At 43.1% G+C, this 72,089-nt stretch overlaps 3 protein-coding genes across 4 annotated transcripts; 1 reads left to right on the top strand and 2 right to left on the bottom strand.

Annotated features, from left to right (window-relative positions):
• Positions 1–11,633: 11,633 nt before the first annotated feature.
• Positions 11,634–14,480, bottom strand: LOC120026017 (prostaglandin E synthase 2-like). The gene is made up of 7 exons (XM_038970794.1): positions 14,173–14,480; positions 13,659–13,904; positions 13,496–13,551; positions 13,242–13,394; positions 12,790–12,984; positions 12,538–12,655; positions 11,634–12,335 (listed from the first exon to the last, which is right to left on the bottom strand). Exons 1-7 carry the CDS (start codon positions 14,464–14,466, stop codon positions 12,162–12,164), a joined length of 1,236 nt encoding a protein of 411 aa, XP_038826722.1. The 5' UTR covers positions 14,467–14,480; the 3' UTR covers positions 11,634–12,161.
• A 962-nt stretch (positions 14,481–15,442) lies between these two features.
• On the bottom strand, positions 15,443–40,882 carry LOC120025748 (protein zer-1 homolog). Of its 2 annotated transcripts, none has more exons than XM_038970358.1 (16): positions 40,770–40,882; positions 39,665–40,003; positions 39,181–39,331; positions 34,170–34,627; positions 33,642–33,809; positions 33,302–33,416; positions 32,942–33,088; positions 32,518–32,691; positions 25,013–25,228; positions 23,678–23,719; positions 23,240–23,359; positions 22,969–23,084; positions 22,465–22,653; positions 22,097–22,194; positions 21,688–21,790; positions 15,443–18,922 (listed from the first exon to the last, which is right to left on the bottom strand). In XM_038970358.1, the coding sequence occupies exons 2-16, from the start codon at positions 39,829–39,831 to the stop codon at positions 18,865–18,867; spliced, it is 2,322 nt and encodes a 773-aa protein (XP_038826286.1). In that variant the 5' UTR covers positions 39,832–40,003; positions 40,770–40,882; the 3' UTR covers positions 15,443–18,864. The 2 variants fall into 2 exon arrangements, with proteins under 2 accessions (XP_038826286.1, XP_038826285.1); XM_038970357.1 differs by having other exon boundaries at positions 39,665–40,006; positions 40,770–40,875.
• Positions 40,883–41,475: 593 nt separating this feature from the next.
• LOC120026089 (TBC1 domain family member 13-like) lies at positions 41,476–57,296 on the top strand. Its single transcript, XM_038970891.1, has 12 exons — positions 41,476–41,527; positions 45,444–45,517; positions 45,678–45,718; positions 45,850–45,911; positions 50,800–50,899; positions 51,063–51,145; positions 51,425–51,584; positions 53,859–54,069; positions 54,498–54,661; positions 54,959–55,119; positions 55,392–55,449; positions 55,565–57,296. Exons 1-12 carry the CDS (start codon positions 41,505–41,507, stop codon positions 55,628–55,630), a joined length of 1,203 nt encoding a protein of 400 aa, XP_038826819.1. The 5' UTR covers positions 41,476–41,504; the 3' UTR covers positions 55,631–57,296.
• Positions 57,297–72,089: the final 14,793 nt, after the last annotated feature.

The raw sequence follows: 72,089 nt of genomic DNA, 5'->3' as shown, positions 1-72,089 counted from the left end.
AACATTGACGAATACGCTGATTTGGTGAGCGAGTTCATTAGAAAGTGCATCGGCGACGTAATACCCACAGCAACGATTAAAACATTCCCAAACCAGAAACCGTGGATTGATGGCAGCATTCGCGTGAAACTGAAAGCGCGAACCACTGCTTTTAACCAGGGCAAGGTGACCGGAAACATGACCGAATACAAACAGTGTAGCTATTCCCTCTGCAAGGCAATCAAACAAGCGAAGTGCCAGTATAGAGACAAAGTAGAGTCGCAATTCAACAGCTCAGACACAAGAGGTATGTGGTAGGGTCTACAGTCAATCACGGATTACAAAAAGAAAACCAGCCCCATCGCGGACCAGGATGTCTTGCTCCCAGACAGACTAAATAACTTTTTTGCTCGCTTTGAGGACAATACAGTGCCACTGACACGGCCCGCTACCAAAATCAATCAATCAATCAATCAATTTTATTTTATATAGCCCTTCGTACATCAGCTAATATCTCGAAGTGCTGTACAGAAACCCAGCCTAAAACCCCAAACAGCTAGTAATGCAGGTGTAGAAGCACGGTGGCTAGGAAAAACTCCCTAGAAAGGCCAAAACCTAGGAAGAAACCTAGAGAGGAACCAGGCTATGAGGGGTGGCCAGTCCTCTTCTGGCTGTGCCGGGTGGAGATTATAACAGAACTATGCCAAGATGTTCAAAAATGTTCATAAGTGACAAGCATGGTCAAATAATAATCATGAATAATTTTCAGTTGGCTTTTCATAGCCGATCATTAAGAGTTGAAAAACAACAGGTCTGGGACAGGTGGCGGTTCCATAACCGCAGGCAGAACAGCTGAAACTGGAATAGCAGCAAGGCCAGGCGGACTGGGGACAGCAAGGAGTCACCACGGCCGGCAGTCCCGACGCATGGTCCTAGGGCCCAGGTCCTCCGAGAGAAAGAAAGAGAGAAGGAGAAAATTAGAGAGAGCCAAGATTTTCAAAATGTTCATAAATGACAAGCATGGTCAAATAATAATCAGGAATAAATCTCAGTTGGCTTTTCATAGCCGATCATTAAGAGTTGAAAACAGCAGGTCTGGGACAGGTAGGGGTTCCATAACCGCAGGCAGAACAGTTGAAACTGGAATAGCAACAAGGCCAGGCGGACTGGGGACAGCAAGGAGTCACCACGGCCGGTAGTCCCGACGTATGGTCCTAGGGCTCAGGTCCTCCGAGAGAAAGAAAGAGAGAGGGAGAAAATTAGAGAGAGCCAAGATTTTCAAAATGTTCATAAATGACAAGCATGGTCAAATAATAATCAGGAATAAATCTCAGTTGGCTTTTCATAGCCGATCATTAAGAGTTGAAAACAGCAGGTCTGGGACAGGTAGGGGTTCCGTAACCGCAGGCAGAACAGTTGAAACTGGAATAGCAGCAAGGCCAGGCGGACTGGGGACAGCAAGGAGTCATCATGCCCGGTAGTCCTGACGTATGGTCCTAGGGCTCAGGTTCTCAGAGAGAAAGAGAGAACGAGAGAATTAGAGAGAGCATACTTAAATTCACACAGGACACTGGATAAGACAGGAGAAGTACTCCAGGTATAACCAACTGACCCTAGCCCCCCGACACATAAACTACTGCAGCATAAATACTGGAGGCTGAGACAGGAGCGGTCAGGAGACACTGTGGCCCCATCCGAAGAAACCCCCGGACAGGGCCAAACAGGAAGGATATAACCCCACCCACTTTGCCAAAGCACAGCCCCCGCACCACTAGAGGGATATCTTCAACCACCAACTTACAATCCTGAGACAAGGCCGAGTATAGCCCACAAAGGTCTCCACCACAGCACAAACCAAGGGGGGGGCGCCAACCCAGACAGGAAGATCACGTCAGTAACTCAACCCACTCAAGTGACGCACCCCTCCTAGGGACGGCATGAAAGAGCACCAGTAAGCCAGTGACTCAGCCCCTGTAATAGGGTTAGAGGCAGAGAATCCCAGTGGAGAGAGGGGAACCGGCCTGGCAGAGACAGCAAGGGCGGTTCGTTGCTCCAGAGCCTTTCCGTTCACCTTCACACTCCTGGGCCAGACTACACTCAATCATATGACCTACTGAAGAGATAAGTCTTCAGTAAAGACTTAAAGGTTGAGACCGAGTCTGCGTCTCTCACATGGGTAGGCAGACTGTTCCATAAAAATGGAGATCTATAGGAGAAAGCCCTGCCTCCCGCTGTTTGCTTAGAAATTCTAGGGACAATTTGGAGGCCTGCGTCTTGTGACCGTAGCGTACGTATTGGTATGTACGGCAGGACCAACTCGGAAAGATAGGTAGGAGCAAGCCCATGTAACGCTTTATAGGTTAACAGTAAAACCTTGAAATCAGCCCTTGCCTTAACAGGAAGCCAGTGTAGGGAAGCTAGCACTGGAGTAATATGATCAAATTTCTTGGTTCTAGTCAGGATTCTAGCAGCCGTATTTAGCACTAACTGAAGTTTATTTAGTGCTTTATCCGGGTAGCCGGAAAGTAGAGCATTGCAGTAGTCTAACCTAGAAGTAACAAATGCATGGATTAATTTTTCTGCATCGTTTTTGGACAGAAAATTTCTGATTTTTGCAATGTTACGTAGATGGAAAAAAGCTGTCCTTGAAACAGTCTTGATATGTTCGTCAAAAGAGAGATCAGGGTCAAGAGTAACGCCGAGGTCCTTCACAGTTTTATTTGAGACGATTTTACAACCATCAAGATGAATTGTCAGATTTAACAGAAGATCTCTTTGTTTCTTGGGACCTAGAACAAGCATCTCTGTTTTGTCCGAGTTTAAAAGTAGAAAGTTTTCAGCCATCCACTTCCTTATGTCTGAAACACAGGCTTCTAGCGAGGGCAATTTTGGGGCTTCACCATGTTTCATTGAAATGTACAGCTGTGTGTCATCCGCATAGCAGTGAAAGTTAACATTATGTTTTCGAATAACATCCCCAAGAGGCAAAATATATAGTGAAAACAATAGTGGTCCTAAAACGGAACCTTGAGGAACACCGAAATGTACAGTTGATTTGTCAGAGGACAGACCATTCACAGAGACAAACTGATATCTTTCCGACAGGTAAGATCTAAACCAGGCCAGAACTTGTCCGTGTAGACCAATTTGGGTTTCCAGTCTCTCCAAAAGAATGTGGTGATCGATGGTGTCAAAGGCAGCACTAAGGTCTAGTAGCACGAGGACAGATGCAGAGCCTCGGTCTGACGCCATTAAAAGGTCATTTACCACCTTCACAAGTGCAGTCTCAGTGCTATGATGGGGTCTAAAACCAGACTGAAGCATTTCGTATACATTGTTTGTCTTCAGAAAGGCAGTGAGTTGCTGCGCAACAGCTTTTTCTAAAATTTTTGAGAGGAATGGAAGATTCGATATAGGCCGATAGTTTTTTATATTTTCCGGGTCAAGGTTTGGCTTTTTCAAGAGAGGCTTTATCACTGCCACTTTTAGTGAGTTTGGTACACATCCGGTGGATAGAGAGCTGTTTATTATGTTCAACATAGGAGGGCCAAGCACAGGAAGCAGCTCCTTCAGCAGTTTAGTAGGAATAGGATCCAGTATGCAGCTTGAAGGTTTAGAGGCCATGATCATTTTCATCATTGTGTCAAGAGATATAGTACTAAAACACTTAAGTGTCTCTCCCGATCCCAGGCCCTGGCAGAGCTGTGCAGATCCAGGACAGCTAAGCCCTGGAGGAATACGCAGATTCAAAGAGGAGTCCGTAATTTGCTTTCTAATGGTCATGATCTTTTCCTCAAAGAAGTTCATGAATTTATTACTGCTGAAGTGAAAGCCATCCTCTCTTGGGGAATGCTGCTTTTTAGTTAGCTTTGCAACAGTATCAAAAAGAAATTTTGTATTGTTCTTATTTTCCTCGATTAAGTTGGAAAAGTAGGATGATCGAGCAGCAGTGAGGGCTCTTCGGTACTGCACGGTACTGTCTTTCCAAGCTAGTCGGAAGACTTCCAGTTTGGTGTGGCGCCATTTCCGTTCCAATTTCCTGGAAGCTTGCTTCAAAGCTCGGGTATTTTCTGTATACCAGGGAGCTAGTTTCTTATGACAAATGTTTTTCGTTTTTAGGGGTGCAACTGCATCTAGGGTATTGCGCAAGGTTAAATTGAGTTCCTCAGTTAAGTGGTTAACTGATTTTTGTCCTCTGACGTCCTTGGGTAGGCAGAAGGAGTCTGGAAGGGCATCAAGGAATTTTTGTGTTGTCTGAGAATTTATAGCACGACTTTTGATGCTCCTTGGTTGGGGTCTGAGCAGATTATTTGTTGCGATTGCAAACGTAATAAAATGGTGGTCCGATAGTCCAGGATTATGTGGAAAAACATTAAGATCTACAACATTTATTCCATGGGACAAAACTAGGTCCAGAGTATGACTGTGGCAGTGAGTAGGTCCAGAGACATGTTGGACAAAACCCACTGAGTCGATGATGGCTCCGAAAGACTTTTGGAGTGGGTCTGTGGACTTCTCCATATGAATATTAAAATCACCAAAAATTAGAATATGATCTGCTATGACTACAAGGTCTGATAGGAATTCAGGGAACTCAGAGAGGAACGCTGTATATGGCCCAGGAGGCCGGTAAACAGTAGCTATAAAAAGTGATTGAGTAGGCTGCATAGATTTCATGACTAGAAGCTCAAAAGACGAAAACGTCATTTTTTTTTTTGTAAATTGAAATTTGCTATCGTAAATGTTAGCAACACCTCCGCCTTTGCGGGATGCACGGGGGATATGGTCACTAGTGTAACCAGGAGGTGAGGCCTCATTTAACACAGTAAATTCATCAGGCTTAAGCCATGTTTCAGTCAGGCCAATCACATCAAGATTATGATCAGTGATTAGTTCATTGACTATGACTGCCTTTGAAGTGAGGGATCTAACATTAAGTAACCCTATTTTGAGATGTGAGGTATCACGATCTCTTTCAATAATGGCAGGAATGGAGGAGGTCTTTATCCTAATAAGATTGCTAAGGCGAACACCGCCATGTTTAGTTTTGCCCAACCTAGGTCGAGGCACAGACACAGTCTCAATGGGTATGGCTGAGCTGACTACACTGACTGTGCTATTGGCAGACTCCACTAAGCTGGCAGGTTGGCTAACAGCCTGCTGCCTGGCCTGCACCCTATTTCATTGTGGGGCTAGAGGAGTTAGAGCCCTATCTATGTTGGTAGATAAGATGAGAGCACCCCTCCAGCTAGGATGGAGTCCGTCACTCCTCAGCAGGTCAGGCTTGGTCCTGTTTGTGGGTGAGTCCCAGAAAGAGGGCCAATTATCTACAAATTCTATCTTTTGGGAGGGGCAGAAAACAGTTTTCAACCAGCGATTGAGTGCTGAGACTCTGCTGTAGAGCTCGTCACTCCCCCTAACTGGGAGGGGGCCAGAGACAATTACTCGATGCCGACATCTTTCTAGCTGATTTACACGCTGAAGCTATGTTGCACTTGGTGACCTCTGACTGTTTCATCCTAACATCGTTGGTGCCGACGTGGATAACAATATCTCTATACTCTCTACACTCGCCAGATTTAGCTTTAGCCAGCACCATCTTTAGATTAGCCTTAACGTCGGTAGCCCTGCCCCCTGGTAAACAGTGTATGATCGCTGGGTGATTCGTTTTAAGTCTAATACTGCGGGTAATGGAGTCGCCAATGACTAGGGTTTTCAATTTGTCAGAGCTAATGGTGGGAGCCTTCGGCGTCTCAGACCCCGTAACGGGAGGAGTAGAGACAAGAGAAGACTCAGACTCAGACTCCGACTCGCTACATAACGGGGAGAACCGGTTGAAAGTTTCTGTCGGCTGAATGAGCGACACCAGTTGAGCATTCCTACAGCATTTCCCTCCAGAAGCCATGAGAAAGTTGTCCGGCTGCGGGGACTGTGCGGGAGGGTTTATACTAACGTTACTATCTGTACTTACTGGTGGCACAGACGCTGTTTCTTCCTTTCCTACACTGAAAATACCCTTGCCTAACGATTGCGTCTGAAGCTGGGCTTGTAGCACAGCTATTCTCGCCGTAAGGCGATCGTTCTCCTGTATATTATGAGTACAGCGACTGCAATTAGAAGACATCATGTTAATGTTACTACTTAGCTTCGGCTGTTGAAGGTGTTGACGAACCATGTCCAGATAAAGCGTCCGGAGCGAAAAAGTTGAATGAGGGAAAAAAGTTGCGATGGAAAAACTAAAAATATAAACGGTAATTAAAAACAAAAACAAAACAAAACGTAAAGTTGTCAGCTAGCAAAGTAAAGTTGGCAGCAAAACGCACAGCAACAAAACGCACAGCAACACGTCTGCAAATTCAACAGGAAGTGACGTAATGGCAGCAGCCTAAACACATCAACAAAACCTGCGAGCTCTCCTTCACTGCAGCCGAGGTGAGTAAAACATTTAAACGTGTTAACCCTCGCAAGGCTGCAGGCCCAGACGGCATTCCCAGTCGTGTCCTCAGAGCATGCGCAGACCAGCTGGCTGGTGTGTTTACTGACATATTCAATCAATCCTTATCCCAGTCTGCTGTTCCCACATGCTTCAAGAGGGCCACCATTGTTCCTGTTCCCAAGAAAGCTAAGGTAACTGAGCTAAACGACTACCGCCCCGTAGCACTCACTTCCGTCATCATGAAGTGCTTTGAGAGACTAGTCAAGGACCATATCACCTCCACCCTACCTGACACCCTAGACCCACTCCAATTTGCTTACCGACCCAATAGGTCCACAAACGACGGAATCGCAACAACACTGCACACTGCCCTAACCCATCTGGACAAGAGGAATACCTATGTGAGAATGCTGTTCATCGACTACAGCTCAGCATTTAACACCATAGTACCCTCCAAACTCGTCATCAAGCTCGAGACCCTGGGTCTCGACCCCGCCCTGTGCAACTGGGTACTGGAATTCCTGACGGGCCGCCCCGAGGTGGTGAGGGTAGGTAACACCATCTCCACCCCGCTGATCCTCAACACTGGGGCCCCACAAGGGTGCGTTCTGAGCCCTCTCCTGTACTCCCTGTTCACCCATGACTGCGTGGCCATGCACGCCTCCAACTCAATCATCAAGTTTGCGGACGACACTACAATGGTAGGCTTGATTACCAACAACGACGAGACGGCCTACAGGGAGGAGGTGAGGGCCCTCGGAGTGTGGTGTCAGGAAAATAACCTCACGCTCAACGTCATCAAAACAAAGGAGATGATTGTGGACTTCAGGAAACAGCAGAGGGAGCACCCCCCTATCCACATCGACGGGACAGTAGTGGAGAGGGTAGTAAGTTTTAAGTTCCTCGGTGTACACATCACGGACAAACTGAATTGGTCCACCCACACAGACAGCGTTGTGAAGAAGGCGCAGCAGCGCCTCTTCAACCTCAGGAGGCTGAAGAAATTTGGTTTGTCACCAAAAGCACTCACAAACTTCTACAGATGCACAATCGAGAGCATCCTGTCGGGCTGTATCACCGCCTGGTACGGCAACTGCTCCGCCCACAATCGTAAGGCTCTCCAGAGGGTAGTGAGGTCTGCACAACGCATTACCGGGGGCAAACTACCTGCCCTCCAGGACACCTACACCACCCGATGTCACAGGAAGGCCATAAAGATCATCAAGGACAACCACCCGAGCCACTGCCTGTTCACCCCGCTATCATCCAGAAGGCGAGGTCAGTACAGGTGCATCAAAGCAGGGACCGAGAGACTGAAAAACAGCTTCTATCTCAAGGCCATCAGACTGTTAAACAGCCACCACTAACATTTAGTGGCCGCTGCCAACATACTGACTCAACTCCAGCCACTTTAATAATGGGAATTGATGGAAATGTATGTAAAAATGTATCACTAGCCACTTTAAACAATGCCACTTAATATAATGTTTACATACCCTACATTACTCATCTCATATGTATATGTATATACTGTACTCTATATCATCTACTGCATCTTGCCTTATGTAATACATGTATCACTAGCCACTTTAAACTATGCCACTTTATGTTTATATACCCTACATGACTCATCTCATATGTATATACTGTACTCTATACCATCTACTGCATCTTGCCTATGCCGTTCTGTACCATCACTCATTCATATATCTTTATGTACATATTCTTTATCCCTTTACACTTGTGTGTATAAGGTAGTAGTTGTGGAATTGTTAGGTTAGATTACTCGTTGGTTATTACTGCATTGTCGGAACTAGAAGCACAAGCATTTCGCTACACACGCATTAACATCTGCTAACCATGTGTGTGACAAATAAAATTTGATTCGATTTGATGTGTGATCAGGGGTGTATTCATTCCGACGATTCTGTTAAAAAACGTTTCTTAAAACGGAAGCAAACAGAACAAAACGGGGATAAACATACCTGAATTTGTCCAATAGAAACCCTATATCTATTGGACTTATGATTACACCCTATATCAATCAGCTAGATGCAGGGAAGAGTGTGCAAGGCAGTATTGAATGTGTCCCTGTCTGTCCATGTGTCACCTCAAAATTCTCTCTCGAACTGTGTGCACCTACCTTGTAAACTTTTATTCATAGGCTAGGTTGTAGCAACCTCATGATGGGTATAGGGAAGATTCGAGTATCATGTAGTAGCTTAAACCTATTGATGTTACATTGAACAGGAAGAATGGAATATGAATGACAGTCATCCAACATGCTGTAATTGAAATAAGGCCATGCTCATTAGGGGGAAAAAATGGTCCTCCATCTTAAACAGCACTGTCCGCTACTGGTCTGCTTGCATAACAGTGTCAAAGATAGCACCTTTAAAAAAATCGGAATTGGGCTGCCCATAGTTATGACCATCAAGAAGAGGTATATCATTGGTAAGGATATTTTTGTAGCTGTTAAGTTGTATGTTTTTTTCTCTCCAGTGGAAACTAACTTCTAAGGCTGTGTTTAGACAAGCAGCCCAATTCTGATATTGTTTTCATTAATTGTTCTTTTAACCAATCAGGTCAGCTCTGAAAAAGATAAAAAAAATCATTTCACATCAGGTCAAAAGACCAATTAGTGGGCAAAAATATCAGAATTGGGCTGCCGGTGTAAATACAGCCTAACATCCCCTCCCACCATGCCAGTGATAAAGCAAGGGGAAGGGGACTCTTGTGTGGTCTACTAAATAAAAAAACTTGTCAGTTGGGGAAATATTTTGTGGTCCTCAAAATAAAAGTTGTGGTCTATTACATATGGAAAAACAAAGCAAACTGTTAAAAACAAAAAGATTAAGGTAATCAGCATAAAATACCTTGGGTTTACAATTACCGTAATGTATTTCTTTTTTATTATTTTACATTCTGCTTATTCTCCAATCTTCATGTCATTAATTACAATTTAAATGCTTTATTAGCACCCTTTTAAGAGTATTTATTTGACATGGGATGGTCCCAATTCTAAGGCCACGTTGGTTGCTTCAGATAAATACCTTGTTATAAAGGGCCTTGATCTAGCCAATTCTTCAATCATAATCTCAGTAGTTAACCAGATAATTACGCTACAGTTTGTGTACATCTGAGATGCAACATTTTGTATCAAATGTGAATTAAATCCAGTATTGGAAGAAGACATGATCAACATGGAGGTAGATGTTAGCCATTGCAGCACAGGTGACTGTGTGGTTTTATATCCTCACCCTGTAGGCACAGGTTATATTACTACAATTTAGTCATCTAATTCCCTCCGCACTTAAGCTACAGTAGCCTACCTTCAATAGCTTTTTTCTTAATTTGTCCAGTTTTACCCATAAGAGAATAGGTCCACCAACTATTACCCCCCACTGTTGGCCATAATAAAAAAATTGCAGGAATAATAGCGCTTGGTTAAAGATCACAGAAGGTAGGTGGCACTATAATTGGGGAGGACGTGCTTGTGGTAATGGCTGGAGCGGAATTAGTGGAATGGTATCAAATACATCAAACACATGGTTTCCATGTGTTTGACGCCATTACATTTGCTCCGTTCCAGACATTATTATGAGCCGTCCTCCCCTCAGCAGCCTCCTGTGCAACAGATCGAGGTTCAGATTGCTCTATCCACAATTCTAGAGGGAGTCGGCCCCTTTAACAGTGGTGAGGCGCAACTTCTACCAAGCCTTGTCACACACTATGTGCTGTAATCAACTCTTCTATCGTTGTAATGGCACACTTTAATCAGAGAATTGACTTATACATGAGCAACTACAGTCGTGGCCAAAAGTTTTGAGAATGACACAAATATACATTTTCACAATTTGCATATACTCCAGAATGTTATGAAGAGTGATCAGTTGAATTGCAATTAATTGCAAAGTCCCTCTTTGCCATGCAAACGAACTGAATCCCCAGAAAACATTTCCACTGCATTTCAGCCCTGCCACAAAAGGACCAGCTGACATGTCAGTGATTCTCTCGTTGACACAGGTGTGAGTGTTGACGAGGACAAGGCTGGATATCACTCTTTCATGCTGATTGAGTTTGAATAACAGACTGGAAGCTTCAAAAGGAGGGTGGTGCTTGGAATCATTGATCTTCCTCTGTCAACCATGGTTACCTGCAAGGAAACATGTGCCGTCATCATTGCTTTGCACAAAACGGGCTTCACAGGCAAGGATATTGCTGCCAGTAAGATTGCACCTAAATCAACCATTTATCGGATCATCAAGAACTTCAAGGAGAGCGGTTCAATTGTTGTGAAGAAGGCTTCAGGGCGCCCAAGAAAGTCCAGCAAGAACCAGGACCATCTCCTAAAGTTAATTCAGCTGCGGGATCAGGGCACCACCATCTGCATGCACAGTGAGGCGAAGACTTTTGGAGGATGGCCTGTAGTCAAGAAGGGCAGCAATGAAGCCACTTCTCTCCAGGAAAAACATCAGGGACAGACTGATATTCTGCAAAAGGTACAGGGATTGGACTGCTGAGGACTGGGGTAAAGTCATTTTCTCTGATGAATCCCCTTTCCGATTGTTTAGGGTACCCGGAAAAAAGCTTATCCCGAGAAGACAAGGTGAGCGCTACCATCAGTCCTGTGTCATGCCAACAGTAAAGCATCCTGAGACCATTCATGTGTGGGGTTGCTTCTCAGCCAAGGGAGTGGGCTCACTCACAATTTTGCCTAAGAACACAGCCATGAATAAAGAATGGTACCAACACATCCTCCGAGAGCAACTTCTCCCAACCATCCAGGAACAGTTTGGTGACGAACAATGCCTTTTCCAGCATGATGGAGCACCTTGCCATAAGGCAAAAGTGATAACTAAGTGGCTCGGGGAACAAAACAACAATATTTTAGGTCCATGGCCAGGAAACACCCCAGACCTTAATCCCATTGAGAACTTGTGGTCAATCCTCAAGAGGCGGGTAGACAAACAAAAACCCACAAATTCTGACAAACTCCAAGCATTGCTTATGCAAGAATGGGCTGCCATCAGTCAGGATGTGGCCCAGAAGTTAATTGACAGCATGCCAGGGCAGATTTCAGAGGTCTTGAAAAAGAAGGGTCAACACTGCAAATATTGACTCTTTGCATCAACTTCATGTAATTGTCAATAAAAGCCTTTGACTTATGAAATGCTTGTAACTATACTTCAGTATTCCATAGTAACATCTGACAGAAATATCTAAAGACACTGAGGCAGCAAACTTTGTGGAAATTAATATTTGTGTCATTCTCAAAAGTTTTGGCCACATGTATGTGTCTAAAATATCTGGCCTATGACACAGCTTGACCAACAAAGTGCCAGGGTAATACAACACCAGCAAATAAAACGAGTGTAATTTCAGGTATGCATACGGATAAAATAATTAAACAAATGCTTAGTGGTTTACTTAGCACATTCACAAAGAGTGAATAACAGTCTATTACTGCAATACATGAACTGTTAAATTGTCATATATACACACATTTATTTTAATACATACATAAAATGACTATTGAGCTACATTCCCTCTAGGAAACTAAGACTGTATCCATAAAGATATTTGAAAGAGGCTTTGATTGTACAGAGAACATGAAACACATGGTAGACTGTCTGTCCGTTCACATATAAAACTGTCACTTGTAACATGTTATGAAAGTGTGCTGACTGGTAGAGAACCTTTGCATCCAGATTTTCTGTGTGCAGTGGTAGCCTGAATCAGCAACCTAGAACTCAGTTATGCCATGATAGTTCTGCAGTGGTTTTCTACATAGGTTCCGACCACCGTGCTCCCTCACTTGTTTCTCTGTGGCCAGATACCACTTCTTCACCTTGGTGTTCTCCATCACGTCGTAAAAGGACTCCAGGTCCTCCATGGATCGGAGGACTCCATACACCGCCTTCAGGAAGAAAGAGGTTATCAGCAGTGTAAATAATGAAGTCAAGAGTTGGGTGTCTTGAAAAAAGCTTAAAATAAAATGTATTATTATTCAATTGAGGTCCCTTGTTAAATTGAATACACATGTTGACACGTCAATATAAATTGTACCCAACTGAAATGGAATTTCCTTTCAAACTGTCACAACAACCCACAAATCTTACCAGATCAGCGAGGTTGGGTTTGTCACCACCCATGAATTTCCTCTTCCTCCCAATAGCTGTTATCCACTCATTCACAGCCATGTACAAATCTTCCCTGACATCGTCATGTAACTTGTACCTATGTGGGGGCAGGAACAGTGGGGAAGACCAGGCACAAACTCACATTGACAAGCATATAGAAGAGAATGAAATTGAAAACATTCCATTTAAAATCTAGTAATTTGCAATGATTGACAGCGATCTGAAACTCACCAGATTTTCAGGACCTTGGAGGCCCAGAACATATAGAAGGCCCCTCCATACTTGGCAAAAGGAACAGAACCAAAGTTGCCCTCACGCACTATGTGGTCATAGGTGGCTAAGGCCTCAGCGGGAGTCCTGTACACATTAGGCTTTATTCGATTCACGAGCCAGTCATCGGCCCACTGACGCCATCGTACCTCCTCCCTGGAAAAAAGAACAGACAGATTTTCCCAGTCCAAAAACGACCTCTAGCTAGCCCATACCCCCTATGAAGTTATGTAGATCTGAAAGAACTGGAATCAATTTGGAGGGTAGCTCCACCCTACCCTGTGAAAGGTGACATTTTTCAGCTGTATTGCTTATACCTGTCACTTTACAGATGTACTCTAGTGCATGTAGAAAATATTGAACAAATCACAACAATCAAATTCTTAGATCAATACAACATAGAGCTAACTTACTTTCTGGCATTTTTAGATGTGTATACCTCAGTGATCTTAATCTCATTCAACATCACCCAGTATTTGTTAGTGTACTCCAGAACTTCATTCCCCCAGGCATTGGTAGACGGGAGTCTCGGAAAGTACTTTACAACCTCTGACATCGTTCTTTCTCTGCAAAGTCAAAGAGAACAGAGGTATCGAAATAAGTGATATTGTAGGGTTAAAATGCAATAGGTCATTCTGCTTTTTATGAAATTACATTATTTACTTACTTGTCAATCATGCACGTCTTCATTGCACTGATAATGACAGATGAGTTGTTCAGTTGCTGTTTGACAAGCAATTAGAGAGATGGTTTTATTAAACTAAATGTAAAAAAAATAGAGTACTTGCTTGAAACACTTTTTCTTCAAGTTTGAGATCTACTCGGCTTACCACAATTTCTTTCCCCTCCACCATAAGAATGGGCACCTTTTGGTACTCCGACGACCATTTGATCTCCGTGTGCATGACAGGGTTGACTTCCACAACCTTATATGGAAGACCATAGTAGTCGAGGAATGCCCGCACTTTGCTGCAGTATGGACAGGTCTTGTACTGGTATAAGGTAAACGTTAAGTCGGTGGCAAACGTCAGGTCGGAGCCCTGGTTTGTGGGGATGCGATATTGGCGATTGGGGAGCTGTAGGGAAAATATATGATTGCATACAGTGTTTGTCCCCATATCATTATTTCTGATCCGTTGCAGCAAAACATGAGACATACTTTCAAAAGCACAGTGCAACTACATCTAGTTTTGTGGACATCCATGGAAAACCTGAAGACCGTTAGAGAGAGCGACAGATACATCGTTATAAAGAATGCATGAGCCACAATGAATGAGGTTAAACAATGAATGACGTGACATTGAAGAGATAAAAGTATAAAGCATAAATGGTTGAAATCCTTACATTGGGCAATTCATCCTCTGCAAAATGCTGTTGAAATGAGAATTTTATGGTTTGATACAAGCCGACTCCCCCTCCGAACAAAAAAGCGAACCCAAAGACGCGCCTGTTGGTTGCGCGCAGGGGGAGAGTGGAGATGAGTTTGGATCCAAACGTGGTGCCGCCTGTGCCATATGTCCTGGCACTGCACCTCGACGGGAAATGAGATAGTGCAACTGCTAGGCTGATTTTGGCTACCGGAACCCGCAAAACATACCAGCCGGTCCGACAAAAAATGTTGCAACGCGAGGCTGACATTTTTGGTTTACACAACCTTCTCCCACAATGCATCTGGTCTGGCCAAAAACAGCTAAAACGTTCGTGATCGTACACACGTGGTTATGATGTTATATCACCGGCCACGTTCCATACCGCCTGCAATGTAGTCGTGCTGGGCAACTTATTATGTGTTTCCTGTCATGTTAAACTCTACTTGCCTTTGAAGAAATCTGATACTGATCTGATCTGATTGGTCCCAGACCTCCACAAATGTGAGTCTAGTGTTTGACAGGGACGGCTAAATAAGATTTTACGTTCTGCGCAAGGGGAGTAGCCTACAATATAGGCTGTTTGGAACGCAACCACCCTTTTTGCGCTACAAATGTCAGAAGAACATTGTTTCAGATAATGCAAAAACGTATATTTGTCATCTACAAGTAATTAAAATGTTCTGGTCTGGAGTATGACACCTATTTTTAACATCAGATGAATAACCTTATCAAAAGACATTGGGGTGGCAGGTAGCCTAGTGGTTAGAGCGTTGTACCAGTAACTGAAAGGTTGCGAGATCGAATCCCTGAGCTGACAAGGTACACATATGTCGTTCTGCCCCTGAACAAGGCAGTTAACCCACTGTAAATAAGATTTTTTTTCTTAACTGACTTGCCTAGTTAAACAAAGGTAAAATAAAACATTTAAACAAGGTTAATACATCCACACACAGGGCCAGCACAAAAATGTGCATCTACCAAGGGGTACTTTTATATCATTGACATCTCAAACAGCCTGGTTTACCTCAATTGAATTGCACCCTAGGGCCGGGATTCAATCCGATCAGCAGTAAACCTGCGTTAAAGCACGCTTGTCATGTAAAGGTAATTTCAGATTGAGCAAACATATGCAACGTTTACCTTGAATGCAGTCTCCCTGAATGCGGTAACATTACCTTTAAAAGTTTCATAGCCAACAATGCCCGATCTGATCTACTATAGACAAAGACAAAGGAGAAACACAATATAACCACTCCAACTTTATTTTTTATTCATCTGAGATGAAAGGAATAAAATCTAGAACTGATGGTGCTATTGAAAGAAAATCAAACTGTGTGAGCCATATGCACATTTTGACCATAGGTTTCACTTGACACCTCTGTAATATGATATATTGTTAAGGGCATGATATAACAGATATGAAGTCATAAAATCTGACTGTAGCTTATGAAAAATAAGTTGACAGTCATGATTAGCTGGGAATTGACTACCTTACCTATAGAGGAGTTTGTGTCAGATGACATGACTGTTTATGAGATATTTAGGGCTATATTTTATAGGTCTAATATTAATATCACTATTATTATGAAGAGGCATATCTCTTCTGGAGACTTAGAACAGAGATGTCAAGTAAGTGTTACCTACATTTTCTTCAGATGCTCTACAATTTACAACTGAATAGTGAAAACATTTTAAACTTTTGTAATATGTTCATTTAGTGCTAAAGAGCTGATGCTGCAGCCTAAAAGACCTACATAAAACAACCCATCCTCCCTTTGGTGCTATGTAACTCTGCCCATTTATTGAATATTAGAGATTCCAACATCAATAAACTTACTACGAAGTGAGGTTTCTAACAGTATAATATATTTTCAGTTTCTATAGGCCTTGCCCATTCTGGCCTCCCATTTGAAAATAAGCTCCCACCATAATTGTGAAAGAACAGTATAAATATAGTTGAACCAGGCATACAAATACAGAATCACATGAAAAAGGCTTTTAAGACAATGTACATGAAAAAGTGAATTCATTAATTTGATATCTAATGGTTCAGAAGAAAAATTCCATGTCTGAACATGTTTGGCCTTCATGTGAAATGTAAAAATTATAATACCGCTAGTCAGGGGCGCAACTTTGGTTTTAGAAGTAGGGGACACACAATTTTTTCAAATAAATGTTTTAAAAGTTATCCAGTCGGATAAACACTCCAAACAGCCTACCCGACCGTTTGGAGGCGTCCGCATGGTCCTAAAGCACACAGTTGCATCGTTTTGTATCACATTCCAATGACAAAACTGGGGGCGTGAAAGTTGCGTCCCTGCCACTAGTGATCAATCAATGAACAGTCAGTCTGGTTTGGAACGTTGTATTTTTTCTAATGACATTTAGATCAACTGACATCAAGTTTTGGACGGGGAAATGAGTGTAAACAAAGCAATGGATATTATCTGTTTTAAGATATATTCAAAAGGGAGGATTGTCAAAGTTGGACGTGTGAGGACAGATACTTGGTGCATGCTGTATGTTTCCATATCATGGCATTGGTTTCTTGAATTAATGTTGCGTGAACATGCTAGTGTTTGGAGACCAAGTGTACCACTACATCACTTGACTACCTTTGTATCCAAAACATGTGCAAATGTTAGGCCAAAGATGTTTTACATGGCAACTAACTGTATTGAAATGAGTTACAGGTTTTCCTAAATGTGTTAAATCAAAATATATGAAATTAGACTTTGTAGTTGAGGACATTGTATCCATATACTCCATACTGTTCAGAAATCAAATTCCAATGCAAATATGACCCATGATGAGATTAATTACAATTTATACATGACAGACAGAAAAATAAAATCATGTTTTTTCAAATCCACCTTCAAACTTTCCTTAAAATGTAAGAACATCGGGTTTTTGGAATCTATCAAAATATGCCCAACAGTAGTCCTCCCTGGTTTGTTTCTCATTTGGCGTCTTCACGGGTTATATACAGGTAACTGCCAAAATAAAGGAAACACCAACATTTGTCTTAAAGGCCCAGTGCACTCTAAAACATGATTGACCTGTATTATACACATATATTTCCATACTATGAGGTTGGAATAATACTGTGAAATTGTGAAAATAATGCCCATTCAGTGTAAGAGCTGTTTGAAAAGAACGCCAGAAATGTCAGCTTGTTTTGGTGGGATGAAGTTTTGGCCTTCCATGGTAACATCACCATGCAGTAAATGAGTTAGAGAAATTAGAAATAGTTCCTGAAATGATTTTATATTGAGATAAAAACAGCTGCACTGGAGAAATCCCAAAATTTGGTGTTTTGTTGATTGTGGTGGAAAACGCTGTCTCAGGTGCCGCTCCAGAATCTCCCATAAGTGTTCAATTGGGTTGAGATCTGGTGACCGAGACAGCCATGGCATATGACTTAGATTGTTTTCATGCCCATCAAACCATTGTGACCACTCGTGTGTGTGTGTGTGTGGCTGGGGGCATTGTCGTCCTGGAAGAGTCCACTCCAATCAGGATAGAAATTATTCACCATAGGTTGAAGGTGATCACTCAGAATGGCTGTGTATATCTTTTTGCCGTTTACTTTTCCCTCTAAGGGGTTGAGAGGACCTAAGCCATGTCAGGAAAATGCACCCCACACCATAAGAGCAATCAGAACTCTAATTTACTCAAGTGCTTTCTTTATTTTGGCAGTTACCTATATGTAAAGAATTGGGAACCAAGCCTAGATGTACAGATTAAATCATAGGAGTGTTTATAATCATATAGCATAAAAACAAACAGACCGAAACAAAGATGGGACAGACAACTCCAAATATCTACAACGAAAAACTAAATAAAGTCCTTCACCATGCCACAGGATCAAGGAAGACTTCTGCCGGGGTCATCGTCATGGTTACAGTCCACGGTTACGCTCTCAATCAGTATGAGATGTAGAGGCCTCCACAGACATAGCAACTTCACTGCGCAATAACAACTGTCCACAGATCAGTGCTGCATGGGATAAAACTAACCACCTTCCACATCTCATGGCATCATCCATTTTGAATTTCTGTGTCAGAAATCGCTGAGAGAACCAAGGAATCTGAGAAGGATCATGATGGGCATAATGGAGTTCTCTGATGACGCTGTGTTAGAAACTCAGCTTATATAATGGAAGGCCTCTCACTAGACCCAATAGAACAGACTAAGGGGAGAGAAAGACAATAATAACCTAGGTTTTGTTTACAAAGAGGCAAACATCTCCCCAGTGTTTTGAACCTTATTATAAACACATTCACGCACAAACGTCCTTTCATATACACTCACGCACTCTAGCATGCTCACACTCAAACAAGGACAAGCACGCACACCAAAAAGCAAAACAAACCAATAAGAGAACACAAATCCATTATACAAATGATGCTTATCATGTGCAACACAAATAAAACACACACCAACTCCGTGCACCATATCTCAACTTCCTAATAGTGTCGCATAACAAGGTTCTGTCCAGAAAGGCTGGCCGAGAGGCAAAAAATTGTTGCTCTGCTCTACAGTAAATCGATGCACACAATTGACCCTTGTGGTGAGAAGATAGTAAACAATGGTTCCTATGAAGTTGCCTTTTTGTTTGTATAGCGGTGTTGCTCCCCTGACGTCGACCTCGGCTGATCGTTGTCTACCTCGCCGTTTCCATTGGGTCTTCTTTGAAATTCTCACACTGCTCCATCACTTTCCTGAAACAGAGGAAGGGAGGCGTCAGCATTTATTTAATTCACCCGGTTTGGGCTCCATTCTAATTCAAGTCAATAGATAAATTCCTCAATTTATTAACTACATTTCAATTCATTGGACTTTGAAGAGACTTCTGGTGGCATGTCTTGTGGTGTTATCCATGGGTGTCTGAGCTGTGTGCTAGTCGCTTAAACAGACAGCTCAGTGCATTCAACATGTCAATACCTCTCACAAATACAAGTAGTGATGAAGTCAACCTCTCCTCTACTTTGAGCCAGGAGAGATTATCATGCATATTATTCATGTTTGCTCTCTGTGTACATCCAAGGGCCAGCCGTGCTGCCCTGTTCTGAGCCAATTGCAATTTTTTTAAGTCCCTCTGTGGCACCTGACCACACGGCTGAACAGTAGTCTAGGTGCAACAAAACTAGGGCCCGTAGGACCTGCCTTGTTGATAGTGCTGTTAAGAAGGCAGAGCAGCGCTTCATTATGGACAGATTTCTCCCCATTTTAGCTACTGTTGTATCAATAGGTTTTGACCATGGCACCTCAACTTCCTCAATTTCCACATTATTTATTACAAGATTTAGTTGATGTTCACGGTTTAGTAAATGATTTGTCCCAAATACAATGCTTTTAGTTTTTGAAATATTTAGGACTAAATTATTCCTTGCCACGCATTCTGAAATGAACTACAGCTCTTTGTTAAGTGTTGCAGTCATTTCAGTTGCTGTAGTAGCTGACGTGTATAGTGCTGAGTCATCCGCACACATAGACGCATGTGGTTAGTAAAGATTGAAAAAAGTAAGGGGCCTGCCTAGACAGCTGCCCTGGGGAATTCCTGATTCTATCTGGATTATGTTAGAGAGGCTTCCATTAAAGAACACCCTCTGTGTTCTGTTAGACAGGTAACTCTTTATCCACATTATAGCAGGGGGTGTAAAGCCCTAACACATACGTTTTTCCAGCAAGCAGACTATGATCGATAATGTCAAAAGCCGCACTTAAGTCTAACAAAACAGCCCCCACAATCTTTTTATCATAAATTTCTCTCAGCCAATCATCAGTCATTTGTGTAAGCGCTGTGCTTGTTGAATGTCCTTCCCTATAGGCGTGCCAAAAGTCTGTCAATTTGTTTACTGTAAAATAGCATTGTATCTGGTCAAACACAATTTCCCCCAAAACTTTACTAAGGGTTGGTAACAGGCTGATTGGTCATCTAGTTGAGCCAATAAAGGGGGCTTTACTATTCTTATGTAGCAGAGTGACTTTTGCTTCCCTCCAGGCCTGATAGCACACACTTTCCAGTAGGCTTAAATTGAAGACATGGCAAATAGTGTCAATATCATCAGCTATTATCCTCAGAAATTTTCAATCCAAGTTATCAGACCCCCTTTTCACCTCTTCCACACTCACTTTATGGAATTTAAAATGACAATTCTTGTCTTTCATAATTTGGTTATATATACTTGGATGTGTAATGTCAGCGTTTGTTGCTGGCATGTCATGCCTAAATTTGCTAATCTTGCCAATGAAAAAAATCATTAAAGTAGTTAGCAATATCAGTGGGTTTTGTAATGAATGAAGCATCTGATTCAATGAATGACGGAGCCGAGTTCGCCTTTTTCCCCAAAATTGAATTGAAGGTGCTCCAAAGCTTTTTACTATCATTCTCTGTCATGTATCTTTGTTTCATAGAGTAGTTTCTTCTTTTTATTCAGTTTAATGACATGATTTCTCAATTTGCAGAATGTTTGTCAATCGGTTGTGCAGCCAGACTTATTTGCCATTCCCTTTGCCTCATCCCTCTCAACCATACAATTTTATAAATTCTACACCAATCCAAGGGAATTTAACAGTTTTAACAGTCATTTTCTTAATGGGTACGTGCTTATTAGTAACTGGGATAAGCAATTTCATAAATGTGTCAAGTGTAATGTCTGTTTGCTCCTCATTACACACCACGGACCAACAAATATTCTTTCCATCAACAACATAGGAATCACTACAAAAAAATGTATGGCCTCTTATAATATATTAGGCCCAGCCTTTGGAACTTTGGTGTTCCTAGATATGGCCACTATATTGTGATCACTACATTCGATGGATCTGGATACTGCTTTCAAGCACATTTCTGCAGCGTTAGTAAAGAAGTGATCAATACGTGATGATTTCATTCCTATGCTGTTTGTAACTATCCTGGTAGGTTGACTGATAACCTTAACCAGGTTGCAGGCACTGGTTACAGTTTGAAGCTTTTTCTTGAGTGGGCAGCCTGATGAAAGCCAGTCAATATCTAAATCACATACCGCTCTGTTGACATCACATACGTTATCCAGATACTGACTGTTAGCACTTGGTGGTCTATAGCAGCTTCCCACCAGAATGGGCTTTAGGTGAGGCAGATGAACCTGTAGCCATATTACTTCAACAGTATTTAACATTAGATCCTCTATAATCTTTACAGGAATGTGGTTCTGAATATAAAAACAGCAGCACCTCCACCACTGGCATTTCTGTCTTTTCTATAAATGTTATAACCTTGTAGTGCTACCACTGTATTAAAGGTATTGTCTAAGTGAGTTTCAGAGATAGTCAGAATATGAATGTCATCTGTTACTAGCAAGTTATTAATTTCATGAACCTTGTTCCTTAAGCTGCATATGTTAACGTGGGCTATTTTGAGCACTTTTCTGGGATGATTGCTTATTTTCATTGCTTTACTGATCAGTTCAAAGGTTGGGTGGGTTAATAGGTGAGGTCATACCGCGCCATGTCCTTGGTCTCTTCGTGTGATGTCTGGAGCTCCAGCACCTTCTCCAAGAGCACAATCCCTCCTTCCTTGACCAGCAGAGGGCAGTACTTACTCGCTGAGGGATGAGAGGAAGAAAATAAGTGAGAATAATTTTTTACTAGAAAGCAGAGATCTTTCCCTGATGAGCGACAAAGTGTGGGTAGTGGGCAGTATTCCCTTCAAAAACAATTACTCCAAAAGTGAATCCACAATTATGCTATTAATAATGCATCAATAAACATTAAAGAAATAACTGACCTCGGAGGTCTCTCAAATTGATACAATGTGGCAAAGACTGAGCCCAACGCTGACACCAATAAGCGAGTTTACCTGGCAACTTGCTGGTGTCAAAAGCGGGATTCGTCTTTGTATTGATACTCACGGTAGACTGACACCAGGTTGAAGAGTGCCCACGTGGCCCAATGCTGACTGACTGGGGCGATGCTCTGGGGCAGCAGGCGCAGGATAGGCTCAAAGGATCTGAAAAGAAAAGGGGAGGGAGTGTTAATTCAGAAAATATGAGTTAATTCAAGTGTTCATTCGGAAAACGTATACATGAAAAGTGAAATGCATTTGCATGTCTAAAAGGTTGCTTTACAAGTTCAGCTATAGTTAAATCTTTCCCTGACAATCTACTTATATCATTTTATGAGGATATATCCAATTGTAGTTGGGATCATTTGTAACTGTCTCCAGAGTGACAATTGTAACGGTCTCCAGAGACTCATCTCCATTGAGTTCTTTGTTTACCTGTAGTTGATATTCCGGCGGGAGGTGACATCCCAGCTCTGGATAGCAGCCATCATCTTGTCCATGACTGTGTCCCTCAGCGGCTCCTCCATTCCCCATGCCTCTGGCCCATCAAACACGATGTGGGACAGCACCCCACACGCGTTATAGGACACCTCGATCCCATCCGCCTTGCTGTCCAGCAGGTCACTGTCACCACAGAACAGTCAGGAAAGCAGAATCCAGCTTTATTTATCCAGGTTAGTCTCAATGAGATAAAATCTCTATTGCAAGACAGATCTGGGACCGTATGTATCAAGCGTCTCCGAGTAGAATTGCTGATCTAGGATCAGGTCCCCCCTGTCCATGTAATCTTATTCACTGTGATCCAAAAGGCAAAACCGATCCTAAATCAGCACTCCAGCTCTGAGACGCTTGATACAATAGGCCCCTGGTCCAAGATGGCAGCAGGATCAGTCAATACTGCATTTAACCATTCAATACAGACAATGGACATTCTCTTACCTGAAGACAGAGATGAACTGTGGGGTGAGGAGTTGTGGCCGCAGAGCCCTCACTTCTGCCACATTACCCAGCAGCCCCAGCATGTTACGGTGGAGCTCCTGCTTGTCTGGAAACTCCTGAGAGGCAGTGGAGGACAAAAAGGTGATACACAAGCAAGGCACTGCATGATGGGAGAAGGAATTGTATTTATTTCATTTCAGATGGAGTACATTGATTGTATATTTTAACAAATCACTTGGTGGTTATGAAAAGGTGAGATGCCCTAGCTAACCTTCAGGCAGTCCAGGAAGAGGCTCATGCCCCTACAGTTGAGGAACATCTGACAGTTGTCTGGAGTCTCGTCAGTGATGTTCCACAGTGCGCTCCAGGAGAACTCCATAACCTGGTCACACTGTAGAAAGAGAAACAAAATTAAGTTGGCATATGTTTTTATCCAAAGTGATCTCTAGGTAGACTCATCAGTCAGCCAGGCAATGCCATTCCAGACAGTACACTTGAATTGGCTTAACACATGCAATGTTTTCTTAAGGGTTGCATGTCAAAATACCATTAGGTCTGGAATGAGCTAAGAGCTATGACTCATGACAATATGATTGTGATGTGGCTCAATCCAGTTTGCAGGTTCTGCGAGGTCATTTCAGACGAGATGTAGGAAGGAGTCTGCACTTGTGGAATGGTAGGGGTGTTAAAGAAACAAAACATTACTCACCATCCTGTCCTGTAGCTTTTTCTGGATTAGATTCAACATTGTCTGAAGAAAAAAAAGAAATAACCCAAGAGATGACTTCACAAAACACATCAATGACCTGTGTGTGTGTGAGTGAATGTACGAATGCGCCAGGGTTTCCGTTAGCCGGTAATAGCCAGCTTTTTGCAGATACATTTTTGTTTTAATAAATAAAATTGCCGCTGGCCAATTGTCCGGGAGAAGAAAAAAATCCCATTGCGAAATGCTGCTTTTTGGCCTCTTCAATGATGGAAATACCAGTCGATGTAGTGGAATTAGATTGCCGTATGTGTGCAGTATACTCATTATGTATCTTATTTATCACACGCATACAGATACAGAGCCTTTGAGCAGAAAATCTGTCAGGCAGCACGAGAGCTGCTGCTACACCATCTCAAACAGCAAACATAGGCAAAGGAAAACAGGCTTCATCTGTGTGTCACATACCACTTTGCAATGAGCCAAAGGCACAAGCCTAGTCATATTAGCAACCCATGCTAGTTGTTGCATATTAGATCTCTCCTCTTTCTAAATTTCAAACTGACATTTTCATCTTTGTCACATGAACCCGTGTTTCACCGCTAATTGCATCATGGAACAAACATTCGCATGTAGCCTACTGCCTTATGCACATTGCTGCGCTTAGAATGTGAAGAATTAATAGTTAATCAACATTTTAAGCTAAACATTCTGATCTGTTGCATCAGACTTTTATGTGGCCTAGGCCTACTGGTTGTATGAATTTGGGATCTATCTTCTCACAACGGTCCCAGACTTTGTTTGGAATAGGCTATTTCTTTCTCTGTAAACTAGCAAATAGAATAGGTAAACTTTTCTGCTATGGGGGGGATAGTAGATTGACATAGGCTAGTGATTTTTCTGTTCGTTACTCATCTTGTCGGCTGAAAGTAAATGTGGATAGTTAATCTAACATCTTCAAAGTGCACATCAGAATTCGGTAAGAAGGACCGCACAACGTTGCTCCCTCGACTTGCATGTTCTGTTAATATGAATTACCATAATATAAATGTGATTTCTGTCATTCTGAGCACTGTGGGTGGACTCCCTAATCAGGTTACTCATCCAGTGCATATGGGTCCGGTAAATTAAAATGCTGCCGGTCAATGTCCGGCGCCACATTTTCCTTACAGAAACCCTGGAATGTGTGTAAGTGACAAGTGTACCAATTTGTGTATAAGGTTATGGCTATCAATGTAAGTCTTCCCCATCTTGACAAAGCCCATCTTGTGTGCAATGTACAAGTGTGCGTTTGTTCGATTGTTTACCTATATCAAACAAAATAGCAGTCTCTCCTACCTTGACGAAGCCCATCTTGCCCACAGCTTCCTTGTGATGGTTGTCCACTTGGCAGACCAGGGCATTGCAGAGGTGCACGGCAATGCGCTGGATGGACTCGTCCTGCCGGGCCGGCTCCAGGATCTTCAGCAGCAGCAGGTTGACCCGGCCGTACTGGAACTCCAGCTCCTCGGGGATGCTGAAGTTACACAGTGTCAGGCAGCAGTTCCTCTGAACCTGGGGGGAGAAAAGGGGGAGGTGAGAGACGAGGGGGGGAGAGGAAATGTGAGTGAGGAATATGGTTTAAACAAGGGAAGAGGAAAACGGGAGTGTGAGTGAGGAATATGGTTTAAACTAGGGGTGTGCCGATCTGGCCATAATCGTATTCGTAAATTGACAGTTGATAGATCAGATGATACTCGTGATCTGAAAAAAGTTTTTAAAATGCCTAAATAGAGATGAGTAAAGTTTTAAATGCCAAAATAGAAGTTAAATGTAGCTTATAGTCTCCCTTCACTTATATAGATCAAGAAAGCTGCAGATCAGGAGCAGCAGATGTGTGTGTGTGTGTGTGTGTGTGTTCTCAACTTGCAGCGGGGAGACAAGTGCTGTCACCAAGAACGAGCATCATGTTTTTTTCCTACAGTCACTACTTGTAAGACATTATACACATTGATAGCTTGCTAGCAAAAGTCCTCGCCATTTGGTTTAGTAGCAGACTAGCAGCAGGCAATAATCACCTAAATGTTGCGGACCAATAGATGAAGGAGAAGTGACCGGTGAAATTATGAAGCGAGTGAACGGCGATACAGCTTCGCTCTATCCAATCGTAGCAGCAGAATCAAGCTACAGCCCACCCATTTCTTTACGGACAGCAGAACTAGCCAGTTGAATTACTTAGAGCATGTAGCCCCTTCCAAGTGCTTGCACTTGTTTGAGTTTCATAAGAAAGATGCGTGCTGGCAGCTTTTTTTTCTCCCCTATTTTGTGGTATCCAATTGTTAGTTACAGTCTTGTCCCATTGCTGCAACTACCGTACGGACTCGGGAGAGGCGAAGGTCGAGAGCCGTGCGTCCTCCGAAACACATCCCAGCCAAGCCGCACTGCTTCTTGACACCATGCCCGCTTAACCCGGAAGCCAGCCACACTAATGTGTCAGAGGAAACACTGTACACCTGGCGATCGTGTCAGCGTGCATTGCGCCCGGCCCGATAGAGATGGCAGCTTGGCTTCAAGTCCTTAGGAAACTGCAGTATTTAGTTTTTATGTATTATTTCTTACATTATTAGCCCAGAAAACCTTAAATGTTATTACATACAGCCGGGAAGAACTATTGGATATCAGAGGGACGTCAACTTACCAGCACAACCAGCACTACGACCAGGAATACGACTTTCCCAAAGCGGATCCTTTGTCTGCACCTTCCAGGGCATTTGAACTGATTCCAGAAGCTGACCCAAAACAACGTCGTTGGAGAAGAAGGGGCCGGAGCGGTCTTCTAGTGAGGCTTCGGATGCACGCACACCACCCACTGCTTCCGAGTATATTACTCACTAATGCCCAGTCCCTAGTTAACAAAGTTTATGAAATTAAGGCAAGAGTTGCTTTCCAAAGAGTAACATACTCAGTTTCACAGAACATGGCTAGCTGGGGACATGCTGTCAGCAAAACAAAAGAGATGATCGTGGACTTCAGGAAACAGCAGAGGGAGCACCCCCCCCCCCCATTCCACACCAAAGGGACAGTGGAGTGGAGAAAGCAGTGGAGAAAGTGGAAAGTTTTAAGTTCCTCGGTGTACATATCACAGACAAACTGAAATGGTCCACGCACACAGACAGTGTGGTGAAGAAGGCTGAAACCTCAGGAGGCTGAAAAAATGTGGCTTGTCACCGAAAACCCTCCCTAACATTCACAGCATCCTGTCGGGCTGTATCACCGCCTGGTACGGCAACTGCACCGCCCACAACCGCAGGGATCTCCAGAGGGTGGTGCGGTCTGCACGACGCATCACCGGGGGCAAACTACCTGCCCTCCAGGACACCTACAACACCCGATGTCACAGGAAGGCCAAAAAGATCATCAAGGACAACAACCACCCGAGCCACTGCCTGTTCACCCCTCTTCCATCCAGGTGCATCAGAGCTAGGACAGAGAGATTGAAAAACAGCTTCCATCTCAAGGCCATCAGATTGTTAAACAGCCACCACTAGCACAGAGAGTTGGCTGCCTACTTACAGACTTGATATCATTGGCCACTTTAATAAATGGAATGTTTACATATCTTGCATACTCATCTCATGTATATACTGTCTTAGCCGCTCTGTCACTGCTCATACACATATTTTATACTTATATATTCTCATCCCATTCCTTTACTAGATTGTGTGTATTAGGTTTTGTTGTGGAATTTGTTAGATATTACCTGTTAGATAATGCTGCACTGTCGGATCTAGAAGCATAAGCATTTCGCTACACTCGCAACATCTAACAACCATGTGTATGTGACCAATAAAATTAGATTTGATAGAGCGCGATGGGACAAGCCATCCCTGCATGCCAAACCCTGCCCTAACCCCGACGACGCTGGGCCAATTGTGCGCCGCCCCATGGGTCTCCCGGTTGCGGCCGGCTGCGACAGAGCCTGGACTCGAACCAGGATCTCTAGATGGCACCCGGAGAAGAAGGCTAACGTTTAACGTTTTCCTAACCAATTGTGTTTTTTTGGTTTGTTTCTTTGCTTTGTTTGTAACAATTGTTTTACTTATTTTGTACATAATGTTGCTGCTACCGTCTCTTATGACCGAAAATAACTTCTGGACATCAGAACTACGATTACTCACCACGAACTGGCAGAATCCTTTTTATCCTTTAACGAGTCTGACGTAAATGACATACAGCTTTCCCGGGAACAGGCCCAGAACCTCATCATTTGCATGAAGAAAAGGCGGAGAAAAAGGGGCCAGAGGGCAGGCTGCCTTCTGAAAAATTGTAGGAGATCGAATAAACCCCCACTGCCTTCCATTTGAGTAGCAAACGTGCAATCTTTGGAAACAAAAATCGATGACCTACGCAGGAGATTAAACTACCAACGGGACATTCAAAACTGTAATATCTTATGTTTCACGGAATCGTGGCTGAACGATGACATTTTCAACATACAGCTGGCTGGTTATACGCTGTATCGGCAGGATAGAACAGCAGCGTCTTGTAAGACAATGGGCGGCGGACTATGTACAGCTGAAGTCGGAAGTCATTAAAACTCGTTTTTCAACCACTCCACAAATGTCTTGTTAACCAAATATAGGTTTGGCAAGTCGGTTAGGACATCTACTTTGTGCCTGACAAGTAATTTTTCCAAAAATTGTTTAAAGACAGATTTCTTTCACTTATAATTCACTAATTCATTGACATCATGGGAAATTCAAAAGAAATCAGCCAAGACCTCATAAAAAAAATATTGTAGACCTCCACAAGTCTGGTTCATCCTTGGGAGCAAACAATAGTTTGTACAGAGTATAAACACCATGGGACCACGCAGCCGTCATACCGCTCAGGAAGGAGACGCATTCTGTCTCCTCGAGATGAACGTACTTTGGTGCGAAAAGTGCAAATCAATCCCAGAACAGCAGCAAAGGACCTTGTGAAGATGCTGGAGGAAATAGGTACAAAAGTATCTATATCCACAGTAAAACGAGTCCTACATTGACATAACCTGAAAGGCCACTCAGCAAGGAAGAAGCCACTGCTCCAAAACCGCCATAAACAAACTAGACTACAGTTTGCAACTGCATACGGGGACAAAGATCATACTTTTTGGAGAAATGTTCTCTGGTCTGATGAAACAAAAATAGAACTGTTTGGCCATAATGACCATCGTTATGTTTGGAGGAAAAAAGGGGAGGCTTGCAAGCCGAAGAACACCATCCCAACCGTGAAGCACGGGGGTTGCGATATCATGAGGAAGGAAAATTATGTGGATATATTGAAGCAACATCTCAAGACATCAGTCAGGAAATGAAAGCTTGGTCGCTAATGGGTCTTCCAAATGGACAATGACCCCAAGCATACTTCCAAAGTTGTGGCAAAATGGCTTAAGGACAACAAAGTCAAGGTATTGGAGTGGCCATTACAAAGCCCTGAGCTCAATCCTAAGGAACATTTGTGGGCAGAACTGAAAAAGCGTGCGCGAGCAAGGAGGCCTACAAACCTGACTCAGTTACACCAGCTCTGTCAGGAAGAATGGGACAAAATTCACCCAACTTATTGTGGGAAGCTTGGGGAAGGCTACCCGAAACGTTGGACCCAAGTTAAACAATCTAAAGGCAATGCTACCAAATACAAATTGAGTGTATGTAAACTTCTGACCCACTGGGAATGTGATGAAAGAAATAAAAGCTGAAATAAATAATTCTCTACTATTATTCTGACATTTCACATTCTTAAAATAAAGTGGTGATCATAACTGACCTAAGACAGGGAGTTTTTACTAGGATTGAATGTCAGGAATTGTAAAAAACGGAGTTTAAATGTATTTGGATAAGGTATATGTAAACTTCCGACTTAAACTGTATATTTGTAAATAACAACTAGTGCACGATATCTAAGGAAGTCTCAAGGTTTTGCTCGCCTAAGGTAGAGTATCTCATGATAAGCTGTAGACTACACTATCTACCTAAAGAGTTTTTCTGTATTTTTCGTAGCTGTCTACATACCACCACAGACTGATGCTGGCACTAAGACCGCACTCAATGAGCTGTATTCCACCATAAGCAAACAGGAAAACACTCACCCAGAGGCGGCGCTCCTAGTGGCCAGGGACTTTAATGCAGGGAAACTTAAATCCGTCTTACCAAATTTCTATCAGCATGTTAAATGTGTAACCAGAAGGGGGAAAAAAACTCCTGACCACCTTTAAGCCCCACACAAAGATGCATACAAAGCTCTCCCTAGCCTTCCATTTGGCAAATCTGACCATAATGCTATCCTCCTGATTCCTGCTTTCAAGCAAAAATTAAAGCAGGAAGCACCAGTGACTCGATCAATAAAAAAGTGGTCAGATGAAGCAGATGCTAAGCTACAGGACTGTTTTGCTAGCACAGACTGGAATATGTTACGGGATTCCTCAGATGGTATTGAGGAGTACACCACATCAGCTATTGGCTTCACCAATAAGTGTATTGATGACGTCGTCCCCACAGTGACCGTACGTACATACCCCAACCAGAAGCCATGGATTAAAGGCAACATCCGCACTGAGCTAAAGGCTAGAGCTGCCGCTTTCAATGAGTGGGACTCTAACCCGGATGCTTATAAGAAATCCCACTATGCCCTCCGACGGAACAATCAAACAGGCAAACCGTCAATAAAGGACTAAGATTGAATAGCACTACACCGGCTCTGATGCGCGTCAGATGTGGCAGGGCTTGCAAACCATTACCGACTACAAAGAGAAGCACAGCTGTGAGCTGCCCAGTGACACGAGCCTACCAGACGAGCTAAACTACTTCTATGCTCGCTTCGAAGCAAATAACACCGAAATATGCATGATCACGCTCTCCGCAGCCAATGCGAATAAGACCTTTAAACAGGTCAACATTCACAAGGCCGCAGGGCCAGACGGAATACCAGGACGTGTACTATGAGCATGCGCTGACCAACTGGCAAGTGTCTTCACTGACATTTTCAACCTCTCCCTGTCCGGGTCCGTAATACCAACATGTTTTAAGCAGACCACCATAGTGTCTGTGCCCAAGAACACTATGGTAACCTGCCTAAATGACTACCGACCCGTAGCACTCATGTCTGTAGCCATGAAGTGCTTTGAAAAGGCTGGTCATGGCTCACAACACCATCATCCCAGAAACCCTAGACCCACTCCAATTTGCATACCGCTCTAACAGATCCACAGATGATGCAATCTCTATTGCACTCCACACTGCCCTTTCCCACCTGGACAAAAATATATGAATATCTATGTGAGAATGCTATTAATTGACTACAGCTCAGCGTTCCAAAACCAGAGAGCTCTCAAAGCTCATCAATAAGCTAAGGACCCTAGGACTAAACACCTCCCTCTGCAACTGGATCCTGGACTTCCTGACGGGCCACCCCAGGTGGTAAGGGTAGGTAACGACACATCCGCCACGCTGATCCTCAACACGGGGGCCCATCAGGGGTGTGTGCTCAGTCCCCTCCTGTACTCCCTGTTCACTCATGACTGCATGGCCAGGCACGACTCCAACACCATCATTAAGTTTTCCGATGGCACAACAAGGGTAGGCCTGATCACTGAAAACGACGAGACAGCCTATAGGGAGGAGGTCAGAGACCTGGCCAGGTGGTGCCAGAATAACAACCAATCCCTCAACGTAACCAAGACTAAGGAGATGATTGTGGACTACAGGAAAAAGAAGACCGAGCACGCCCCCATTCTCAGCGACGGGGCTGTAGTGGAGCAGGTTGAGAGCTTCAAGTTCCTTGGAGTCCACATCACCAACAAACTAACATGGTCCAAGTACACCAAGACAGTCGTTTAGAGGGCACGACAAAACCTATTCCCTCTCAGGAGACTGAAAAGATTTGGCATGGGTCCTCAGATCCTCAAAAGGTTCTACAGCTGTACCATCGAGGGCATCCTGACTGGTTGCATCACTGCCTGGTATGGCAACTGCTCGGCCTCTAACCGCAAGGCAATACAGAGGGTAGTGCGTACGACCAAGTACATCACTGGGGCCAAGCTTCCTGCCATCCAGGACCTCGATATCAGGCGGTGTCAGAGGAAGACACAAAAAATTGTCAAAGACTTCAGCCACCCTAGTCACAGACTGTTCACTCTACTACCGCACGGCAAGCGGTGCCGAAGCGCCATGTCTAGGTCCAAGAGGCTTCTAAACAGCTTCTACCCCCAAGCCATAAGACTCCTGAACATCAAATCAAATGGCTACCCAGACTATTTGCATTGCCCCCCCCCCCCCTTTTACACCGCTGCTACTCTCTGTTGTTATCATCTATGCATAGTCACTTTAATAACTATACCTACATGTACATATTACCTTGACTAACCGGTGCCCCCGCACATCGACTCTGTACCGGTACTGCTGCTCTTTAATTACTTGTTACTTTTATTTATTTATATTTTTCAAATTTTAAACTGCATTGTTGGTTAGGGGCTCGTAAGTAAGCATTTCACTGTAAGGTCTTCCTTCACCTGTTGTATTTGGCGCATGTGACTAATAAAATTTAGTGGCACAGCTAGCACTGCGGTGCAGTGCCTTAGACCACTGCGCCACCCGGGAGGCGCCTGGCAGCTGAAAATAACTTATTTTCCAATCACAGATAATAACAACTGATCATAATCGTATCCAGAAAATTCCCCAAATCCTTTTTACAATAGTCCTTTTGCCCGAGTACTCTGCACACCCCTATGATTAAACTCCTTCAGCCCTAATTCATACCAATCCAGTCCTTTTAAATTTGTGAAGGGAATTAACTTTGCAGTTTTACTGAGGGGAGAGACTTGACTTTACCGTGACCTCCTGGTACTGCTCCATGCCGTTGAGCACCACCTGGATGACCTGCCGGCGTAGCCTCATGCTCTGGTCGCTGCGGTACTCAGTGTTGGTCAGGTAGAAGAGGGCCGCGCTGCCCGTCACCTGGACGCTCTTTTCGTACTTATGACACTTCAGTGCAGCAATCACCAGCTGGGGGGATCACAACAAAACAGCCAGGGGATAAACTGATAATGAACCCTTGAAAGGTAACGCAGTCAAATAAATGAAAGTACAGCTAGCTGTTTTTCAAACTTTATTGGTGTCAGAGGTGGGATACTACAGTATCAAAATGCAAGAGACTTAACTAAAGTAACTTTCCACTTTGATGTCAATCACCCTTTCTAAAGCATTCAAGGTTAAATTTTCGGACACTTTCATTTAAATCAAAAAGGTCCCTAACCTGCAGTGCCCGCAGTAGCTGGCTGCAGTGCTGTATCCTGGCGATGTCAAACAGCTGGTTGATTGCACGGTGGGCCAACTCCGGGCGGAACTCTGTGTAGGCCTCGATGGCATTCAGGACCTGGTCTTCATTCTTGGAGCCTGTGACCTAAACAGGGACACAATAGACGTGAAGCATTAAGCACCACGACAACAACACATACACACACACGAGAGACATGAAAGCTACTGGGCGTGCAGGTTTTTGGTCTAACCCTATAATAACACAAGCCCAAGACCTTAATTAGTTGATTCATTTGATGTTAGTGATGGGCTGGGGCAAAAGCCTGCATGGCCAGTAGCTCTCCAGGTCTAACTTCACCTTGTACGCAGGGATGTGCGTCACATTACAAAGAGTGGTGTTATAGAGCCCCAGAAACTGCAGAGGTCTCTTCAGCTCCTGGAAAGGGTAGATGCTGCTCTTGCAGGGCTCAATGCTGAAAGAGACAGAAAGAAAGACAGAGAGAGAAAGAGAACACGAGTCTGTCATATTTACATAACATGGGAAAAGTACACATATTTTTAGAAAGAGAGATTACATCAACCAGTCCTACTATTTACATGACATAGTTTTAGCAAGCAAGTCAGAACGTATATCATACACAAAGTCTTCATAAGGACTTTATAGATGCTTCACGAATTATGTCACACAAGTGGCTCACCTTGGACGTCCCATGGCCTCCTCGAGGTGTGGGACTGTGCAGTTGTCCAGCATGATGTGGCCTGAGATGTCCAACGACACCAGGTTGACCAGGCCCTGCACAATGGCCGTCAGGATCTTACGGGTCATTTTGAACTTGGAGGTGCGCTCTCGGGAGATATCCAGGTGCCTGGGGAACACAAAGAGAGAAGGGTACAGACCATTTTATAAGCCTACTGCACAAAGAGTGATGTTGACTTAATTTAGAGAATTCAAGTTGACAAGTTGAGTTATTAACTGAGTTATTAACAGATCAACAGTTCTTGATCAATTATTGCTCAAAACGGTACATCTGTAATTATCACCTAGGCATGGTCTACTGGACTGAAAACAATTACACACACAGTATCGGGCAGCATATCTTTAACTCTCAAGTTCCTAAATCAAGCAAATTCTGATGGTTATTCCAGAAACAAGGGCCCCGAAAGAGAAACCAGTTTATTTTACCCAGTTACTGTACCAAGATTAAACCCTGCCCCTCACAGCTCACCTGAGGTGTCCCAGCTCCACCACTGTGTTGACCAGCTCCTCTGACAGGTCCACATTGTAGAGCACCAGCGAGGCCAGCCTCTCCTTCCACTGGGCCAGGAAGGCAGCCCTGGGCAGCTGCACCCCGGACAGGTCCAGAGAGGTGAGGGCCGGCAGGGGCTTGAGCAGGGCCTCGGGGTCCACCTCCTCAGGCAGACCCCCCAGGTTGAGCAGCCGCAGCCGGTTGAAGCCCTGGAAGCTGAAGTCTGTGTCCAGCGCCTGTCTGGAGGCAGGCCGCTGCTGCTCCTCCTCTTCCTCGTCATCCTCGTTGCACGCCAGCGGGGCGCCACCCTTGCGGTAGAAGATGTGGCTGCAGCCAAACAGGCTGAGGGAGACTAGGGTCTGGCGGAAGCTAGCCAGAGTCTTTAGGCTGCGTGCTGATAGGCTGTTGCAGTAGGTGAGGTGAAGCTCTATCAAGTCCTGGGGGAATCGTCAGTTCAAATCAAAGAGGTTGAATGTCAGTTTCATTGTTTAGCCTATGTGGTACTGACCTTGTATTTAGCGGATATTCTTGTGTGTTTTCTTAATCTGACCTAGTATTGAGTCTGTAGTCTTTTTAAGTGATGCTATTCTGGACTTACTATTTCTTAACCTTTGATACTGAACATCGCTGAGGAAGAGCTTGCTAATCAGCATTTCACTGCACTGTTTACATCTGCTGTATGCTGTGCACGTGACAAATAAACTCTGATTTGTTTCCCCGAATTGGTCATGCAGAAAGGCAAGTGATCCGTTTGATAACACTTTACCTAAAGCCTGCAGGTATAATACTTTAACATATAATAACTTAATAATAATTTACGTGCCTTTATAATGCCATATAATTAAGCAATAAGGCCCAAGGGGGTGTGGTATATGGCCAATATACCACAGCCAAGGGCTGTTCTTACGTACGACACAACGAGAAGTGCTAGGACACAGCCATATATTACAAACACCGGAGGTGCCTTATTGCTATTATAAACTGGTTACCAACGTAATTAGACCAGTAAAAATAAATGTTTTCTAATACCAATGGTATATGGTCTGATATACCATGGCTTTCAGCCAATCAGCATTCAGGGCTCGAACCACCCAGTTTATAACATTGTCTGACTCAAAATGGCTGTTGTGTCAGGATCCTTCTTATGAGATGATAAGGCAGGTTTATACATGCTCTTGACAAGTCTTATAATACATTATAACTACATCATAATTCCTTATACCATTGGACTTGTGTGTATTCAGGAAAATACATTTGTATGGATTGTGCCTTCAATTGTTGAAGGCTCCAGTCATTTGACAGAAAAGTGTTCCAGACATTAAAAGGATACAGGCTGGTTTACGGGAGCTATAGACATAGTCGTAGACACAGCCGTAAAATGAAAGCCTGTTTATGGGAGAGTATTAAAGGAGGAATGTAAGAGCCCTCTATCTCCTCCCCCCAGGGCCAGTGTGCATGACTAGATGGAACACATCCACACAGACACACTGAACAGCTTCAATACCGGTGAAGGGCCAATTGACCTTTTATAAGTACCTGTGAGTATGTGTGTGTGCAAGTGAGACACACACACACACACACACACACACAGCATTTAGCCTAGGCAGTGTGTGTGTGTGCCTTCTAAAAATGTAAGTAAATAGCCCATATATGGCTTGAATACATGGCCATAACCCCTACCACTATATCCCCCTCCAAGATCTGAAAGCCGTGGTTTGGTTTCATAATAATAATTCTTATTGGCAGTATATACTAATATGCCTATACAGAATAACGGGGGCAATTGGAAAATGTACTAACTTACGGTGCCTTCTGAAAGTATTCAGACGCCTTGACCTTTTCCACAGTTTGTTACGTTACAGCCTTATTCTAAAATGTATTAAAAAAAGAAAATTCTCTCAGCAACCTACACACAATACCCCATAATGACAAAGCAAAAACAGGTTCACACATTTTTGCTAATTTATCAAAATATTATTAAAAACAGAAGTACCTTATTTACATAAGTATTCAGACCCTTTGCTATGAGACTCAAAATTGAGCTCAGGTGCATCCTGTTTCTATTGATCATCCTTAAGATGTTTCTACAACTTGGAGTCCACCTGTGGTAAATTCAATTGATTGGACATGATTTGGAAAGGCACACACCTGTCTATATAAGGTCCCACAGTTGACAGTGCATGTCAGAGCAAAAATCAAGCCATGAGGTCGAAGGAATTATCCGTAGAGCTCCGAGACAGGATTGTGTCGAGGCACAGATCTGGGAAAGGGTACCAAAACATTTCTGCAGCACTGAAGGTCCCCAAGAATACATCATTCTTAAATGGAATAAGTTTGGAACCACCAAAACTCTTCCTAAAATTGTCCGTCCGGCCAAACTGAGCAATCGGGGAGAAGGGCCTTGGTCAGGGATGTGACCAAGAACGCGATTGTCACTCTGACATAGCTCTAGAGTTCCTCTGTGGAGATGGGAGAACCTTCCAGAAGGACAATCCATCTTTGCAGCACTCCACCAATCAGGCCTTTATGGTAGAGTGGCCAGACGGAAGCCACTCCTCAGTAAAAAGGCACACGACAGCTCGCTTGGAGTTTGCCAAAAGGCACCTAAAGAACCTCAGACCATGAGAAACAAGATTCTCTGGTCTGATGAAATCAAGATTAAACTCATTGGACTGAATGCCAAGCGTCACGTCTGGAGGAAACTTGGCACCATCCCTACGGTGAAGTATGGCAGCGTCATGCTTTGGGGATGTTTTTCAGCAGCAGGGACTGGGAAACTAGTCAGGATTGAGAGAAAGTTGAACAGAGCAAAGTACAGAGAGATCCTTGATGAAAACCTGATCCAGAGCGCTCAGGACTTCAGACTGGGGCGAAGGTCCACCTTCCAACAGGACAATGACCCTAAGCACACAACCAAGACACTGCAAGAGTGGCTTCGGGACAAGTCTCTGAATGTCCTTGAGTGGCCCAGCCAGAGCCCGGACTTGAACCCGACCGAAAATCTCTGGAGAGACCTGAAAAGAGCTGTGCAGCGACACTCCCCATCCAACCTGACAGAGCTTGAGAGGATCTGCAGAGAAGAATGGGCCAAACTCACCAAATACAGGTGTGCCAAGCTTGTAGCATCATACCCACCTGCCAAAGGTGCTTCAAGTACTGAGTAAAGGGGTCTGAATACTTATGTAAAATGTGATATTTCCATTTTTATATTTAACGAATTAGCAAAAATGTCTAAAAACCAGTTTTTGCTTTGTCATTATGGGGTATTGTGTGTAGATTGATGAGGAAAAAACGATTTAATACATTTTAGAATAAGGCTTTAACGTAACAAAATGTGGAAAAACGGTCTGAATACTTTCCTAAGGCACTGATTGGAGCTAAGTTATGTGATGCATTCCTCTGATGGGGTATATGAGGCAGACACCTGTGGTATCAATGATTAATTCTGGCCATACAGTAGCATGTTAAGTGACACGAACAAGCATGAGGCGGTTTGTGACCCAAGATCTGTCCCTTGCCCATCCCTTCATAGTTGTGTTACTATCAACTTCTGCAGTGTTAACTCACTAGTCCATTAGTCTATGTTAACACCTGTAGCTGAACTACCCAATAAAGTCCACGGTGGTGCCTGCATGTCAAGGAATTAGCCTACAGAGTTGGGAGGGTGTGATGACACCTGAACAAGGTGACAGTTGTTGGTGTCCTTTACCAAGGTCTTCCTGGCCATTACAGAGGATGGATAGGCCTTCACATCAAACGTTATTACTATGTATACTGAAGTTAAAAAAATTACTCAACATGGAAAGTGTTGGGCCCATGTTTCATGAGCTGAAATAAAAGATCGCAGAAATGTTCCATACGCACAAAAAGCTTATTTCTCTCAAATTGTGCACAAATTTGTTAACATCCCTGTTAATGAGGATTTCTCCTTTGCCAAGATAATCCATCCACCTGACAGGTGTGGCATATCAAGAAGCTGATTAAACCACATGGTCATTACACAGGTGCACCTTGTGCTGGGGGCAATAAAAGCCCACTCTAAAATGTGCAGTTTTGTCACACAACACAATGGCACAGATGTCTCATGTTGATGGAGAGTGCAATTCACATGCTGACTGCAGGAATGTCCACCAGAGCTGTTGCCAGATAATTTAATGTTCATTTCTCTACCATAAGCTGCCTTAACGTAGTTGCAAAATGCATCATACAGGTATGATTTCTGTATTTTGAAAGTTACATACCTTGAACTTGATTTCTGACAAGTACAACATTTTGGGACTATGTCAACAATGGACTAATGAAACAAATACTAAAAAATAGTTTTCCTTTATTTATACTTTTTTGTGTCAGTGCATCTGGATGTGGTTTTGGTCCTGATTTGAAAGGAGGTATTGTCCTGAATAGAGAGGAGGTATCATCATGGCTTATATCTATAGAGGTTACTTATATCTATAGAGGTTAGCTTGGGCCTAAGGTGCTTGGAGAAACCATTCCAACACCTTCCATGTTGTTTGTGGGACTTTATGTCCTCCAGAAGAAAAAACTGCCGCCCACCTATTTCTTGCAGGATAAAACACAAGCAAGAAGGCAGCAGGGGCACTCATGAGACTTCAAGTGATGGTGAAAACATTAATAAATCCCATCAGTGCCCCTGCTGCCTTCTTGCTTGTGTTTTTCCTGCAAGAAATAGGTGGGCCGGCAGTTTTTTCTTCTGGAGGACACAAAGTCCCACAAACAACATGGAAGGCGTTGGAGTGGCATTTTAGGGAAATCAGTCTACCAATAGCTTGGTCTCTGATCTGTTTGTACTGTATAGCCAACTCATATGGTCCATGTGGGCTATACCATAGATATTGTATTAAATTACTAGAGGGGCATAAACCCTCAAAGTTCCAGAAGGTTCAAGTCCATTTTAGTATTCTAATTCCTAATTCTAGGGGCTATACAGCACAAAGAGATCTGGGATCAGACCATCTCCACTATGTCCCACCTGTTTCCCAATGGCCTCCAGGTCCCTGTCCCGCACAAGGTCCTCCCTCAGCTGCACCCTGGTGAGCCTGGTGCTGCGCGGGTCCGAGAACAGCTGGAAGAAGCCGTCCTGCGGCTCAAAGTTACTGTCCGAATGTACCAGCTCCATGTATCTGTGAAGATGGATACATAAAACAGCAGAGAAATCATTATTTAAGACATAAGATCAAATTGATCATTTGTCAGAACATAAACTATGGTTGGCATTTTCATTACAAGTAGATTTTTTTGCAAGATCCAAATCCAAGCTCACCGCTAATAAAGTGATTGATCACAAAATCATCCTTTACACCTCATAAAACAATAGCAACATAACATGAAGTAAACCAACAAGAAAACCATTGTGCGAAAAATTGTGTTTAAACTACCCTGCTTACTTATTTACAAGCCACATGCTTAATTGACCATTAGGATTAGGACCTGTCCCAAATCCCAATTATACGTACGTGTTGACCAGCTTGTCACAGATCTCGCTGGGCAGGAAGACATCTGAGCGCAGGCAGAGCTTGTTCCCGTCTCCCAGGTAGCACATGGTCCTCCTCAGGTTCCTCAGGCAAAAGGCCGTGGACAGCGCCATGAGGCTGTCGGGGTTGTCCCCTGCTTTGGCCGCCATGTCGGATGCTGCTTCTCCCTTCCCCTCTGTTTGACAACAGGGCAAATCGGGTGGCCTCAGGAAGTGGGTGCTGGGAAGCTCTCAAAGGGTAGGCATCGGGATACACGAGGTGGTCACAGAAGAGGCAGAGTGCTCAAAACCTCCCTAGTTTAGGGTTTAGGCATACAAGAAGCTGCTGGAGACAAAGTTATTATCATCAGTCATTAGGCTACTTGACATTGCTTTGATACACATCTACAATTATACTTCATATTTAGGGAAATGGCAATAGTATAATATGTCATAGCAGTTTGTCAGCTACGTGGCCAAACTAACTGTATTTAGGACTATAAATCAAAATGGTAAAACATGTAATGACAGGCTTCACCTCCATGACATGAATTTGATGTCAATCAATTAGCAAAGAATGTTTGCGGAAGCAAGCTTAAATATTTATCTAACTAGTTTAGCGGCTTCTGAAACATTAGTTAGCTATTTGATTTAATTGAATTAGTTAGCTAACTTGCTACTAACGTTAAACACAACGACAAATTGATAAAGTACAAATTATTGTGAACTAGCCGCTAACTAACTGTTGTTTTTGAGATAACTAATTAGCTAGCCACGTTAGGTAGCTAGCTGAGTTATTACGAATTACAGATACGCTTTTTGGTGGTTAACTAGAGGTAGCTAGATCAAAAGTGTAAAGTAGTAATGTATATTTACAGGGGAACTGTATGTATCATACATGTAAAGTGTAACCTGCAATCATGACAAATAGTTATTGTGCTAACTAACTACTGTAGCTACATCAAATCCATTGCTAGCTAGCTAAGCTAACGCTAGCACGTAGTTACTGTAGCTAGCCTGCTGGCGAATATATGTTTGGTGATCTAGCTAGCTATATACACGATTTGTCAACACTGCTCATTTGCACGGTTTATCGGACACTATCATACCTTAGCTTTGCACACGGATAGTTCATTGGTTGATTGAATTAATTTATATTTTTTGAATCATTTATGTTCTCTTCTGTTTTTCGTGTTGGCCCGTGTCAACAAAACAACCTCCCTTTCCGGTTCATGTGTTGCAATTAATTGCTTCATGGGAACGGGAAGGTAATGAGAAACAATTCTCCTTGCATTTTATGAAAGTAGCTAGCTATATGTTGTTGCATGGATATTGTTCGTTAAATCCTCTCAACATTTGGGATAGGGAGGGTATTTATCTAACTGGTGAGTTATAATGAACTTGTAACCAGATCTGGCATTGAACACAAAATATGTGATAGCTAGTGCAAAAAGCATAGCACATAGCTAGTGCAAAGATTAGTTATAATTATTATTTACATAAAATAATGCAAAGTAGTATAATGACATGAAAATTATTATGCATACATTTGGTGACGGGGCATAACTAAAAAATATAGCAGAGATCATCCAACACTGGAAAGGTGATATGCTCGTGAAGTTTACAGTGTGAGTACAATCAGAAATAGCATTTCAGTCCAACTATGATAACTGTGACTTCAAGAAAATAAACTTCGAGTATTTTTTTACATATGTAATTGGAGCATATGAATAAGCCATGTAACAGCACATACTCATTTGAGTAGTTTTTACTAAATGTTGTATGTTTCCCCATCGGACTATTTTTCTTGTGGCACACAGGTCTAGCTTTTGGATTCTTCCAACATGTCGAGCTCTTACCGAAGCAGGTGAGGTGTAGATTTGATTTATGAATGGAGAGTGGGCCATAATAACACATTCGAGGAAATGTCATGTACGTTTGTGGTTTTTGGCAATCTCTTGTGGTGCGTTCTCTGTAGCTAAGTGTTCGTGTATTATGTGGTAGACTCCAAAAGCTCTGTAGGCTCACTTTAGCCAACTAGTTAGCTAACGTTAGCCCGATGTCTCGACGAAATGGGAAGACATCTGATATCAATATCGATGAAGTGCTCGCTTCTCTGTACTGTACTACACTGCAGACAATATCACCCCCCCCCCCCCCCCCCCCCATACCCTGCTTGAATGAAATAATTGTTTCGTATCTAGCTAACTATCTACTGTATGTGGATAAGAAACATTTTTGCTCAAGCGTAGACACAACTATCATGTTTGTCTATTTCAGTGACTAACTATTAATAGTTAGAATTAAAACTCGATACATTTAAACTGAAGGAACACTAAAGGGCCATTTATTTCGAGGTTTTCAATGAACTAGGTAGTGGCTAACGTTAAACTGTTGAGGAAGGACTGGGCTAAGAGAATGCAGAACTTGTACTACCTAATTCCTCAAATGCAATTATGCAACTTAGGTTACTAACATACCCACATTCTCCACTGATCAAGTTATCACGACAAACTGAGACCACTTTAGACTAGAGACAGTCAAACCTGTGTGTTGTATTCAACTTAATGTCAGCTATTGATAATCCACAAGACAAGGAGAAATACAGACTAGCCTAATCAAGGTACAATGTTGGTATGTTGCATTACATTTGACCTATACAATGCAAATGCTGACAGGACATCCCTTTCAATCCTTGTAAGACAGGGGCAGTTCAAGCAGGACACACTCATTTACTTGATTTGAATCTATTTAGGGGCCTGCTATTTGTGGCTAAATAAAACTGTTCATATGCCTACTATGGTAACCTATTTTCTGTGATGGCTGAAATGTTGTCAAACTCAGGCTAGTAATTATAAAGCTTCCCTTGCTTTTAGGCTACTATTCACTTTTTTGCTTTTGGACTTTCTTGTTCCAGGAAAATAATGGATCCAATGTTATGATAATAGATCCAATGTTATGAAGGGCAACCCACTTTAGGGTTTAATTGTGACAGCAAAGCACTTTTGCCAAGTATTGAAGTTAGTGATCTGAGGTCAGGACTGGTGTCTCGTGAGGGCTGTTGCTTGATAATAAACAAATTAACTGTATTTCTCTTTGAATAGCGCCGAGCAACTTTGCTGATTGTCTGCAGTTTTAGAGGGAGCCATGACAAACAGGATGTAGCCGTCCAGGAAAAAGATAAATAGCTATTACAGGAGAAAGGCATACTAGATTGAAATCATAGCTTTTGCTTTGGTTCTCTTCAGTAGGTTAGAACAAAATCAGAACATCACATATATAGCTAGGCTAAGTAGGATGGACACAACTCTCTGATGTTGTATAGCCAACCCTGTCAGTTCTACATGCACCTCTTTCTATAAGCTAACACTGAGCGTTCAGCTTTAGCCAAAGCCCTGCTGTATAGCCTAAGAACTGCTGTATAGCCTAAGCCTTTAATACTTTTGGGCTAAATCACAACAATCAATAAACCCCAATCTATTTTGATTTCTTCTGGGAGAATCAATGCTTATTTTCCTGTTAGTGGTAATGTGGCCAAGGCTTTCGACTCTGTCAATCACCACATTCTTATTGGCAGACTCGACAGCCTTGGTTTCTCAAATGATTGCCTCGCCTGGTTTACCAACTACTTCTCTGATAGAGTTCAGTGTGTCAAATCGGAGGGCCTGTTTTCCGGACCTCTGGCAGTCTCTATGGGGGTGCCACAGGGTTCAATCCTCGGGCCGACTCTTTTCTCTGTATACATCAATGATGTTGCTCTTGCTGCTGGTGATTCTTTGATACACCTCTACGCAGACGACACCATTCTGTATACTTCTGGCCCCTCTTTGGACACTGTGTTAACTAACCTCCAGACAAGCTTCAATGCCATACAACTCTCCTTCCGTGGCCTCCAACTGCTCTTAAATGCAAGTAAAACTAAATGCATGCTATTCAACCGATCACTGCCCGCACCTACTCGCCCGTCCAGCATCACTACTCTGGACGGCTCCTACTTAGAATACGTGTACAACTACAAATACCTAGGTGTCTGGTTAGACTGTAAACTCTCCTTCCAGACTCACATTAAGCATCTCCAATCCAAAATTAAATCTCTAATCGGCTTCCTATATCGCAACAAAGCATCCTTCACTCATGCTGCCAAACATACCCTCGTAAAACTGACCATCCTACCGATCCTCGACTTCGGTGATGTCATCTATAAAATAGCCTCCAACACTCTACTCAACAAACTGGATGCAGTCTATCACAGTGCCATCCGTTTTGTCACCAAAGCCCCATACACTACCCACCATTGCGACCTGTACGCTCTCGTTGGTTGGCCCTCGCTTCACACTCGTAGCCAAACCCACTCACTGGCTACAGGTTATCTACAAGTCTCTGCTAGGTAAAGCCCCGCCTTATCTCAGCTCACTGGTCACCATAGCAGCACCCACTCGTAGCACGCGCTCCAGCAGGTATATCTCGCTGGTCACCCCCAAAGCCAATTCCTCCTTTGGTCGTCTTTCCTTCCAGTCCTCTGCTGCCAATGACTGGAACGAACTGCAAAAATCTCTGAAGCTGGAAACACTTATCTCCCTCACTAGCTTTAAGCACCAGCTGTCAGAGCAGCTCACAGATCATCTATAATTTAGCCCAAACAACTACCTCTTCCCCTACTGTATTTATTTATTTATTTTGCTCCTTTGCACCCCATTATTTATATTTCTACTTTGCACATTCTTCCACTGCAAATCTACGATTCCAGTGTTTTACTTGCTATATTGTATTTACCTCGCCACCATGGCCTTTTTTTTGTTGCCTTTACCTCCCTTATCTCACCTCATTTGCTCACATTGTATATAGACTTATTTTTGTACTGTATTATTGACTGTATGTTTTGTTTATTCCATGTGTAACTCTGTGTTGTTGTATGTGTCGAATTGCTATGCTTTATCTTGGCCAGGTCGCAGTTGCAAATGAGAACTTGTTCTCAACTAGCCTACCTGGTTAAATAAAGGTAAAATAAAAAATATATAATTTTTTTTAGCCTAACCACCACACCAATGGGTCCTGTGATTTGGCTTGATTGTCAGCTGATCATGACAGGAGGACAGACAGTCCGCATTGATCATGAGTTCACATAGGTATCACTGTACCCATGCAGTCCAGCTGTCAGGAGGATGTTTGCACGTATAAGCTAGTGGCGGTACTGTATATTTAATGAGTAATTCAAGTGTTACAAACCATTAAAGGGGCATTCTGCCAAAGTCCCTCCATTTAATATGCTTTTTTGTACCATAAGAACAGTTGGAGCAGGTTGTATTGGTAAATTTGCATTTCAAAGACTGTTACCTTAGCAGCTGTCTGAGGTGGAAGTTGGACAAATCAATTATGTTGTACTGGGGGTCTATGGCTATTGGTACCAAGTTAGTGGGGAGTGGCAATTGGTCAGAACCCCCTCCTTTTCTAGCCACATTAATGGCCACATGAATGACGCCCCAGGGAATGTATAAGGTAAACACATGGAACTGTGCAGCCCTGTGTAGATTGCATCTTTCCTTCTTCTCATAGATAAATAATCATATGAGTCTACCCACCTACAACACCCTCTCCTGTTTGTCGGTCTGCTACATGTGCATAATCTGAATGAGGCATTATGGGAATGTGTCCCTCCTTATTCTTCATGGGAGACATTAAGCCATGTCTGTATATTTTAAGATTTACATGAATGCAGCACACAGTATGCTTCTTACACCACAGCCTATATTGATGTTATTTTTCCCTTTCTTGTACAATTAAAGGATCCAGGAATTCAAGGTGGCCTTGAGTGAAGAGAAGCTAGACTTGAATGCACTCCGGGAACTTTGCTTCAGCGGTGAGAAAAAACTTTGCTTTAATCTCTAGAATGTAATTTTTTCATGTGTTTTTACTAAGTTTATGTTATTATGTCTCCTTATTTCACTTTATCTTGTCCTGTATTCATCTTTTTTTTGTCATTCCTCCTTCTCTCCTCCACCCTCCTATCTCTCTCTCAGGTATCCCATTTGAAGGAGGCATCCGTGCACTTTGCTGGAAAGTGAGTTGCTCCACCCCTTTTAATAGACATCTACAGTATGTAGCATTAGTATTAGTTTCAGCCTGTTTTTCTAATCTTATCTGTGAGTGATTGGGATTCTTATTTCGGATGACTTGCTTCCATGTTTCCAGGTCCTTCTTAACTACCTGCCTCTGGACCAGACGATGTGGGACTCCTTTCTCAAAAAGCAGAGGTAAAAACGTCTCCAGTACTGGTGGACATCAATTATTTATCAACAGGAGGAGATTAATTGAAATGTTCAGAATAAGAAATATGTGCACTTGCAAGACCGGTTTGAAATAGTGCTGTGCGATATGGCCCAGAACTCATATTTGTACTTTTTTCAAACTTATGGAAGATTCACGATATACAGTGATTTCGGACAGTGTTCAGACCCCTTCCCTTTTCCCACATTTTGTTACGTTACAGCCTTATTCTTAAATGGATTAAATAAATACAAATCCTCACCAATCTACACAAAATACCCCATAATAACAAAGCGAAAACCTTAATTATTATTATTTATTTTTTTTCCAATTTATAAAAAATTAAACAGAAATAGCTTATTTACATAAGTGTTCAGACTCTTTGCTATGAGACTTGAAATTGAGCTCAGGTGCATCCTGTTTCCATTGATCATCCTTAAGATGTTTTTACAACTTGATTGGATTCCACCTGTGGTAAATTCAATTGATTGGACATGATTTGGAAAGGCACACACCTGTTTATATAAGGTCCCACAGTTGACAGTGCGTGTCAGAGCAAAAACCAAGCCACAAGGTCGAAGGAAATGCCCGGAGATCTCTGAGACAGGATTGTATCCAGGCACAGATCTGGGTAAGGGTACCAAGAAGGTCCCTAAGAACACAGCATTAAAAGCGAACTGAGCAATCGGGGGAGAAGGGCCTTGGTCAGGGAGGTGACCAAGAACCCGATGGTCACTCTGACAGAGCATCAGAGTTCCTCTGTGAAGATGGGAGAACCTTCCAGAAAGACAACCATCTCTGCAGCACTCCACCAATTAGGCCTTTATGGTAGAGTGGCCAGATTGGCCACTCCTCAGTAAAAGGCAAACCAAGATTGAACTCTTTGGCCTGAATGCAAAGTGTCACGTCTGGAGGAAACTTGGCACCATCCCTACGGTGAAGCATGGGGGTGGCAGCATCATGCTTTGGGGATGTTTTTCAGCGGCAGGGACTGGGAGACTAGTCGGGATCAAGGGAAAGATGAATGGAGCAAAGTACAGAGAGATCCTTGATGAAAACCTGCTCCAGAGCACTCAGGACCTCAAACTGGGGTCAAAGGTTCACCTTCCAACAGGACAACAACACTAAGCACACTGCCAAGACAATGTAGGAGTGGCTTCGGGACAAGTCTCTAAATGTCCTTAAGTGGCCCAGCCAGAGCCCGGACTTGAACCCGATCGAACATCTCTGGAGAGACCGGAAAATACTTGTGCAGCAACACTCCCCATCCAACATGACAGAGCTTGAGAGGATCTGCAGAGAAGAATGGGACAAACTCCCCAAATACAGGTGTGTCAAGCTTTTGGCGTCGTACAAATCAAATTGTATTGGTCACATATACATGGTTAGTAGATGTTAATGCGAGTGTAGCGAAATGCTTGTGCTTCTAGTTCCGACCGTGCAGTAATATCTAACAAGTAATCTAACAATTTCATAACAACTACCTCATACACACAAGTGTAAAGGAATTAATAAGAATATGTACATATAAATATATGGATGAGAGATGGCCGTGCGGCATTGGCATGGTGCAGTAGATGGCATAGAGTACAGTATATACATATGAGATGAGTAATGTAGGGTATGTAAACATTATATAAAGTGGCATTGTTTAAAGTTACTAGTGATACATTTATTACATCCAATTTTTAATTATTAAAGTGGCTAGAGATTTGAGTAAGTTTGTTGGCAGCAGCCACTCAATGTTAGTGATGGCTGTTTAACAGTCTGATGGCCTTGAGATAGAAGCTGTTTTTCAGTCTCTCGGTCCCTGCTTTGATGCACATGTACTGACCTCCCCTTCTGGATGATAGTGGGGTGAACAGGCAGTGGCTCGGGTGGTTGTTGTCCTTGATGATCTTTTTGGCCTTCCTGTGACATTGGGTGCTGTAGGTGTCCTGGAGGGCAGGTAGTTGGCCCCCAGTGATGCGTTGTGCAGACCTCACTACCCTCTGGAGAGCCTTACGGTTGTGGGCGGTGCAGTTGCCGTACCAGGTGGTGATACAGCCCGACAGGATGCTCTCGATTGTGCATCTGTAAAAGTTTGTGAGTGTTTTTGGTGACAAGCCGAATTTCTTCAGTCTCCTGAGGTTGAAGAGGCGCTGCTGCGCCTTCTTCACCACGCTGTCTGTGTGGGTGGACCATTTCAGTTTGTCCGTGGTGTGTACGCAGAGGAACTTAAAACTTTCCACCTTCCCCACTACTGTCCCGTCGATGTGGATAGGGGGTTGCTCCTCTGCTGTTTCCTGAAGTCCACGATCATCTCCTTTGTTTTGATGACGTTGAGCGTGAGGTTATTTTCCTGACACCACACTCCGAGGGCCCTCACCTCCTCCCTGTAGGCCGTCTCGTCGTTGTTGGTAATCAAGCCTACCATTGTAGTGTCGTCCGCAAACTTGATGATTGAGTTGGAGGCGTGCATGGCCACACAGTCATGGGTGAACAGGGAGTACAGGAGAGGGCTGAGAACACACGCTTGTGGGGCCCCAGCGTTCAGGATCAGCGGGGTGGAGATGTTGTGGGGGTGGCCCGTCAAAGTCCAGGACCCAGTTGCACAGGGCGGGGTCGAGACCCAGGGTCTTGAGCTTAATGATGAGTTTGGAGGGTACCCAAGAAGACTTGAGGCTGTAATCGCAGGCATAGGTGCTTCAACAAAGTACTGAGTAAATGGGTCTGAATACTTATGTGAATGTCATATTTCAGTTTATTTGTTATAAATTTGCAACAATTCTAAAAAACTGTGTTTGCTTTGTCCTCATGGTATTGTGTGTAGATTTATGAGGGGAAAAAACAATTTAGTCCATTTTAGAATAAGGCTGTAACGTAACAAAATGTGGAAAAAGTCAAGGGGTCTGAATATTTTCTGAATGTATCTCAATTTACTTTTTTTCTCTTAATAAGCTTTGTTTTACAATTTAAGGTCAAATACACTGCATTTAAAACAGTCAGCAATAATCTAATGAATTCAGAGCTTGGTAAATTATACCTAGGCTGAATATATTCCTTCCACAACCATAAGACCCACTAATCATTACATTATTTTATCAAAATAGTTGTACTTGCTTTTTTTGTTGTTGCAATAATCACTGATCTGGCTTTCAGGTCTGTCTATTAAAAATGCCCTTTTTGTTACAAATGTAACCAGAACCATGCATAATGAACAGTTGCTAATAATGCAGCAGGCGTTTTAGAAAATTATAAACAATCTCTCAAGCACAAGCCCACGTGATAGTGAGTAGCCAGCTAATATTTATATTTCAAATTTAGCCAACTTGGATCTAGGTATAATTAAACAAGCTCTGAATTCCAGCTAACCAGGCAAAACAGTTGGACAGAAGGTTGTGTTCATACCTATACATCTCAAACTGTTTAAAAGGATGCTAGCCTGTTCACTTTGTTCAGATGTTGAAATCAAGTGGCCTTCCTTAATTCTCAGAATGAGAACAAGTTGCAAATTCCTTATAATTGTTTTATGCTTATTGCACATGTATAAAACACAGACTAAACAGCTAGTATAACAATCTTTATTTGACTAAAATGCTGCTAGCGATACATGGTACCGTAATGCGCACGCTCAACAAACTGAGCATACATTTTCCAGAATGAATGTTCATTGGTACATCAATTTTAGTAGTTTCTGGTCTAAATTTGAGTAGTTGAAACATAAACAGGTGTGGTTCGAAAGGTTAAATTCTCCTCTATTATAGTAAAATAATGTCTCCATATGTTTTGGTGTCCATATGACCGATTTCTGTTGAACCAAACCTAAAATGCAAATAGCGTGTTGAAACGCTTTGTCAGAGAGGTGATCTCTCACCTTTGTTGAGTGTAGGGGGAGGGGATGGATGAAAGAGGCAAAACGAGAGGTTTCACTCTCGCAAAAATCTATCGCCTGCCTTCCCACCTTTGGAACAACGACTCCCATTGTTAGGGCGGAGACATGAGCATCCCGTCATTATATAAAGATCTCTGGTGTAAATGGGTAGGTGCACAGAAGGAGCGAACGAGACAAGACCAAAAAGACAAAATGAGAACAAGCGGTCATAAACGCTCATAAAACGAAAAATATGAAACTTGATTCAGGCATTTGGAAAATCTAATTAATTCAATATATCTCCCAGCCCTAGTCTGAATGGTTAAAGAGAAAATGAAACCATCTCTAGATGTAGTGACTTTTGACTCAGTCCTTTGAGGCCTTTTTATATAGAGCATGAAAACCTGAACTGATCAAGACTGAGCCACTTTGTATATCCTTCCATCTCAGCCTTTTAATCAATGACAGAATTATACCTTGGTAACTAACCAATTCTTGGTCAAGTATATCCCCCCTGTCTCGCTGGAGTTTACTTTGGGAATCTTTTTTTAGATTTTACCAAGCATTCCTAGACACCAGCTGATTCATAATGGAACCTGGCCTATTAAAATATCATACTAGAACACAACACACCCGGCTCAGGACAGCTATATCGGGTCAGCTCTGGACAGGGGATACGGTGGTGGCGATTCTGCTTCTTCTATTGGCTCCCTCCTCACTGAATTATTGAAATCCTTTGACTGTTTGATTGAGCCTGCCTGGAATGCTTTGAATGGCCCCGTCCCGAAACGGCCCCAAGTCAATTCAGAATTCTGTTGGTATAAGAAATATGGCAGCATGTCCATGGTGATGTCATTTTGCTGAGTCTAGTAAATTTCACTAAGTCTAATTGTCGGTCAAATTGAACTCCTGAAATGAAACGATTAGGATTAGCTGACCTCCGATAGTCCCTGACTCTTGCGTTAATCCACAGGCGGCGAGATACAAAATTTTTAGAACCGTATTTAATTCTGTGCCCACAGGGAGGGTTATTCCCAGTTCCTGAAGGAGATGATTATCCAGCCCGGCATCGCTAAGGCCAACCTGGGCCTCTCCAGAGAGGACGTGACCATGGAGGACCACGTGAGTTCCTCCTCTCCCTCCTTCTTTACCCCCCCAAAATAGACCAATTTCCTACTCTGATACACACCGCTTGGTTGTCTCGGCTAATACGCAGGAACTTTCACCGAATTTTCCCATACATTATTTTACATTTTTTCTTTCTGACTTTCTTTCAATCTCTCAGCCTCTCAACCCCAGCCCAGAGAGCAAGTGGAACAACTACTTCAGAGACAACGAGGTGCTGCTGCAGATTGATAAAGATGTCAGGTAGGTAGCTTGGCAACAAGCTAGGCACTTCTTTAGCTGACTGTGAAGTGAATATTTCCTTGTATTATAAGTAACTCGTCCTCCAGAGCAGGGGCGAGCATTAATGAATAGTCTATTAATGTATTCCAGTAGCCTGTCATGGAATACCATCTCTAAATAGGCAGAAGGTCAGCAGCAGTGGCTCTCTCTCTCATGGAAGGAAGTCTTCTATTCCACAAAGGAACAAAGAGGATTATAACTATTAAGTGCTAACTAACTAATGTATTTCTGTAATGGCAGGCGTCTGTACCCAGACATGGCCTTCTTCCAGTGGCCCACAGACTACCCCTGCCAGCTGATCCTGGACCCCCAGAATGACTATGAGACCCTCAGGTGCCGTGTGGAACAGACCACCCTCAAGGCCCAGACCGTGGACCGCAACCGCAGCGGGGTCACCAACGTGAGTCTGACCATCAGAGAGAGTGTGTGTATGTGTCTGTTTCATTTGGCAGGTAGCCTAGCAGTTGAGCGTTGGTGCACTAACCGAAAGGTTACTGGTTCGAATCACCGAGCCGACTAGTTTAAATATCTGTCGACGTGCCCTTGAGCAAGGCACTTTACCCTAATAGCTCCGGTAAGTCGCTCTGGAAAAGAGCGTCAGCTAAATGACTAAAATGCAAAATGTGACGAGGAATACCTGTGTAAGAATGCTGTTTATTGACTACAGCTCAGCCTTCAACACCATAGTGCCCTCCGAGCTCATCACTAAACTCAGGGCCCTGTGTCTGAAACCCGCCCTGTGCAACGGTGTCCTAGATTTCCTGACGGGCCGACCCCTGGTGGTGAAGGTAAGCAACAACACCTCTGCTACGCTGATCCTCAAAACACTGATCCCCTCCTGTACTCCCTGTTCACCCACGACTGCGTGACCACGCACGCCTCCAACTGAATCATCAAGTTTGCTGACGACACAACGGTGTTAGACCTGATTACCAACAACGACGAGACAGCCTACAGGGAAGAGGGGATTGCCCTGGCAGAGTGTTGCCAGGAAAATAACCTCCCTCAACGTCAACAAAACGAAGGAGCTGATCCTGGACTACAAGAGACAACAGAGAGAGCACATCCACATCGACACGCCCCCATCCACATCGATGGTGCCCCAGTGGAGAGGGTCAAAAGCTTCAAGTTCCTCGGTGTGCACATCACTGAGGACCTGAAATGGTCAGATCACACCGACAGTGAAGAAATTCGGCTTTGCTCCTTAGACCCTCAGGAATTTCTACAGATGCACAATTGAGAGCATCCTGTCAGGCTGTATCACCGCCTGGTAGAGCAATTGCACCGTCCGCAACCGCAGGGCTCTCCAGAGGCTGGTGCAGTCAGCCCAACGCGTAACCTGGTGCACACTGCCTGCCCTCCAGGACATCTTCAGCACCCGGTGTCACAGGAAGGCCAAGAAGATCATCTAAGGACCTCAGCCACCCGAGCCACAGCCTGTCCACCCCGCTGACATCTAGAAGGTGGAGACAGTACTGGTGCATCAAAGCTGGGACCGAAAGACCGATAAACAGCTTTTATCTCAAAGCCATCACACTGTTAAACAGTCACCGCTAGACTGCCTCCGTCCAGTACCTTTCCCTCTGCCGGTAGCATACTCTTCCCGTTAGTCCCTGTCACTAGCCGGCTACCACCGGGTACTCTACCCTGCATCTTAGGGACTGCTGCCCTATGTACATATAGTCATTGAACACTGGTCACTTTAATAATGTTTACATACTATTTATACAGTATATCTACTGCTATTCAAAATATTTGATCATTAAAAAAAATTGATTATTGTGCTTGTTTGCATTGATTAATAGGAACTAGGAACATATGCATTACACTGCAACTGACATAACACCTGCTAAACTGTATATGCATCCAAGAATATTTGATTTGTCAATGCTTCCACTCCCATAGGCGGCAGGGTGACCTTGTTTAGGTAACAATAGGGAAAACACTATTCAGTTGGCAGTAGTGCTGACTCTACTACCCTGTGTTATGTTCATTCCCCCACCCTACTTGTCTGCTTTAAGCAATGCGGTCACGATGCACAAGCAGTGGTGAGTATGCAAGGTCTCGGCAAGTTTGGCAAGGGGGATACTACAAAGCAGGATCAATGAGTTGGCCAGCTAACTTGCCTAAATATTCTGAAATTATTATTATTTTTTTTTTTTAAATTTGAGTTTGAAATGGGCATGGTGTAATTAACTCGAACAACACAAAACACATCTAAGTTTAGCTTTCTTAATGAACTAGAAAATCAATAGTTATTTCTGGTTGTTTATTGAAGTTAGCTGGCTAGCTCATTGATTCTGCTTTGTAGTATACCCCTCTGATATTGGCTTGATAACCCTATTTGACTTATGGGTGTATTCGGCGTGTGTCCATTTCCATTCTATAACAATTAACTAGAATTTGAATTACAATCTTTATGGATTCCCCTCGCCAATGCGTTTCTTCCATGGCGAGAGCTGTCATGCTGCTTTGATAACTGTTGCTTGTGGATAAGCAATATGGTAGAAATGTTGTCCATATACCCATCTAATCGGTTCAGATCTACACAAGCGCCTGCCTCGGGGGGTAGTGGTTGTTTTTGGACTGGGCCTAACCCCCCCCCCCCTCTCTCCTACCCATTCTCCCCTCCTCTCTACACACCCTTTCCCCTCTTTACCTCCCCCCTCTTCAGGTGAGCTCCCCGGGCAAGGCCCTCAACCTGTACCCTTCCAACGAGTACGAGGTGCTGCCCAATGGCTGCGAGGCCCACTGGGAGGTGGTGGAGCGCATCCTGTTCATCTACGCTAAGCTCAACCCGGGCATCGCCTACGTGCAGGGCATGAACGAGGTGGTGGGACCCCTCTACTATACCTTCGCTACCGACCCCAACGACAAGTGGAGAGGTGGGTGGAGGTGTCTTGGGAGCAGAGTAGAAGATGCCTCTGTAGTGTAGATGGACTAATAAAGTACTATTCTGTTGTATTAATGGCAAATATCAGCTCTATTTGCTGCAACTTCTCTCTGATAGTCCCATTGCACTAGTCTCTGCATCAGAGTGCTAATGTTCTGTGATGGAATGGGTGTTCTGTGATGGAATGGGTGTTCTGTGATGGAATGGATCAAGCTGATTCAGCACTGCCAGCTAGAGGACAAATGAGGGACCCCCCCTTCTTCCCGATCACTTCTAATTCTCAGATATTTATTGCTTGACCTCCATTTAGAAGTATTTTATTGTCTGTCATATATAGACAGACAGACACAATTGACACTAGTTAGGGCACGATTGACTGATTGATTGACTGGTTTACTAATTGACCGTCCAACCAATCAGAGCACGCTGAGGCGGACACCTTCTTTTGTTTCACCAACCTGATGTCGGAGAACCGGGACATGTTCATCAAGAGTCTGGACGACTCACAGTGCGGCATCACCTACAAGATGGAGAGCGTCTACTCCATGCTCAAGGAGAAGGACATGGAGCTCTACATTAAACTGGTGAGCGAGGGACTCCTGGGCCCAGTCCCAAAGCCATCCCTATGCACTTTCCCTGGGCCCTTGTTGAGTCGTCTTCACGGCTCTGAAAGGATACAAGTTCATTGGGATATGGGGGGGAGTGGTATAGGGGGGGTTACACATTTGATCTGTTCACCTATTAATTTTCCCCATGCACCTCCTAATCAAAACCAACACTTCATTTGATGAATTCATTTAGGGGTATAATGTTATGATGTTTGTAGTTATTATGGAGGCTAGTTCAATCTTTCAACCCCCTAACTCCCTTCTCTTTAACAGCAGGAGCAGAACATCAAGCCTCAGTACTTCACCTTCCGCTGGCTGACCCTGCTGCTGTCTCAGGAGTTCCTCCTGCCCGACGTCATCCGCATCTGGGACACGCTCTTTTCCGACCAGGACCGCTTCAACTTCCTCATCCTGGTCTGCTGCGCCATGCTCGTGTGAGTTCCCGTATGTCCTCCCTAGCCACGAACCACAGCCCTCTGGGCTGGAACACCCCTAACCCCAGATTGACCCCAGCCCCAATTCCCCAAGTCTGTTGAATTGAACATGGACAAGAATGCAAGAATGCAATTCACTTGAATTTGGGTGGAATTGGATAGGATTAGGGTGGAATTGGATACTAGTAAGATACGTGTCTGCATCTTACCATATGATATGCATTGTTTGTTATTTCTGTTCTGATTAGCATGCCTGTCCTGTGTGGTTTCAGACTGATTCGAGATCAGTTGCTGGCGGGAGACTTCACGATCAACATGAGACTGCTGCAGGTAAGACCATCTGAAAGGATCTATTCAAATACAGTGGGGCCAATTTAGGTAATGTTTTAGGCGACTATGGTGGTTTTACTTGACGTTTTAGCTGATTGTCTCTGGTCTTCTTCAGGACTACCCCATCTCAGATGTTCACACCATCCTGGCCAAGGCCAAGGAGCTTCAGGACGGGTCATAGCCACCCCTACCTCCCTTCTCCCTCCCTTGGTTGGGGAGGGGAGGATGCACCATTAAACTGATAACCCTGGGCACAACAAAGGAGGGAGAGGAAGACACCTGGCGCCGGGTTGGTGCAAGGTTGGTAGGAGAAACCAAACTCAGTACTTAGGCTTGTCGTCTCACTCTCACAGCCTGACAGTTTTTCCACTGGGAGGGTGTGTGGCCTCAAGCTATTTATTTTTGCACTGAACACTTGAAAAAAAGTGTACAAATCTGCATATATGAAGCAGAGAAACCACAGTAACGATTACAACAGAAGCATCATTATAAAGTCTGCCAGGGCTAATATAACACTCCTTGGGGTTTTTTCAGGGTGTTTCTTTTTAGTGGGTTGGGAATAACTTTTTTTTTTACTGTCTTAAGTGAAGTTTTTTTTTTTTATCATTAAGATGAAATATAATACTACCTTGTAAAGACTAACCACAACAACAACAAAAAATGTTGCCACAGGGTTTGCTTTAAAGTATAGATTGTTATGACATTGGGCCTCAACGCAAGCATCCTCTCTCCGTTTTCATGACCGTGCTCAGATATTTACTCTACGCACATGAGCTACACGTCTGGACAGTTTATAGCTGGTTGTAACCTGATTTCGTGTCTATGGAATCGCCAATATTAATGTATGTTTGCTGTCAAACCAATGGGATGTGAAACTTGTTTTATAATTTTTTGGGTGTGTCATGTAGCAGAAGCTCTTATCCAGAGCGACTTACAGGTGCAATTAGGGTTAAGTGCCTTGCTCAAGGGCACATCGGCAGATTTATCACCTAGTCGGCTTCTGAATTCGAACCAGCGACCTTTCGGTTACTGTCCTAACGCTCTTAACCACTAGGCTACTTGCCGTCCAACCCACTAACCTAACTGAAATTGATACATTGATGACGATGATAAGGTTGCTTTTGATGTGAGGGCATTACTAAGCAAACAAATCAATTCAATTGGGCATTCATTTTTTAATAATATATTTTGACCTATCTCTGTTCGCATTGAGTGGCCAGAATAAACCAGAATACATTAAACATGAATGACATCTGGTAAATGAAGCATAACACATTTTGCTCTGCATACTGTAAGATTATTACAGAGAACAAATGATTGATAATAGTAGCTGAGTATTTATCATGGATAAATGACTGACATTGAAAGGCTATGATGATAACATTTATGTATTCACATAATGGAGTTGACAGATAAGAGTTGAAAAATAACAGAGTTGATTACTTAAAATCACTATGATTGAATGTTATTGATTTTTTTGATTTTTTTTTAACGCTAACACTTACCACAAAGCTAAGACACCCTTGAAATGTATTTACCTTTTCAAACAGTAGGACCTGCATAATAATGTGATACTTTAAAGTACACAGATAATGACTTGCTTTGTTTTCATCAATATTGTGAGAATGATACAACAGTTACCTTTTTACTGTTTGCGTTTCAGTTTTATTAGCATTCCCTAGAAATTCCAAGTATCACCATCCCTTTCAGTGGCAAGATGGTATCAGTCTACATTCTAACACTATTTCAGTGCCAAGATGGTATCAGTCTATATTCTTTTCTTTTTTCTTTTTTTTTACATATTTTTCTCCCCAATTTCATGGTCTCCAATTGTCTCATAGCTGCAACTCCCGTACAGTCTCGGGAGAGGCGAAGGTCGAGAGCCGTGCGTCCCCCGAAACACAACCAAACCAACTGCTTCTTGACACAATGCTCACTTAACCCAGAAGCCATCAGCACCAATGTGTCGGAGGAAATACTGTACACCTGGCGACCGTGCACTGCGCCCGGCCCGCCAAAGGAGTCGCTAGTGCGCGATGGGACAAGGACATCCCTGCAGGCCAAACCCTCCCCTAACCCGGACGACGCTGGGCCAATTGTGCGCCACCCCATGGGTCTCCCAGGACGCTGCCGGCTGCGACAGAGCCTGGACTCAAACCCAGAATCTCTAGTGGCACAGCTACTGTTGCACTGCGATGCAGTGTCTTAGACCACTGCGCCACTCGCGAGGCTTCAGTCTACATTCTAACACTTTCAGTAGCAAGATGGTATTAGTCTACATTCTAACACTATTTCAGTAGCAAGATGGTATTAGTCTACATTCTAACACTATTTCAGTAACAAGATGGTATTAGTCTACATTCTAACACTATTTCAGTAGCAAGATGGTATTAGTCTACATTCTAACACTATTTCAGTAACAAGATGGTATTAGTCTACATTCTAACACTATTTCAGTAACAAGATGGTATTAGTCTACATTCTAACACTATTTCAGTAACAAGATGGTATTAGTCTACATTCTAACACTATTTCAGTAGCAAGATGGTATTAGTCTACATTCTAACACTATTTCAGTAGCAAGATGGTATTAGTCTACATTCTAACACTATTTCAGTAACAAGATGGTATTAGTCTACATTCTAACACTATTTCAGTAACAAGATGGTATCTTCCTACTGAAAAATTGCTTAGACAGGAATTGGTACAAATTGACAGTCTGTGACTAGCGATGGTTCAATGTGGCTTTATTGTACTAAAGTGAGGTAGTAAGAGATACTGTGCTGAGTATTTTGACACACTCTGAATGAAATGGGAACACTCCTAGTTCAAACAACTTGGCTTGGTCGATCAGTGTGTCTATAATCATGTCTTGATCTTAAAGGCCCAGTGCAGTCAAAAACTTGATTTGCCTGTGTTTTATATATATTTCCACACCGAGGTTGGATTCATACTGACATTGTGAAAATTATGATAATGCCCTTTTAGTGTAAGCTGTTTGAAAATACTTCCTGAAATTTCAGCTTGTTTTGGTGGGAGGGAGTTTTGGCCTTCCATGGTGACATCACCATGTGGTGAATTGGTTAATAGACCAATAAGAAAGATTTCCAAACCTCTCTGCCAATAACAACTCGTTTTCAGTTCCCCCTCCCTATTCAGAACACTCCCTGACAGTCTTAGCCAAATTCTTGCTTGAGAAATTGCCCTTTGCTAAGAAGCAATTTTTTTCTTTTTGACCATTTTAATTTAAAACAATCACAGTAAGGTACTTAACTGTTACCTAGAAATGATTTGATACTGATGTGGGGGGGGGAACCAAAAAAACGGCTGCATTGAACCTTTAATAAATGTATATAAACAGTGAAAAATCCCCCCTTGAAGGTTCAGTAATGACAAAGAAGGAAAATCTTGTCTTCCTGTGATTCACAAATGTTTGTTGTCAATGATGAATGGTTTATGGTTCTCTAACATTTTCTCATTCTTGTCTTGCTCTATCACAATTTTTTTCCTTTCCTTTTTTTCATTTTCCATTTTTCCATGGCTCTTGCCTTTCTCCCACCTCTTCCTCCCCTCCTTGCCCTGTGATTTTGAGGGCTTGTCCAGGATAAGGCTAGCAGCAAGACAGTAGGCCCCGTGCCACAGTCAGCCTGCCAACCGCCATGCACTGCCATTCTCCCTCTTATCATATCGCTCTGTTTCTCATCCAGCAGACATTCAATTTTTGGACCACAAACTATCTGTTTTACAGCTATATTGAGACTGTTTTAGAAAGCAGCTCACTGCCTCTGGTCTCTCATCTCTGCCAACCATTTGACGGTAGACAGCAAATCCTATGTGGCAAAAAGCTACTATAATTGTGGACTTGAGAATAACAGGGCTAGATAGGGAGAATGCATAGTCATCATGAAATATAAGAATATATTTTGTAATCCTGCATGTCGATGGCTTTTTCTGTAACATTTTTCCTCCGTTGAATTTAACATGGCTGAACAGTCTTTTGTCGTTGTCTGTTTGTTACTCGCACCACATTGTCCTTGGTGTCAGATGAATCTTTGTCATGCCACTGCTACACAGGGCAACAATGTAAATTGTCCAGCGTGTTGTGCTCTGATTTGACATATCCTTCATTGTCTTAAAATGTGGAAGGACAACATTGCATTGTTGCCAGTGGCGATTATATAAATCTGTAAAGTGATTACATCAGGAATTTGACAATGCTACGTGTAGCCATATTCTCTAAGGGTTCTTCTTTGTGTATTTTCAGGCCCTTTTATAATAAATGCCAAGTGCGCAACAAGTACAGTTTTTACTTTACACCCTTTCCCCGTGTTGCTTTCCCTCATTTCTCCCATTCTTCTCTCTTCCTCTTTCTGTCCAACTCTCTCTTTCCACTCTCACGTTCTCCACCCCCTCAGTGCTGTGGTTTAATGTAGCCCCAGCAGTGTGGGGTTATTAGTAACACATGGGGGTGTTTCCTCCATCCATATTGGTTTTGTAAGGTGAGGTCACCAATGGCTCTGCATCTGATGAAAAGGGAGCGGAGCACGCTGGCAGAAGAAACATGTGGGGGCGTGAAGCAGTGTAAGAGGGGAGAGAATGGGACGCAGGCTCTTCGCTGCAGAGCTCTGAAGTCTGTAGGCTAGGCCAGGAAGAAAAACAATATTTTGAAAAGTATTAAAAGATTTATGAGGTTTATATTGGCTACACCCACCACAAAGATGGTGTCATTGTTTAGCAGACAAGTGGGTTAAGTAAAGCAGAACAATAGTAGTCCCACCATTTTCAAAGTTGATTTTGATTTGCTTTCGCAAAATAAAATAAAGGCATGTGAACTTGGTCCATCTGGTTCTTGGTAATGGGCATCATAGCGAATTTGTAGACAACTGACAGGTCAGAAAGTTCAGCTTCTCTCGTGGTAACTCTCTAAAATCCTTTACATGAGAGACGTGCTACCAGTCAAACGGTTTCCGGTGGAAAACTGTAGAAACAGTATTTTTGTTTACAGTCATGATGATTCTGATTGGTTGACTGACTGGGGACAAAATGGTCGCTCCTCTCATCCAACAACCATATTTATCAGAGTGCATTGTGGGTAGTTGGTGACCGTGGTGAGTAGCAGCATGGGGTTGTAGCATGTGTCCACTTGCCTGGCACAGCAAGGTTTCTGATACAAACTGCTTCCTCTCACCCCTTCTGTTTTAATATCTTGTGAAATAGGAGGGAAAAGAGAGGTGTCATGTTTAGATCGATTGTCTGTGCTTTAAGGGCTCTTAGCCAAGGGAGACTTAATCCCAACTGCATCTTCCCTGGTGAATTTGAGGGACTGGCTGAGTTCCAAAGCTTCTAAATCACTTCCTTTCCATGTGATGTCTCCTCCCTCTCCTTAAAGGAAAATTCCACCACGAAACTATATTTTGGTATTTGTTTCATTAGTCCATTTTTGATATAGTCCTAAAAATGTTTTGCATGTCAGCAATCAAGTTTTCAAGATGTATAACTTTCAATATACAGAAATACAGCTGGTATGATAAAGGCATCACACCGGCTGTATTTTAAAAGTTATATATTTTGAAAACTTGATTGCTGACATGCAAAACATGCTAGCGCCTTGCCCTAGCTCCGACCTCGTGTTCACAGAGCTGAAAGGACAAAACCATGAATTCCAATTTAATTCACTCAATTCAGGTCATAAATTGACCTCAAACCCCTAGTAGGGAGTGCTCTACAAATCTGTAAAGGTGTAGCAGTACTTTTTGTTATTGCTTTTTTCACTCATCTCATGTGCCTGAACAACAAATGCAAGAAAGCATGATTTGTCTTTTTTGTTTACATTTTGCTGTATTTTTTTTGGGGGGGGGGGGTTTATGTGGGGGGGTTTTGGATCCCCATTAGCTTTTGCAGAGGCAGCAGCTATTCATCCTGGGTCCACAAAAAACATGACAAGTAACAAAACACTGATAGACAAGGACAGTCACACAAGGGTGGGATGGTGAGAAAGCGAGTCAGAATGAATGTCTAGCAGATAAATAACTTTTCTCCTAACTTATTATATATTTGTGTGGCGGGAAACACCAGTCTCTGGTTATTTACATCAATCTTTACTCTGTCTCTTTCTAATGATTATCTTATTGCTACAATGTAACATTTGTATTGCTACCATGTTAAAAAATATTAACCATGGCCAGCATTGGTCTAAGGGATGTTGTAAACTGAAGTAGCTTTTTCGAGCTGGGATAGGAAGCGTCCACATCTGATAAGTTATTTTTCATGTGTACTCTGCTCTATGTATTTCATGTGTACTCTGCTCTATGTATTTTCATCTGAAACAGTTGAACTCTTTATGAACCGTGTGTGTTTGTTCGTATGCATAAGTGTATGCTGTGTGTGTATGCGTGTCTGTCTGTATGACACTCTTCTCTTGTTTTTTTGCATGACTACGTTTTTGTATTGGTATATACAGTATCTTAGTATTGGAGTTCTATACTGGTTTTTACAGTGTTTGCAACTGCACAATAAATATTTCAATGGTGGTTTAAATCAAATAATTGTGAGATTCTGTCAATTGTATTGGACGTTTTCACTATTTATGTTCTGCTTTTGACCTGTCTTGAAAAAGTATTACTTTAATTTAATTCAATCACGGCTACATTTGTAATGATGATTCAAATACTTAGGCTATTTCGTATAAATATCTGAACCTTGATGATGGGACTATGGTTGAATGATTGGTAAAAATATACAATGAGTTCCAGAATTTAGAAATCTTGCCCCATAGTGGTACAGCATCACTGGATATTATACTTGGCTTGGTACGGAGCTTTCAGCAGCTTGTTTCCATGGAAACCCCTCCCTTACTTGCACAATAGGACCACTTGGTGCCCATGATTATTTTTCCTCTAAGTGATGATAGGTTGTTGTCAACGTTTTATAGTAGGCCCATGTTGAATTTGTCAATCTTACAAAATATCAGTCTTATGTTTGATTTGGGAAAGCCGAAATCGTAGCGGATTACGAGGAGTCTTGTCGCATCTGCCAGACCAGGCATCACGGGAATATTCTGTATATTCTACCTGTCTCTCACACGAGCTAAACACCAAGGGCTTTAAAGAGAGGAATATAACTATTTATAATTTCCGTAAAATAAATGTTAGTTATTTGACAAACATAGGGCCAGTGTGTGGCTCAGTATTGTATTTGACTAAATAGCCTACATTTTATCTACGATACATTTGCACACCAGTCTAGCCTATCATATGTTGTCACGAAGGCCTCATACTAGGCGATGTGATCACATTTGTTTTTAATGCCGGCTTTGAGCTTTTGGTGACAGCTACAGTAGACTACAGCAGGCACCCAATATAGATTATATTCATGTCTGTAATGTAGCTATTTCAGATTGAGGTCAAATCTGCCCTGGCTGGCTGCGCACGCAGAATTCAGCGCGAGTGGGTCGTGAGGTTTGTCCGTATTCCCTCTGTTCTTCATCTCATCGACAACCGGCTGGCGGGGAGAGATCGACTGATTATTCTGCCCGACCGGGACTACACCAAGGAACAACACTGGGACAATTTTGAGAATGAATGGTTTTATGCCTGCTTCGGGGCTCAGAAATGACAATCCACTCCGGCGCAGGGTATGCTGCGAAATTGAGGAAAAGCCCAAGACACAGGCATCCCAGCCTCGTCAATAACAGCTCGTGGGTACCGAAGCATTCCAATTTCGTTTGCTAACGTGCGTTGTGGATGCCAGTGATTTTTGTCGTTTATTTGTACATGTCCACCTTTCTCGTTCTGTATTTAAATGCGTCTGCTTGGCTGAGACAGGACTCGCTTCTCACCATGCTATTTATGGGGTTAGTATTTTTTTCACAACGGAACAGCCAACACCTCAGAGGCATATGAAGGAGGGATATGACACGGATTCCACACATCCCGAAGGAGCCTGCTCAGAGAAGAATATGAAAAAGCAAGACATTGGAGAGACCATCCATTTTGTGTCAGGAGAATATTTTGATGAAGGAGACACTGGGATAATTATAGAAACGGGAGCCTCTGGATATACATATATCGACATGGGGAGCACCCAGCTCTGAAAATACATGTTGGGCTTATTAATTGTATGATTATAATGACTATAGGCTAATGGTTGGATCATATCCAATACAAAATCCTAAAATGTGATGGCATCTTGTCGGGAAAAATGCAATAGGAAAAGATGACCCAGAAATCGGGATCGCCCTGTCATCCATTTGTGCCTTCAGCATCATGTTATGAGGTGGAGTGGCTGCGAGAGAATATCAATTGAATTGTACATGGATATCGCTGATTTATAGCCCTATGCCGTTTTTTTATTCATATTTCAGAATGTAACTGACTTTTACATATTTCTTTCAAGGCAAACATTGAATTATTGTGTCTATCGGGATCGTATCCATTCCACTTGGTCTCCAAGTGTCAAATGAAATTAAAATCTAAATGAGAATTTAAAGGGAGCAACCTCGATATAATCGAGATTTATTTTTCGAACCAAGCAAACATCCCGTTGCACACAGATAGGGGGGCAGGTACCAGAAAAGTCGCTGGTTCGAATCCCCGAGGCGACTAGGTGAAACATCTGTCGATGTGCCCTTGAGCAAGGCACGTAACCTTAATTCGTCCTGTAAGTGGCTCTAAATAATAGCGTCAGATACATTACTAAAATGTAAATATAGATACAGCGTATAACTGTCATATGAATATATGGCCTATCCATGCATGAAGTGATGATGGCCGTTTGTTTTTTATTCTAATATTGTCCCACTGTGATCTATTTTTCTATTTTCTCAATGTTATTTGTCCAAGCTCCGCCACAAATTCCTGGATAAAAAATCGGACCGCGGGTTTATCACCCTGAATAGAAACCATATGTGGCCCACTTGATTTGAAACAAGTGTCTTTTCCATTACTGAGGATATTTTTCTTACTCGGCCATTAGCCTAACTTTCAAGTGCGAGAAGCTTTTTTAATGCTTAAAGTCTGATTTTTAGTGAGTGCCATCAACAGGGGTGGAATTGATGACACACCTGGACACCGCTGTTGTACTCCGAGGATATTGCACTGTACAAGCCACGAGCATTAGGCTACTACAGTCACGGGGAATTCGACACGTTTCAAGTGCGCTGTCAGTGGGTTTTTGGCTGTTTCGCTCGAAATGTGGAGAGTTTTATTGTAGGAGTGCCTCACGACGCGTCGAGATTTGCCAGGAAAAAGAAAAGGAAGGGGATATGAATCCAAGAAGAAGATGATGATGATGATGCTGGATACACAGGTAACAAAATACTTATAGTTTGCTTTAAATTATTTTTGGCAAAGGTGAAGTAATTAGTTTTTTTTTCATCTGTTGCTCTAGTTGAAATTCTAGGCTACCCGGACAGACATTTAAAGAGACAAAGCCTGATCGCTATATATAAGCCCTATTTATTTACTTTCTCACGGTAAATGCAAAAACAGCATTCAGAATAAAAACTAAGATAAACAACCTGCTAGGACGCAGTTGCTAGAATGGTTTGGAATGAATTACCATAATAATGCACTATTCAAATAACTTCCCCATGCAGGGGATCATCATTGTATGGTCTTTACAAAAGAGATTAGGGCCTGGCACACGGCCATGTCTTTTGTACATCTGTCATGGCATGCAGAACGAGGGCAGTGCGGGGGACATGGGATGGTGTAGTGCACAGCACTGCCCACCCGCCTTCGTCAACATGATGGGTCAGAAAAGCTTGTTATAAAATAGCCTAGAGTACTGTGTGTGTGTGTGTGAGAGAGAGAGAGAATGTGTGTGTGTTAGAGAGAGTGTTTGTGTGTTCCCCATACTGAATCCTGAAAAACATTTAATCCTGAGATGCTCTAAAATGTTGATGTGGCGTTTTTCTGTGCTTTAGCAGAATTCATCCTGTAAATGGCAGTCACAGCATGTTAACAAAGCCAATGAGGGAGGTTGTGAGGGTATTAAGGAAGTTATCCTCCACCACTTTTTCTCTACACTAAAAAATACAAATAAAATAAAATGTTTTGTCACATACACCGGATATATGCAGTTTTACAGCCATAGTAGTAAGGCGCCCCTGGAACAAATTAGGGTTAAGTGCCTTTCTCAAGGACACATCGACAGACTTTTCACCTTGTCGGCTCGGGTATTTGAACAAGCAACCTTTCGGTTACTGGCCCAATCTGCCACCAAAGAGTCACTAGAAAGGACCACCAAGCCAAGACCCTCTGCTATTGAAATGACTCCCTGGTATTTAACCTTAATTTAACTAGGCAAGTCAGTTAAGAACAAAGTCTTATTTACAATGACAGCCTACCCCGGCCAAACCCGGACAATACTGGGCCAATTGTGTCCCGCCCTATGGGACTCCCAATCACGTCCGGTTGTGATACAGCCTGGAATCGAACCAGGGTCTGTAGTGACACCTCTAGCACTGAGATGCAGTGCCTTAGACCGGTGCACCACTCGGGAGCCCCTAATATGATGGAATGCCACAAAAGATTTACAAGAAGGAATCAATCCAAAGGCAACACGTGTAGGAGAGGAAGTCGCGTAAGCGCATTGGACCCAACCTCATCATCCTCTCACTCTCCATCCATGTCATATGACCTGTTGGCCACAAAGTAATACTGTTACATTTCTCCTCCTAAGGCATTCGAAATCCATTGATATTCCGGCCCTGGAGGCCCCGTTTGTTGCACGTGTTTGGGGAAGGTCCGAAGGGGTGAGCACTGGGGGGCCGTGGGGGGCCGTCGTTGGTTTGTTTGTTGGTCTGACTCTGGGGGTCGCAGAAGGAGTGGGTGGTTGTGCTGTTCCCTTGGGCCTTGCCTCTACTGCAGAGTTCTCCAACTCCAGGCCTGGAGCGGCACTACCACACCAGTTCCACGAGTTTGGTGATATTAAACTGTGTACAACATATACCTACAATGTAGTTGCACTACCAACCTATGTAATTACTGTATTATCAAGTAAATACAAGGTTTTGGTCCATAATATAAAGTAGAACACATCTTTTCATAAAATATTTTGTTACTGTGATTTTTGTCAGCGTATCTGTTTTTGGTTTGTTACTGTTTGAACTCTTCCGGGTGTTTGTCTCTCTCTCTGTTTCACCTAGTTACAGTGTATCCCTTTATGACTTATTTATTCATCTTAATGCATTATACATTGGTCCGATTACCTTGGAGCTCCTCAAATGCATTTTACCCAGATCTTCCTTTCACTATTACCTGGAGGACTTGTATTTCATGGCCACAAGACATTAGCGGGTGCAGCACTGCAACATTGGATAACCAGCCTGGTCTCATAGACTAGATGTAAATCCTGTATGTTACGTTTGGTATGGTTACTAAGACAGGTGGTTAATTAAGTAGGGTGGTTGGATGGGTGGGCGTATAACGCAAACTTCTAGCGATCATGAGGTTGCAAGTTTGAATGTCATCACGGACAACTTTAGCATTTTAGAAACTTTTCAACTACTTAGTGCTTTTTAGCTACTTTGAAACTACCTAACAAGTTAGCTAACCCTTCCCCTAACCCTTTAATCTAACTCCTAAACTTAACACTAAGCTTAACCCTGACCCCTAACCCTTAGCCTAGCTAACGTTAGAATTCATACCATATCGTACGTTTTGCATCAGAATAATACGTAATGCTCTGAGACCAGGCTGGATATTCCCACATCTTGAGGCCTCAGTATGGTAAAGTACACGTCTCCATAGCTATACCCTTACCTTTAACTTGTGGTGCTAATGTTAGGCTAACTTAGTGTGGGAACTGGGAAGCAGTTTCAGTTTAGGTCTCATTCTCTGGCAGTCTGAATGGGAACGAATGGGCTGAAGAGAGTTGTAGGTGTGAGATTGTGAAGTCTCGCTGGACTTGAGCCAGAGCTAGGTCAATAAATAACAGATAAGAGGGTAGAGTGACAGATGCTGCGTTGGAATGTATCCGGAAGGGATCGATAGATAGACACTTTGTACTTTTTCAGAAACTTCATGTCCTCGATTAGCTACACTTCCAATCTCTGTTTCTCTCTGTTCCTTTAGTCTTTAAAGCTACACTCTGCAAGCCTCCTATGACAACAAAAACATGAATGCAGTAGTAGGTCTTTGTTTTTAAACATGACTCAATAAGACAGCTGTACTAATCTGATTATGAAGCTATTTAGAAGTCATATTTTTCCAAATCAAGGGGTGTAGGCTATTTCATTAGTTAAAATTAGTGGAAATCTTACAGACCGTGGCTCTTTCTGCTTTCCTTCTCTTTCATACGATTTGTCTGATTGGAGATCAGTCTTATTGTGCGGCCAAGCACACCCATTCACCCCAGCCAGATCAGTCTCTCTCTGTGCAACCAAAGTATTGCTGTGTGTGTGCGTGCATGCGTGGATGCATGCGTGTGTGTGCGCGTGCGCGTGCGTGTGTGTTACAGGAAGCACTGTAGGACCCCCCACTTATAATGTGTTTGTAATTTGACACAGGAACTGGAGATTGACACTGCTGTCTGTGACCCTTAGTAAACTTTTGGTTATGAGAATGAGTGTTCTCGAAAACAGATATATGTGTTTGTATTTGTGAGTGTGTGTGCACGCATGTTGCCTAGTACTAGTACGTCTGACTTCAGGAATGGCAGCCTATGTACAGTATAGTGTGACCATAAACTTCAGAGTAGCCCCTATAAAACAGATCACACACTCTGTGTCCTCTGCTGCCCCCTTTGCGAGAGCGTTGCTATGCTAACAGGTTAGACAGCCAAGCCTGTGGACCTAAGCCCCCGTTGGCAGACAGCCGAGCTCGGAACACTGGGGGAAAATGGGGAGTCCTCCAATTCACTTAGCCAGGACTGTACTCACTGCCTTCAAAAATGAGTGCATTGTAGGAGAAGACTTGAAAAGGATGGCTGTATGAAATTCTTATGCATTCGTAGGGTTTCACAAATGTAGTTTTTAGTTTGTATGCTATGTGACCATCAAAACTTAAATAGCTCCTAAGCATAATTTACATAAGTTAACTATCTACATATCTTCTATTGCTTGGGTTAACATGAGGAAGTAGGTGCTTCAGGTTTTGGTGTGAGTTGGACGATACATTGGAACCAGCTGAGATAGAGTTGTGTGACCTGGTATGTCCAGTAGATGTCTCTGTCACTCCGGTGAATTGTTGCCCGACCCAACTGTTTACAGCTGTGGTTCTCAAACCTCTCCTCTGTAACCCCCAGACGTTTCATATCTTTGTTGTAGCCTTGAACTAGCTCACCCATTCACATTCAGGGTTGATGATTAGTTGGTAAGTTGACTCAGGTGTGCTAACTCTGGAATAGATCAAATACATGGAACGACTGGGGGTCCCTGAGGAGAGGTTTGAGAACCACTGGTTTACAGTGTGAGCTGTTTTTTTCCAGATGTTTCTGCTCGCTGTGCTGGTACTTGTATGCAGGGAGTTCTTTTGAAAGCTCAGGAGAAGAATGTTATATAAAGGCTGAAAAAAGTTGCATGTGTTCACAGGACATGAAACCTCTGCTTTGTGAAATGAAAGCAGAGGTACATGAGCAATGGGAAAATAATCATCATGAATACGGTTAATGAACTTCACGGCTTTTCACAGTATCATGCTGATTTGGTGAACGTGATATTGCGAATTGTCAGTGAGTTCATTCTATTTGTACATTGTGTACATTTATGCATTCCTTGCAATGGCCACAGAGAACACATATCCAAACAAATTTCCGAATAAGGATGGGATAACTATCAATTAACCAAACAGTCAAAATAGTACACCCAATATGGCCACCAAACCACACATCACGGAACATGGATTTGAATTGCAATGTATTTTATACCCATTGTAATTCTATGGCGTCAGCTCCTCTAGGAATAGGGCCTGACAGTCATCCGTGCTTTATGGGAAGTCACATGACACACTGCCCTCATCAATCATCATCAACAACTCCCCCAACCAACCAATACAGGGGATGATGTCACAAAGGGCCAGCCAGCCACCTTCCCATAATCCCCCTCCCCTCTCTCTCATTATAATGAACTCAAGGTCAACAATATGAATATGATCTAATTACCAGCAGTGTAGCTGATGAGCAACCACGAACCATGAGCGACACTTGCGGTTCATTGCAGTGCAATGGCCGCACAAAAATTTTACAATCAACCGTTAACATGGTTTCTCGTAGCTGCGCGTGGTCTACTTGTCGAGACCTTTGTTCATGTTTTTGTTTTTTTGCCTCCATTACGCTCATCGGCAGACAAAGGAGTGCAATCATGAAGAACGTGAGGGCGGATAAACGCCACTTCCTTTGGCAAGGAGACAATACGAGGAGTTGAATGGAGTCTCTCTCTCTGTTTGGCTCTGGCCTCTGGTCACCAGCCTAAGGTCACGCTGTCACAATGTGAGGGACACTAGTTGTTGTTTCTGCCTGGGTGTTAGTGTGTATGACCGCGAGTGGCCGAAGGTGTTGTGCCATCATCATGTAGGCTAGTAGTGAGAGCTGCCTGAAGCTTAAATGTGTTGTCGTTTTGTAGCAGTCCGTGGAGTTATCGTAGAGAAGCCTGAAACTGCGGAAAGGAAATAATATGTTAAAAGTCTAGTTTTAGCCTAGTCAATGTGTTTGATTGGTTTGGTGTGTTTTGATTGGTTTGGCTTGAACGTGTTGTACAGAGTAGTTATGTCACTGGGGACATCTATACACTCACAAATACATATTATTATGCACACCCCCCTCACTCTCACTGATTAACCTTCAATATCAATCACAGAACAAGCAAACATACACTCTCTCTCTCTCTCTCTCTCTCTCTCACTCTCTCCCTTTCTCTGTCTCTCTATTTCTTTCTCTCTCTCTCTGTCTCACTTGCTTTCTCTCACTCACTCACAAACGTTTGCCTGCAGACAGTACTTAGTATAATCTCTTTTGTGTTCACACAGCAAAGAACTTGAAGTCGTCAGCCACTCAGCCTTGTTAAAATACTCCAAACCAGAAGGTGGCAGTAGCGTTGTTTGGCAATGCATGTCCTTCTGTGTTGCTTAGTTAATGGTCTAGAACCCAATGTTAGCTTGCTAGCTGCGCTAATGTTGCTTTTTTGTGGACAGCCCTTGTTGATACTAGCCAGATGGCCACAGCTAACTACCTAGCAAGATTACGAAGAAACAATTTAATTCACTCTCCATAATCCCATACTGCCAGTGCAAGTCCATAGCCAAATGTTTAGCTAGCTAGCTAACTTTAGCATATTCGCTAGCTAGCACAGCAAACTAATTCATTGTGATTGAATTATAATGTCAATACTAGCTACAGTGGTTAGCTAGCTTGGAGGAAGTATTTAGTGTTGTGTGCATTGTGTCTGTGCACTTAGCTAGCTACAATCCCATAGCCTACATTTCATATGAAATATGACTGGCTCATGACATTTAACCATGTATTTACAGAGAAAATGCCCCATTTATTTTTGTTGTCACTCCTGTTGGCCTCCCCACGTGGGAGTTTCTGCTCTCTGATTGGCTCAAAGTCAAGTTATTGGCCACTGACGAGCATTGCGATTCTGCAATTGCAAATGCCAGGTTTGTCGCTACCGGGTCAGCACACAGCGGGTACCGCTTTTGTTCTAGCTAGAGAAGAACCATTTTTGGTTGCAGGTAGAACCCTTTTAGTTCAAGGTAGAACCCTTTTGGGTTCCATGTAGAACCATTTCTACAGAAGGGCTCTACCTGGAACCCAAAAGGGTTCTCCTATGGGAACAGCTGAAGAACCCTTTTTTTCTAAGTGTGTAGTCAGTACTTCATTTGTTGTGACTATACCTGCAGTGCTAGATCCCACTGCTGACACCAACTGTTGTGTTATTAGCTGTATGGATGAGGCAAAGAGATGTGAGTTAAGATAACATGTTTACTGACAAGATAATGTAGCAACTACTATTTGCATTACTATCCATGATAGTCTATTTTATAGTATTGGAATGCATCTCTCTGCGCCTCATTCCATTTTCTCACTTTGTTCCTTCCTTCTGAAAAGGCCTTATGTAGTGCTGGGTGAGGCTTCTCCCCCAGCGTTTTCAGCTCATTTGTGCCTCTGTCCCTTGGTTGCTAATTGAATGATAGGCTGCACCTGGTTTACACCCCCCTCACAGACGGTAGGCAATGCCCAACAGAACACAGGTCATTTGCCACCAACAATAGTGTCACGACCGAGGCTCTGTTTGTGTGCGTGTCTGCAGTGCTGTCGTCTTGATTGGCTGTGCATGGTGTTCCCGGACGCACCAGATGTACCTTGTCTTTATTAGAAAAAAACACATTTCATTCTCTGCTACATCAAAAGCATCAGCTGTTGATGCTTTATTCTGGTCTGGTAGAAAGCAGATACTATTAATGCCTTCGACTATTTATATCTGTGCCTTTCTTCAGTAACTTATAGCGGTGACATCATTCTTTTCTTCCCTCGTTGCTATAGAAGCGGTGGGGCATGCTTTGCTTCAGTGTGATAATGGTGGTAGATCAGACTCTGGGCCCCTCTGGCCATGGGGTTGATTGGTTATGCCTGGCTGCACCAATCAAACTGTACAATGCTATAATTGTATATAAAGTTTGTGTGTTTTTGTGTATGTG

Source organism: Salvelinus namaycush, chromosome 31, assembly GCF_016432855.1.
Source record: "Salvelinus namaycush isolate Seneca chromosome 31, SaNama_1.0, whole genome shotgun sequence".
Lineage (NCBI taxonomy): Eukaryota > Metazoa > Chordata > Actinopteri > Salmoniformes > Salmonidae > Salvelinus > Salvelinus namaycush.
Note: the sequence above shows the minus strand (reverse complement) of the source record. Positions and strands in the feature narration are given on the sequence as shown.

Bases quoted from the DNA above. Each gene is read 5' to 3' on its own strand.
- LOC120025748 (XM_038970358.1), bottom strand. From the start codon at position 39,831: ATGGCGGCCAAAGCAGGGGACAACCCCGACAGCCTCATGGCGCTGTCC. The intron at 33,089-33,301 runs GTGAAGTTAGAC...GTCCCTGTTTAG, and splicing joins CGCACATCCCTGCGTACAAG to GTCACAGGCTCCAAGAATGA. The intron at 23,085-23,239 runs GTTAGCTAGGGC...ACTGCCTCTCAG, and splicing joins TCTTCCTGGACTGCCTGAAG to GAGTTTCCAGACAAGCAGGA.
- LOC120026017 (XM_038970794.1), bottom strand. From the start codon at position 14,466: ATGTCAGCCTCGCGTTGCAACATTTTTTGTCGGACCGGCTGGTATGTT. The intron at 13,905-14,172 runs GTAAGGATTTCA...TTTTCCCTACAG, and splicing joins CAGAGGATGAATTGCCCAAT to CTCCCCAATCGCCAATATCG. The intron at 13,395-13,495 runs GTAAGTAAATAA...TTGACTTTGCAG, and splicing joins AAGACGTGCATGATTGACAA to AGAAAGAACGATGTCAGAGG.
- LOC120026089 (XM_038970891.1), top strand. From the start codon at position 41,505: ATGTCGAGCTCTTACCGAAGCAG. The intron at 45,719-45,849 runs GTGAGTTGCTCC...CCATGTTTCCAG, and splicing joins TCCGTGCACTTTGCTGGAAA to GTCCTTCTTAACTACCTGCC. The intron at 55,450-55,564 runs GTAAGACCATCT...GGTCTTCTTCAG, and splicing joins TCAACATGAGACTGCTGCAG to GACTACCCCATCTCAGATGT.